This window comes from Suncus etruscus, chromosome 3 (assembly GCF_024139225.1).
Source record: "Suncus etruscus isolate mSunEtr1 chromosome 3, mSunEtr1.pri.cur, whole genome shotgun sequence".
In the NCBI taxonomy this organism is placed as follows: domain Eukaryota; kingdom Metazoa; phylum Chordata; class Mammalia; order Eulipotyphla; family Soricidae; genus Suncus; species Suncus etruscus.
Window position 1 is genome coordinate 76,075,023 of NC_064850.1, and position 70,359 is coordinate 76,145,381.

Below are 70,359 nucleotides of genomic sequence, written 5' to 3' on the forward strand. Positions count from 1 at the left end.
TAATCTTCCCTTCTTCTCAAAACTTCAGGCCTCGGTGATCTCACCTCTCTCATTTTCAAGCCCATTATTTCTGGTACAAGTGGATCTTTCCACAGTCTCAAGTAAATAGCGATACTCCCAAAGCTAGAGGGAAAATGACTGCTTGAGCTTTGAAGAAATTCTGGAGATCCCAACAATGGTAACTAGAGGGTTCTTTCAGAAAAGTAACCATTATGCACAATCTTTTGTCTTATGTTCATTTCTTAATCAACTTTTTCATAATGTATGAGTCAGATATGCTGAAAGGTAAGAGGGCAAGGGATAGCAAAGGAATTAAGACCAACCCAGACCAGGAGTGCAGGAAGAGTACCAAGCCCACACTGGGAAGCCAGAGAGAGGGAAGATTGCCAGTTGAAAGAGCGTAGCATGACTCTGAAACCCCTCAGTTTCAGGAGGAATCTTGTCTTCCCACCTAGTTATAATCCCATCCCCCTTGATTTTCTAGTGACTCACCTTTAGTTAGGTTTAAAGGTTAACTGCTCTCCTCTTACTATTTTATGGCCTCTCACCAATTGTTCCTCTTTTATCTATACTTTGGTCTCCTGCTCTCTTCCTTGCAATAAGAATTTTTGCAGTTCTCCTATGACTGCTCCCCAAAAAGCCCCAAATGATTTCTTAGTTGTCAAATTAAAAGAAACATTCCAGGGGCCGGTGCACTGGCGCTAGAGGTAAGGTGTCTGCCTTGCCAGCGCTAGCCTAGGACGGAACGCGGTTCTATCCCCCAGCATCCCATATGGTCCCCAAGCCAGGAGCCATTTCTGAGCTCATAGCCAGGAGTAACCCCTGAGCGTCACCGGGTGTGACCCAAGGAAAAAAAGAAAGAAAGAAACATTCCAGATCCTTTATCTATGTGCTTTATAAGTTGGCTGTCCTTATCACTGCCTATGTCTCAACAGTATCTTTCTCCTTGATCATCCTATTTCTCTCTCTCTCTCTCTCTCTCTCTCTCTCTCTCTCTCTCTCTCTCTCTCTCTCTCTCTCTCTCTCTCTCTCTCTCTCTCTCTCTCATTCACCCCAAACCCTTCTCCCTCTTTTGCCATCTTGGTGGCTTTCTGCACTGATCTTGTTTTGTGCAGTCACAAGACTCAGTATTACACATTCCACCCTTCATCTTGTGTCAACTCCAGGAAGGAACTTGCCCTCAATTACTATCTACCCTACCCTATCCAAGAGTGCTTTGAACTGGAATACATTACTTACTGTTAGACTTCCTTTTTTTTCTTTTCTTTTTTTTTTTTTTGTTTTTGTTTTTGGGTCACACCTGGCAGCACTCAGGGATTACTCCTGGCTCTATGCTCAGAAATCTCTCCTGGCAAGCTCAGGGGACCATATGAGATTCCGGGATTCAAACCACGAACCTCTGCATGCAAGGCAGATGCCTTACCTCCATGCTATCTCTCCGGCCCCACTTTTAGACTTCTTAATTCATCTATTTGTTTATTCATCATTAAACACTGCAATGTTTGGCAAAATGTGCATCATCTAGGCAGCAACAAGCCCAGGTACAATGGAAGTTCTTTTAATTATTTTGTTTAAAGTCAGATTTCCAGGGTAGGGGGTGGTTGATTATGTTGGGTTGTTGTTTTGGGGAGTTTTGTGTGTGTTGTTTTTTTTTTCGGTCTGAGGCCACACCCAGAAGTGCTCAGGTTATACTTCTGGCCCTGTGCCCAAGGATCCTGGAAGGTTCAGGGAACCCTATGGGGTGATCAGAATCAAACTCAGTAATCATATGCACATCAAGTGCCCTACCTATTGAATTATGGCTTCAGCTTCTTGAGTACTTTTTTAAGAGTTCAATAGCCCAACTAAGTTTGGGAACTTCTGTTTTGGAATTTTATGGGTTTATCTCACATCTCTTTATGTCTAGACAAGTCATATCTACCAAACTTCTGGTGCCATTTTATCATCAATAAAGCTTCACCACTCATTTATCTCACACACATTTTCCCCCCTGTCACCACCATGGTCTTCACCCAAGTATAATAGTTGTATAGGGCTTTGCCAATTTGTTTGCCTGAGGTATTCATATTCCACATAAGATTAAACTATTTAGTAAATTATTGTTCACTTCATTTCATTTAACAAAATCACCTTACACTTTATCATTTTCACCATATTTTTACTGAAGAAGAAGAAAGTAGTTATGAAAATAACTGTGGTGAATATAACAAATCACTTTACTTTCTCCATTAAATAAATCCAACTATATTGTTCTTATCATGGGATAGATTTGCATTTCCAAGTTCTGATGAAGCACAAGACAGTTACAGAGTATCAGAAGCTCTGTCCATAGATTTTTTTAATGTACAAAGACTCAATTTATTTATAGCATAAAAATATTATGACATAGCCCATCCACATCCAATGTGTCAGATGAACAGAAGGCAGTTAATCTGGTTTCTGGTGTACTGAGATGTATACAAGATCATGCCTGGTATCTCCCTCATCAACAATGACCAAACTGAAATGATCCTGAGGAAACAGGTAAACGTAAGTTGAGTCTTTACAATAAGATACTCTGCTCTTCATGGACTGTCCATCCCATAGAAAACATTGAGACTGAAGGTCTGTTTCTAATTCAATAAGAGACCCAAAAACTAAGTATAGTGTGGGATTCTGAACTGATTCTGGACCAAATAAAAGAACTGCTTTATTTGTTTGTTTCATTTTATTTGGGGGCCATACTTAGTAGTGCTTGGGCTTATTCTTGGCTAAGCACTCAGAGATAACTTCTAGCAGTATAGGGTGTTAGGAATCAAATTTGGATCTTTGACATGCAAGAAAAGTATCCTACCTGCTCTATACTCATCCTGTCATCCAAAACCAATGTTTTTATTATTTTTAATTTAAAAAAGTGATACACAGAATAGTCTCAATAATCTGTGGGATTTAAGAAAAATAAAAGACATTATTGTAATAATATCTAAAGATAATAGATGGGGGCTGGAAGGGCTGGCCCATGATATGAAGTGTACCATAAAGAGTGGTGAGTTCAGTTTGAGAAATTACATTAACAACTATCATGACAATGGTAGTGAGTGAAAGAAATAGGATGCCTATTTTGAATACATGTAGTGGGTAAGGGAGGAGAGAGATGGGGGGGGGGGGCATTGGTGGAGGGAAGTTGCACTGGTGAAGGGGGTTGTTCCTTTTTATAACTGAAACCCAACTACAAACATGTTTGTAATCATGGTGCTTAAATAAAGATATTATTTTATAAAAAGATATTGCTGAAATTAGTGGTGAAATTTGAATGTGAATTATCAGTGAATCAGCACTAATGATCATTGTGTTTGCTTGCTTTGGGGTTGCTCAGTGCTAGGGAGTATTCCCAGCAGTGCTCAGGGAACCAAAAAGTGGTAGGGATTAAAGCTCAGTCTCCTACATGCTCAGTTGTGCTTAATTTGTGGGGTTAGCCCTCTGGTCCCTGGAATTAAATTTTTTATACAGATCACTATGCTGTGGTTGGGAGATACTGACATTCTATTGTTTTTTTTTTGTTTTTCGGGCCACACCCACTTGATGCTCAGGGGTTACTCCTGGCTAAGGGCTCAGAAATTGCCCCTGGCTTGGGGGGACCATATGAGATGCCAGGTGATCAAACCGCGGTCCTTCCTTGACTAGCGCTTGCAAGGCAGACACCTTACCTCTAGTGCCACCTCGCCAGCCCTGAGATACTGACATTCTTAAGAAGTAACCACCATTTGAAGGTGAAGTATGCAATTTTTCCAGTTTATCCTTAAATGGTTGGAGGGGAGAGGTTAAATCATCTGTAAAGGGAAAGTATATAACAAAGAAAAAAATCTGAGTACATTATAATCATTGGTAAATGTAAAGATTGGAGAAATAGTTCAGAAGGGAAGGTAACTGCATAGTATGCACCTTCTTGAGTCATAACTCTGGTGTAAATTCCTAGCATTCTGTCTGTCCCTCTGCACGATACTCTCTGATTCATCCATGCATAATTCCATCTTTTTCATGGTAGATACATTTATATCAGAGCTTGAAAAAAAATTTTCTATTTCATCCTACCTCAAACTTGGTCTATTCCTTACGTATCCTTGGGTAATATAAATAGAAAAGTTATGATATCAATGATGTCAATAGATTCATTAAGGCTTTGTCTACATTTCTACTAATGGAGGTTTTCATTTGAATAAAATACGTTGGGCTTCCTTAAATTTAACACTGATTATGTATGTAAACCCTCCAAGTATAAATCCCATATATCTCCCCAATATCCCCAAATAAAGCCTAAAGCTGTCAATATCTTCATGCCTTAACAAGTTCAATTAGGCTAATTTTATAATCTAACTATAGAACTTTTCAGAATGCAAACTTTTCTCTAATATGATGTTCATTTTCCTGTTTTCCTAGAAATCCAATTTGCATAACTAGGATTTCATATGCCACAAATTCTTGTTTTTGTCACATCAATTGAACTATTTTATTCTTTAGCTTCTGAAAAAAAAAGCTCCATAAACACTCTGGCTTCTCTTCTCTCTCTCTCTCTCTCTCTCTCTCTCTCTCTCTCTCTCTCTCTCTCTCTCTCTCTCTCTCTCTCTCTCTCTCATCAAGACTTTCCATTCATTCTAAAATAATCTAGGGTAATTAGAACTTCTTACCTTCTTTAGCTCAAAAGAAGCCAATTTATCACAAGCTGTCATGTATTCCAATTTTAAATTACCAAGAGCCCAATTATCAACTGAAGCCAAGGAATCTTCTTTCCAATTAAATTGATTGATTACTTCACCCACCCAGTCACATTTCACTTTTTAATTATGTTCATTCTGATTGAATGGGAGAAAATTCTCCCTAGTTTTATTTTCTTTCCAAAGTGCAGCATACAACAAACATTCATCACAAGATGGCATAAGGCCATACCCTAGTAATGCTGTCAGCAGAATTAAACATATAATCTATCAGTGGGTCTCAGTGCACTGCAGAATGGGAGGGGGATGACCATGTTACATCACCTAGTTCAGCTGAGTACTAGTAATACCTTTCCAACTTGGATAAATTGCGATGAAACAGCTCTAGAGATAGACACAGAATTTCGGGGATATATTCTGTTGGATTATTTTACTCAAAACAAAGATCATCCCTGGTTTCTTTGTATGTTTGTTTGTAACTTGGATTTACCCCCAAACAGAGATTGTCTTACTTGTAAACCTGGGTAGGCTTACTGCCCCACCCAGGGGTGGTCCCTGTATTCAATAAAAATTGTAGTTCTGGCAAGCAAGGGCTTCGTACTAGGGAGAAGACTGCCAGACTACACGTGTTTCACTCTCAGCCTGGTTTGGATCCTTTTTTTTACCACTCAGACTGCATCCTCTCCCTAGCCCTTCCAAAGCAAGAGAAGAACGATCATCAATAGCAAAATGCAGTTGCAGAAACACCTAGAGCTGGCTTCACACTCAGGAGAGGACGCTCATAGTTTCGGGTGCTCTCCATGATCAGAGAAACTTACTATAGAAGAAGGTATTCTTATCTCTTTCAAGGAAGGTAATTGTCAGAGACCAATATGGAATTCAGCAGGACAAACCAGTCTGTGTGGCAAGAATTCATAACCTAAGGCATTGGCTAGCCCCAGAGCCCTAAGAAATATCAGTTTCCAGGAAACTCTTGACATCCTTGAAACCTCACTAACCTTGAGATGTTCCTGTGCCCCTTATGTAAAGATGGTATGTAAAGATTAGCTGTTAGGTGACCTCTGTAATGCGGGCTGTTTATTCTGCCTTCTCTCCACCCCCTGTAAAAATTGTCCTTAAAATAAGCCTGTACCGATCAATAAACGGAGCCTTGATAAGCCTCCTGTTGCTTGGCCCCCTTCTTTCTCCCCATTCTATTTTCAGGCTGGAACCCCTCTATACGCCCACGGAATAACGAAGTCCTGCAGGATGGGGCAAGTGGCGCCCAACGTGGGGCATAGAGTACGGACACCCCAGTCGGATGGAACCGGTCGAACCTCGAGGGCCTGATCATAAGACGCCAGCACAACCCCATCAGGGTGGCGTGGACAAGTAGGAAAGTCTGTGCAAAACCCCCATCAGGGTGGCATGGAATACTTTGTGCACATTTACTTTTCTAGCCCATCAGAATGGGTCAACATTTGTTTAAAAAGCTGTCTTTGTCAAGAAACTGAAGGCATCTCTCAGGGAAAGAAATATTAGGGTTTAGAGAAAGGAAATTTTCTCTCCTTGTTCATAACAAGTGCCCATACTTTATCATAACTGACCCAGAAATTCATCCTTCATAATGGCAAAAAGTGGGCCGAGAAATATCATTCCAATGGAGGAAGGCCAGGAGGATGTTACAAATACCATTTTTACCTATTGGGGCTTGATTAAAGATATTGTTGAAGGGGCTGAGAGTGACCCCAAGAAACAGCAACTTCTTTGTGTAGCTGAATTCTGCTCGCACCCTTTGTTCCATACTGCCTCTCGAGCGGCCTCTAAGGCAAACTCTGAGACCTCGCTCCACTCCCTTCCTAAATGTGATCATTCCTGTCATACAAATCCTTCGCCTCCTATTGCAGATGATCTGCCCCCCCCCCAAACATCTTTACCCCACTCGGTTTTTTCCCACTGAGGAGCCCCTTGATCCAAGGAATACCCAAACCTTGGAGAATGACACTGCCCATTATCATGACCCTGACGGGCTGCTTCAAGTGGCTGCACCATTACAGCCTCCTCCATATCCCCCTATTCAGGATTTTTGTGCCGGACCTTCATTGCTCCACTCCCTCTTAAAGCTATAGAAAAGGAATTACCTGGCCAAATTGAAGATCTTAAATGAATTTTTGGCCTTCAAGAACAGGTTGCTTCCCTTAATTCACAAGTTTGTGCCTTTCAGGCTTTCCCCCGCCCTCCTGAATCTAAAGTTGTCTGTCCTCTGCCCACCCGATCCCAAGGGCCAGGCCCCCCTCTTGAGAATCCAGAGGAACAGGCTGATGAGGGTGAGACTGAGTGCAGTAAGGCAGGAGTGCCGTAAGGCAGGAACCGCTGCGCACCTACAGATAACTGTGAGGGCCCAGTGAGCAGGAGAATTACAGAATATCAGCTGCTAAACCATAAAACCTTGCGAGATCTGCACTTTGCTGTTAAAACTTATGGGCCTAATGCACCCTTTACTCAGTACATTTTGCTAGGGCCAGCCCTGAGCCCCTCTTTCAGCCTCCTTCCTGCCGGCCTCGGGGAACAGCCAGCTCAGGCCCTGACAGTCCCACTAGAAGCTTTCCAATTCACCTTGAAATACCCCAATATTTGTTATTCAAAAGAAATCTGGAAAGTGGCATCTCTTGCATATTCTCAAAGCAATTAATAAGAACATGATCCCCATGGGTGCTTTTGCAACCGGGACTCCCCTCCCCGGTTGCCATTCCCTCTAATTCCAATAAATTAGTAATTGATCTTTAAAAATTGCTTTTTTTTCTATATACCATTGCACCCTGCTGACTTTAAAAGGTTTGCCTTTAGCCTTCCTGCTGTTAACTGTGCTGGCCCCTCCCCGAGTTATCAGTGGAAGGTTCTGCTTTACTGTGTCAGCCCTACACTTTGTCAAATATATGTAGCACAGGTAATACATTTTGCAAAAAATATTTTAAAAAGAAACCTAATTATCTTATTCAACCTTATAATTAAACAGCATATTAATTGGCTGATGCAAAATACAAATAACTGGCCTTTGGCATGTGCCTCCTTTAAGGAAAAAGTTGATATTCATTATCCAGCAAATAAGTAATAGTTTTTTTAAAAATGCATGTTTGTATTTTCCCATTATAACACAATCCTCTCCTATTAATAATGCAAATGTCATATTTATGAAAGGGTCTTCTAAAGAACACACTGCCTATATAATTTATGATGTGTTCACCATAATATCCACTAATCATACTTCTGCACAGTTGGTAAAATTACGAGATTTTAAGTGTTTAAAAATGTCATAATAAGCCCTTTAATCTATGTAAAGGTAGTGTATATGTGGCATATATACTATATATTCTATATATATTAATATATATATTATATATTCTATAATACTGTGTATTAGACACAGTAAGTTTCTGTGTAGTCAAAACACAGAGAAAAATATTGGAGAAAAAATATCACTTCTCTCTTAAAGTTGGTAAAATTTGGCTTAAGTTCAGCAAAAATAGCCTGTGTGTGTCTTTGTGGTTATGAGTTTGATTGCTCTGCTAAATATGGCAGAGAGTGGTGGGGTAGAATTAAAAAGATTCCGGAACTCTGTTCATGTGGAAGTTATAGTGAGAATTATTGTCAGAATTTTGTTGTGTCTGATAAGAGGCCTCAAATAATTGTGAAGTTTGTGAATTAAATTATGCGGCATGAGTGTGCCATTTCTTTTTTTTTTTTTTTTTTTTTTTTTTTTTCTTTTTTGTGGTTTTTTTGGGTCACACCCGGCAGTGCTCAGGGGTTATTCCTGGCTCCAGGCTCAGAAATTGCTCCTGGCAGGCACGGGAGGACCATATGGGACGCCGGGATTCGAACTGATGACCTCCTGCATGAGAGGCAAACACCTTACCTCCATGCTATCTCTCCGGCCCCGAGTGTGCCATTTCTAAAAACATTTGTGCACTTAAGTTTTGTGCATTGGGTGTTGTAAAGTAATTATTAAAACATTGGAAATTAGAAAACCTTCTAAATTCAGGTCTGTAAGGGTTAAAAAATTCTCTAGGGAGAAAAAGCAACAGGGAGATAAGGGCACTAAACTTTCTTTGTCTATGCCTCAGGAATTTTAGAGCAAGGTAACAACTCTAACACTTGTAAAAAAAAAAAAAAAACTTTTGGTGTTTTAAAATTCGATCGGACACAAAAATGTTAAAATTTGAATCTTTTATATTTCTATTAGAAAATTATTTTGATCTTAAAAGTATATACAAAATGTTGTGGTTGGCCTTTTTAAAATAATATTGTTAATTAATATTATAAAAGTAACTAAATTTTATAAGCAGGTTGACAAGTATCAAATATAATTTTGGTCTTAAGCTCTAGGTGTGGAAATGCATCAAGTGTCTTTAACTATATTTTATAATGATCTAAACATTTTGTTGATTTGGTATATAATATTTTTTATGAATTATTCACTTGAAGTCTTCAAAGTAGAAACAGTTGTTTGTTTTTTAAAATCAGTTTCTCATACCTTTAATAGTCATAGTTTATGCTCTTATGTTTAATCATTGAAATTTTAACACTTGATTGCAGCTCTTAGTGTTCTACTGTGAAACTAATTTAAAGGAAACCTGTTTTATTTACAGCAGATAATATCATACTTCAAAGTGGAGACTCCCTCTACAGTGCTCATTAACCATTTTACTTAAAAATTTTTAACTACTTACTAACCATTTTAACGTTTTAAAATTCAAATTAGGATTGTTTTAAAAATGTTTTGTGCTAAATCTCAACCTTAAAGCTTTTATTTTGAGCAAAGCTCCACTCCATCTACATTAAGTACTTCTACAAGCTGAAAAAGTTTTTCTACAAAAAAATTTTTTCTTACAAACATGCTAGCTAAATATTTAAAAGCGCTTCTCCGATTTTACCTGGGTCAATTTTTCTAACGTAAGTTTTGGATCGATCCTTTTGTCTGTTCATGTGTGTGTTGTACTGAATGAAAGTGGCCACAAGTATAAAACGTTGTGTTTAGTGTTTTGTTTTGTCTGTTTATTTAGTATCTCTACATTTCATGATAAAATACAATTTTCAAAGCCTTATCTATTTTTGAGATTTCAATTAATTTTTTCACAACTTGGTCAGTCTGGTCACTTAGCAGCTGACAGACTGTGGCATCCTGCAACTAAAGATCATGTGTTAAAAATTATGTGTTAAGCTGGCTTTGTCCTTCTGAGAACATGGCAGAAGGTGTAGGGGATGGTAAACCCCAGATTTCTCAATGGCCATCAGGGATAAATTTTCCCTGAAGAATTTCTGGACTTTGCAATCACCCAGCTTTCCTGCCATGTGTAAGTTAAGGCCAGGAAAATATGGACATGTGGCTACAAAGAGAAGTATCAAGGTTTAAGAAAATAACTAAGAAGTTTAAGATAAATTATTAAGGTTCAGTTTAAAAGTCTTTGAAAAATTGGCGATTGTTAATTATAAAATTATTTGAAGTCTAAAGTCTGACAGAAGTCAGTAAGCATTCCCCTGGTATTCAGAAATAATTTGTGTAATGTAAATTGCTAAGTGTCTTCTGCCTGTAAACCAAGACTAGAAGACTAAGTAAATTCCTATTTTTTATATGTAAAATTAAATTTATGGAAAATTTTATTGTAAAAAGAACCTCCCAAGTATGCCTCTGTAGCTATAGGCCCCACTGTTATGCTACTTCCCGTGGCCTCACTCCCTCCCAAACCTATAATCATTTTGCCTCCTACCAAGCCGTTTCTTATAGACCTCCTGCAGATGTGTCTTCATCTACCTCCTGCCACCTCTGCGTTACCCACCCAGTGTTCCAGTCCTTCAGCCTACCATTCCTGCTGAACCTGTTTCTGACTGACTCTGCCTAAGGGGGATGCTGGATTTGATACTCTGTCTGGCAGCCCTTCTAAGAAGGAATCGCAAACTTTGGCACACCCACTGCTACCAATGACCCTGCTGATCTCCATGGGGAGCTGAGACTCATCAAGGCATACCTTTAAGACAGGTCAAGGGCATGGGACTTTGCTTACTCGGACCGCATATGAGCCCCCCTGTCCAACTAATTGGACATTTGCAACCAAACCATTGTTGTTACCAACTCTTCCATCTTTATTGAAGCCCCCAACTCCACTTACTTTGCTTGCTCCACTGGACTTTCCCCCCATATTGTTACTGAAATGTTTCTTGCCCATCGTGATTATTGTGTTTTAGTTTTGTTAATGCCTAGATTAACCATTAGACCTGCTGATGATTTGCTTTGGGACAAGAAGATTATTATATTTAGACATAAGCGTGAACCTATAACGGCCATTACACTTGCTGTTGTTTTAGGTTTGGGTTTTGCTGGAGCAGGAACCGTTATTACTTCGTTCTTTCTGAAAGAGGGGAAATTATGTACTGCCCTTAAGGAAGAATGTTGCTTTTTTAAAGATAAATTAGGATTGGTTAATGACAGCATTAATAAAGTCGAGCATAGCCTGGAAGAAAGGCAAAAACAAAGAGAGCGAAGTGAATCTTGGTATCAGAATTGGTTTTCAACATCCCCCTGGCTCTCAACCTTCCTACCTAGCTTAAGGCATTGGCTAGCCCCAGAGCCCTAAGAAATATCAGTTTCCTATCAGGCATACATTCCAGGAAGCTTGTGACATCCTTGAAACCTCACTAACCTTGAGATGTTCCTGTGCCCCTTATGTAAAGATGGTATGTAAAGATTAGCTGTAAGGTGACCTCTGTAATGCGGGCTGTTTATCCTGCCTTCTCTCCACCCCCTGTAAAAATTGTCCTTAAAATAAGCCTGTACCGATCAATAAACAAAGCCTTGACAAGCCTCGTGTTGCTTGGCCCCCTTCTTTCTCCCCATCCTATTTTCAGGCTGGAACCCCTCTATACACCCACGGAATAATGGAGTCCTGAAGGACGGGACAGGTAATCATCAGAAAACATAATGAAAATGCACATTAGCTGTCTCTTTATGAGAGGTCCCTATCAAAAATCACAAAAACCAACAGTGCCTGCAGGGTAGTAAGAAAGGAACCTTGTTCACAGCTTGCGGGATTGACCTCTGACTCAGCCTTTATAGAAACTAGTAAGATATATGTCAAGAACTAACAACAGAAGTGTCATACATTCAGCCAGACCTCTCCTAGGTATCTATTCCAAGAATAGTAAAGCATTAATTTCAAAGGATAAGGTCAGAAAGATAGAGCAGGGGTGAGATAAGAGCTTGTCTTACAAGAGACTGACCTTTTCACACAAAGAAAACATCCCAAATGGCCTACAAAGAACATAAATTTATGGTATTGACACAATAAAATACTACTCAGTCACAAGAAAAAAATGAAATATTTTCTAAAAATAAAATTTCACTATAACATAGGTAGGATTGCAGTCTCATAAAGCAAAACAAATCAGAACAAATATAGGTGATCTCATTTATATGTGAGCCTGCAAACTGAGCATTGAACAGACTATATCCAAGGCAAACAATACCAATACTGTCAGCAGAATTGAATCTACCAAGCCAGTGGCAGGTTAGATGTGGAGGGACCTAAGAATAGTGGTAGGAAAATCTTGGCACCCTTGTGATTGGTATGGTGCAAAACATGATAAAGCTAAAATGTTAATAGCAACAAATCATGATGTCACATTTAAAAAAAAAAACAACTAAGGTTAGGAGGGAGTCTGGGATTGTTTTGGCGAGTCACATCTGGCAGTGCTTAGAGATCACTTCTGTCAGTGGTTTCAACCCCTTGTGGTGCCAAGGATGGAACTCAAGCTGGTCACGTACTAGGCAAGCACTTTACCCTTGAACTGTCTCTGCCCAATCTGGGCTTCTCTATTCTTCATCCATATGATGAGGGGAAGTCATAAGCCAAATTTAAGTTGGATAATGGCAGAGAGAGCTACTCAGTCAGCTAAATGTCAAAAGCAGAGCCAGTGGGCAACAGCAGTAAAATAACTGATAATTTGGGAGACTTTGATATGACACAAAATCACAGACCTACAATTACTCTAAATAGATGAAGGACTGCAAGGCCCCCTAATACTCAGAGAGCCTCAGTTGATTTCCATCTTAGCTTTGGATACTCATATTTGGGGTGATCATCATTCATATCCTGCTCTGAGTGCTTGGTTTATTCCCATAAATATGCCTGAGATTTAGTGGCCATTACAATCTTCTTTTTGCATTAGAGAAACAAAGACCTTAGCACGACTATAGGAACCCAAATAATCCAACTAAAAGGTACAGAGCTGTGTGATCAGGATGGTTCATCCCATGTAATCCATAACCCAAGAAAAAAGGTAGCTCAGAACTGTGCCTGTGTGCCTTGGCACTGTCCCATGAAACCAAATTCACAGGATTTCATGGCATCATCTATGGATGTGGCTTTTCTGATAATGTCCTTTCCAAAAACAATACAGAAGTTGCAAGAGTGCTGAATTGAGTAAATGAATGTGTTAGGACCATCTTAACCCCACACACACACACACTTTTTTTTGCTGAACTTTTGCTGAACTAAAGGACCCTCAGTTTTTGTATCGAGTGTTCTTATTATGACTTAAAAAAAAAAAGTTCTTGATGTTTGGGCCACACCCAGCAGTGCCCAGGAATCACTCTTGGAAGAGCCCAGGGGCTTTATGTTGTATTAAGAATTAAATCTAGGCCAAGGCAAATCTGCAGATAAGGCAAACACCCTACCCATGTACTATCGCTCCAACCCCTCAAAATTATTTTAAAAGCTGTTAAGGAAATAGATATATCTCAAAGATATATATCAAAGAATAGAGTACATGCAATGTCCTGAATTTGATCTTCGACACCATGTATCCCTCTGAGCACCACAGAGGGTCTCTGGGGACAAAAGGCCCAAACATCCAGAATGGAATCATCTGATATAGAAGTCCTATGCTAGGCACAGCCTGACATTCATCTTGAGGCAGTGAACCCAAACATGTCTGGCCCAAATTTCAAGAATGCTGTTTCAAGGCCCTTTATCTTGGCCCTGGAGCATTCTCATATTTAGCTGCTCAGTCAAGCATAGACTTCAGCATCTCCCTTCATTTTGTTTTTCAGCCAAAGATGGCTGATATAGATCAGTGGTTATGAGGCTGCCACATCAACTCTTTGTCCCCACAGACCCCAGCCTTACCTCCTTCCCAGCACCATTTTTTTTGCCCTAATAAAATGATCATTTTAGTACACCAGGTAGTGCACTGCCTTGCACACAGCAAACCCATTTGATTCTTAGCACCCAATAGCCTCTCTATGATCCTGCCAGGAGATATCCCTAAGCTCAGTGCCTGGAGTAAGACCTAAGCACTGCCAGGTGTGGCTCCCCCAAAAAAATTAAAAATTCTTAAATAATAAAATATTTAATAAGGCTGGAAGGTAATACAGCAGTCAAGATCTATATCAAGCATGTACCTGTCCTAAGTTCAATTCCCAGTACTGCCTTTCCCTTTTTTCAGCATCACGAGGGCATCTCCAGAGGATAATAGCCCACCAGGATGCCCTGGGTATTATCAGCCTGGCAGGGCCTGAGCAGACCACATCCTTAGAACATTGCATTGAACCACAGGCAACTAGAATTGGTGTGGGGAGGAGGGAAATGGGGGGTTGGAGGCTTTTCTGGGAGGTCCAAAAATCAACCAGTCTCTCAACCAGCAGGTAGAAAAATTCACTAACAAAGGTTTGGATGTTTTAAAACTTTAATGTTTTTTACATATGCAACATGAAACACTAACAATGGGTCAACAGGAGTAAAGTCTCAGTTCTGCCAGAACCCCCCATACACACACCATTGGTCAAATATTCTAAAGAGAATACACAAGTGTACACAGATTAGGGGTTCCATGATTTGAATTTAAAAATATCACAGAAAGTTATAAAGCAACCAACTTTCTCATCTGCCCACTAGAAGAAAAAAAAAAGTGAATGGAGAACTTTTTAAAGTCTTATATAACAGCTGGGGGGGGGGGGGTCAGGTGATGGTTTAACTGTTGCCAGTAAAATGCATAACTGTCAAAGGCTAACGAACACCCAAAAATTTTACTTATGTCTCTACTAAGGACCATATTATTTTAGAAATATAAATGCAAAGATCAAACTATACAGTGTTAACACCAGACCTGCTATATAAAGACATCACTTTTATCTCTATGAAAATAACCGGGAAGGTGGCGCTAGAGGTAAGGTGTCTGCCTTACAAGCGCTAGCCAAGGAACGGACCGCGGTTCGATCCCCCGGCGTCCCATATGGTCCCCCCAAGCCAGGGGCGATTTCTGAGCACATAGCCAGGAGTAACCCCTGAGCATCAAACGGGTGTGGCCCAAAAACCAAAAAAAAAAAAAAAAAAAAAAAAAGAAAATAACCGTTCAAAGGAAGAGCTAGTTTGCCTTTACCCTGGAACTCCTAAAAGCACATAACAATGTTATTTGGGAGAGGATTAAGAGTCACCACCTAGAGGCACCCTCAGAATAAAGCTCCCCAGAGCTGAGCTGTTCCTCTCCAGAAACAAATAACAATTTGCATAATGGAGCCCAGATTTGAATACTGAGATTGAACTAGAAAATATAGCAGCAAAGAAAACATAAGTAAAAACTGGTTAAAAAGCCAAAGGAAGATTTTTAAATTCTCCCAGTTCAAGGCAGCACTGAAGTCTCACAAGCTTTGCAGAGCTGCAGCTATTTTGCTGTTCTTTGAAAAGGGAGGAAATCTATAATAAACTTGGTCATTTGAGAGAAAAGCCATGTGGGTGAGGTTTTTGTAGCCTCCCACATTGCTTTCAATTTTGCACATGGATGTAGCAGAGTATAAAGAGTATAAAGTGGTGGGGATTAGTTTCACAGCTGGTGCATCTCCAAAAAATTCTTCATGAATGCTGCCAGTTTCTCAACATCCTCAAGAGTAACAGCATTATACAGAGAGGCCCGGATGCCTCCCACCGACCTAGGATATAACACACACAAAAAAAAAAAATGATTAGTAAGGAATAATGGCAGGCAATGCAGACTCAAGACTCAATTCTCTTTCTACACCAAACTAAAGTCTCCCACATAAAAGGCCCCAGAACTTTCCATCTCAGTCACTAAGAATTTCTTTCTAAAGTGTTTAGATGAGCACAAAGGACGGAGCCTGATTCCTACCGTTTGCTTGAGTACATGGAAGACATTTTGAACTTTTGCCTCTGCTCTGCTCTGTGAAGTAGCTGTAAATCACCCTACCCAGAACAGCTCTGAAGGGCACGAGAACAGAAAACATTTCCTAAGGGCACGACAACAGAGGTAAGCTGTCTCAGCCCAAGACAGATGGAGCCTGATTCCTGTTGTATGCTTTGGAACATGGGAGACATTTATAAGTTTTGCCTCTGCACTGCTCATGAAGCTGCAGTAAACCACCCCACCAGAACAGCTCCAGAGGGCAGGACAGTTGAAACGTCCTCTGAGGGCACAACAGAAGAGGAAGGCTGTCTCCATGCACAAGGGGCAGAGCCTGAATAGCAAGGCCAGGAAGTCAAGCTTCGTGGCCAAGGACATCTTCTAGCCAATGACCCCCAGCACAACATGTGGAAAACACCACACTACAAGCATAACAGTGGGGAAACAACTCAGGACAAGACCACGCATAGAGAATGAAGATGGCAGCTCTGATGACCCAAAAAGTTCCAACCACTTAAGCAGCCTCTCAGATAAGGAGTTTAGGGAAGAAATATGTAGGATTCTTATAGAACTAAAAAAAAAAAAAAAAAAAAAAAAAAAAGGATGGAATGAACTGAACGAACCACAAATAAGAACCAAGAGGATATGAAAATAGAAATGAGAAAACTCCAAATTTTTTCGACTCAACAGTTTAAATTGAGCTCCATATGATCCAGCACCTCAAAGGAAATAGAGACTAGGATACTAGTGGTAAAACTCCTAGGGATATACCCTATGAACACAAAAATGCCTTCTGCATGCCTGTATTCATTGCAGCACTATTTACAATAACCAGAATCTGGAGACAACCTAAATGGCCCGACAACAGATAAGTGGCTAAAGAAAATGTGGTACATATACACAATGAAATACTATGCAGCCATCAGAAAGAAATGAAGTCATTGGTAGGTGAAATGAAAACCTTACTGAAAAGCCTCTCCATAACAGTAGCTGAGGACCTAATCAGTGAGCTGGAAGATGAGATGCATAACAACTCCATAAAAGAGAAGAGATCAGAAAGGAGCCTAAAAGCAAACAGTCAGATAATGGGAAAAAATGATCAAAGATTGTGTACAGATGATTATAGAGGAAAAGCTTTTAGTTTATCTCCATTGAGAATGCAAATTTTCCCATACATGAATGAACATGGATACTATTATGCTGAGTGAAATAAGTCAGAGGGAGAAAGATAGAAGAGATAGACACAGAATAGGCTCACTCATCTATGGGATTTAAGAAAAAAAAAGACATTACTGTAATAATACCCAGAGACAATAGAGATGCAGGCTGGAAAGACCAATCACATTATGAAGCTTACCGTAAAGAGTGGTGAGTGCAGTTAGAGAAACAACTACACTAATAACTGTCATGACAATGGTAGTGAGTGAGAGAAATAGAATGCCTGATTAGAATACAGGCAGGAGATGTGGGAGGAGGGAGATGGTGCATTAGTGGTGGAACGTTGCACTGGTAAAGGGGTGTGTTCTTTTCTTATATATAAATGAAACCCAACTACAAACATGTTTGTAATCATGGTGCTTAAATAGAGATATTATTTTAAAAAGCAAAGTGCTTAGATGGACACACAACTTATATTAATCCAATAAATTATTTTCCAAAGGCAAACACAAGATGGGGTGAAGACATGGTAAAGGGAGTTGTATCCTCCTCATAGTGACCATAAGATGGCTGTTTCTTAGGGAGCCGGGAGCCCCTACAAACTTGCAGGTCTCTCTGCTGCTTTCCCTACAAGAATGGACCCTGCACTTTCCAGTGCATACACAATTAACTTCTCTATTTGAAGTTGGGGCACAATGACTCATTCTTCCATGAGAATCAAATGGTAAGAACTTCATATGTACAGAGAAAAGACATGGAGTAGTTAAAACATTTTCAAGAGCTGCATAAGCAATGGCAGGAAGAACTACCCCCTGCCACAAGTGCAATTACAATAACTCTTATGCCAAGCCGAGCCCTTAGGTCTATCTCCTTTTGCATGGGAAAAAGGCAATCAGTTCATTGATAAACATCTGATCTTTGACTATACACTTACCTGTGTCCCTTCAAAGAGATCATATGGAGTTCCTGAGCCTTATCAAGAAATCTTTTTTCTAAGGCATCATCTCCTTTGGTGCTGCCAATACGAAATGGAATATTCATCTTGCTTCTATTCCGAGGCTCCACTGGACATCTGAAAAATATGTTAATTATGCAAGTTACTTTTCTGCAATGTGAACTGCAATTCATAGATCAATGAGGCTGGAGCAACAGTATGGAGAGTAGGGCACTTGACACTTGCCTTGCATGCAGCCAGCCCTGGTTCAATCCTAAACTTCCCATATGGTTCCTCAAGCCAGTCAGCATATATAATTCCTGGGTACAGACTCCAGAATAAATCCTGAGCATCACTGACTGTGGTCCATTCACCCCCCAAATCATGTATCAATAAAAAAATTTTCATAAAAATTATTAGATGCAAAAAGATGTCTAATATCTTATTGTTGTGGTTTACAATGTTTTTCATAGTTGGATTTAAAATATACAATGTTTCAGGGCCAATCCCAACACTAGTGTGAACCTCCCTCCGCCAGTGTTCCTAGAGTACAACCCATGCCACCAGCCCTGCCCACATCTTGCCAGCATAACAGCCCATTTTAAGTTTTGATTGTTCAAGTTTGGGTGTCATGGTTTCATTGTTGTTGGGGTTTTTTTGGGTTTTTTTTGGCCACACCCAGGAGGTATTCCTGGCTATTTGTTCAGAAATCGCTCCTGGCTCAGGGAACCATATGAGATACCAGGAGTCAAACCCAGGTCCATCCTGGGTCAGCCGCGTGCAAGGCAAATGCCCTACTGCTGTGCTATTGCTACAGCCCAGATTTCATCATTGTTAACTTTAACTTGAATATTTAGTTCTGTCCTTTCTTGACATCACCAATACAACTGAGACCATTTAGCCCCTGGTCCCTATTATTTTCTACTTGTGTTTCTCCTCCATTCAATTTCCTCCCTTATCCTCACTATACCATGAGGCCAAAAGTATTCGAGACAACTCCCATTTAAATCATTGAGGTGAGAAAATTTTAAAAATTTGCATCAGCACACTTATAACCTGGAGTTAATTTTTGTGTGTGAAACAGTGAGTAAGCATTCTCTTGTAGACCTTGTATTTGATTTCTGTGAGCCTCAGTTTCCTCATGTAATTCCCAATATTAATAATAAAATCATCACTTCAAATCAGTTATTACATTACATAATTATGATCTATATGAAGTTTCTAACACATGCAGCAACATAGCCATATATGTCAGTGACCGTTTTACAAGGCGCAGAGAAAATAAGTTGGTCCCAAAAGAGTTGATACGTAAAACAAAGGCACTGTAGATTCCAAAGCACTTCTAATATGGCCCCAACCTGTGAAACCTTGAGTAAATTACTAAACCTCTGTTGTACCTCATCTTGTTGGTAACTGGATTAATAAAACTCACTCAGAGTCTCCTGTGTGAATTAAGTGATCTAATATTTTTAAAGAATATCTGAGTTACCAGAAAATGAATACTGGTGAAGGTTATTGTACATTTTATGACTGTAACTCAATCATGAACAACTTTATCTGAGGGGGGGAAACCTGTAGTATGTATGAACAATCTTATAACCATGGTGTTTAAACTAAAAATAATAATAATAGGGGCCAGACTGGTGGTGCAGTGGTAGGGCGTTTGCCTTGCATGCAGCTGACCCAGAACAGACCTTGGTTCGATCCCTGATGTCCCATATAGTACCCCAAGCCAGGAGCGATTTCTGAGTGCATAGTCAGGAGTAACCCCTGAGCATCACCAGGTATGGCAAAAAATAAATAATAAATAAAGAATTTCTGAGTTAGATTTTTAAAAAATGGCCATAATCTCTTATAGAAGTGAAGAGCAACTTCTCTATCACCAATAGGACTAGAGAAACAGCACAGAGTAAGGTTCTTACCTGAAAAACAGCTGAGCCAGGTTTGATCCCTGGCATGATATATGAGCCTGAGACCTGCCAGTAGTAATCCCTGAGCACAGTCAGGTATACCCAACCACCATCCTACCCTTCCAAAAAGAGAAATTTATACTGAAGAACTTTCAACATAAGGTTATGTTGAATAATTCTCAAGACTATGCATGAAGTGGCAGGCACCAACTATGTTGCTGCCATATTTTCAAGTCCAACCTGAATAGGAGGACTGAGAAACCCAGCCAATCAGTGGCACCTTGACTAGACATGTAAGGTTATTCTAGAAGCCTAGTTCCAAAACTACCAGGCAACTTGGGTGACAGGAAATCTCACAGGACACCAGCTGAGCTCAGTCTGGCCTATGGTCCCAAAGAGCCTGGGGCCAAGAAAGGACTGCTGTTGTAAGTAATTATCTTAAGATGTTAAGAAGTGCAAAAGTGGATAGCTGATCTTACTCAGAACAATGTCTGAGTAATTGATACAGTAAATGCCAGGTCAGTATCTATCAAATTTTTTAAAATTCATCATTTGAAAAAGAGGAGCAGATACAGAATGATCTTCCTTGTATGTGGTATATAAAGTAACATAGTAAAGAAGTAACAAATACTCAAAGGCAACAGAGAACTGGTCTTTAATAGGACAATCATTGTTGGAGGAAAAAAATAAGTTATGAAGGGACACAGGGATATGCTTGTGGAGAATGTGGTGTTTAAATATTTTTTGCATGAAACTTAGTCATTATGAATATTATAAATTACAGTGCCTAAAATTTTTTAAGTTAAAAATAATTTTTTTAGGGCCCAGAGAGATAGCACAGCGGCGTTTGCCTTGCAAGCAGCTGACCCAGGACCAAAGGTGGTTGGTTCGAATCCCGGTGTCCCATATGGTCCCCCGTGCCTGCCAGGAGCTATTTCTGAGCAGACAGCCAGGAGTAACCCCTGAGCAATGCCGGGTGTGGCCCAAAAAAAAAATAATAATAATAATTTTTTTAATTTTATTCCACCATCTTTGCAAACACCAAATATAATTCAGTTTTTATCTAAGTCAAATCAGTAACATTGGATTCTGGTTTCTAGTTTGGGGAAAAAAAAAAAGAGTACTCAAAATTGTTCCCACTGGTGACCCAAAGAGAAACAGAGAAAAAGAGCTGACAAGCTACTCAGGGAGAAAAGAACAGTGAAATATGTAATAATAACCCTCTCTCCATTTTCTCAGGTACATTTTATTTTGTTCCTGTACAAGACGAGGAGTTAAGTTAGTCAGAGTGAGAAAGATTGATACAGAATAATCTCTCTCAGATGTAGAATATAGAGAAATGGTAGAATATCAAATACCCAAAGATAAAAGAAACAAAGAACAGAATGTAAAAACTACTATTCAGTAGGTAAAAAGTCCCCGGAGAAGGCTGGATGATGTGGGTAAGAAATGCCTGTGATGGAAGAAAGTGTACAGGAGCTGAGAGGTGGCAAAGTGTTGTGTACAAAACCCTTTCAGCAATAATATTATAAACCACAGTGCAGAAAAAAACATATTTATAAGTATATTTTTACATATATATATAATGGAATGTGCCTGTTGGAGAAGCAGAAAGCAAATGGGGGTGGGGAGTGGGAACACTGGTGGAGAGAAGTGGACAATGGTGAAGGATTGGCAGTGAAATGAGTGTATGCCTGAAACTCAACCATGAATAACTTTGTAATTTCACAGTAAGTATATAAAAAATTAAATAGTAAAGCAAAACATTTAAGAAATGCCCTATTGAGCTATGATCTTCCCTACAGTCACACAAAATACATACTTAAGTTAATAGCAGTCCAGTACACAGCTGCAGTCAAGAAGGGATCATTCTGAACACCCCTGCATTCCTGGCTCCCCCTCACTTTTTATATAAGGTGTTAAGTTTAACAGTTTAAAAATTTAGTAGCTACCCTCTTTTGCTATTCTGCTGCCTCAGGCTCTCTAGATCAAAGTCCAATTACTGAGGCAGAACACCAAAAACACATTTAAGTGAAGAAAAAATTAAGAGGTGCCTGAGCGTACATGGGAAACTGGTGAGGGAAGCACCTCTCTGGTACAGTGTGGGATATTCAAATGATGATGCATGACAAGTATGATTTAACAGCATTTTAAATCCCAGAACCTCAATAAAAATAAAAAATAAGAAAAAGCACTATGAAAGTGTTTTTATAGTTTTTCGGTTCAGAATCTGTGTAGGTGCAATATTAATAATAAAACAGTACTTCCATTATCAAATAAAGAGCTTGGTGGCAACAATTAGTATCACTATATTGCAGTGAAGAGAGGTGCTAATAGAGAACTCTTAAAAGTTCTCTTTACAGAAAGAAAACTTCCAATCATCATTTGCAAAGCAAACAAATGATGAATCATTATAGAATATTCTTGAATATAGTGCTATGTCAATTACAATTTGAAAATGACATAATCAGGGGCCGGAAGGAGGGCTTGAAGGACTGGTACACAAGACCATATGCCAGAGATGCAGGTTTGATCCCCAGCACAAAGAGTCCTTTTGTGCTCCCTTAACACCAGGGAGCAGCCCTGCCAGCAACACCAAGCCAGGTTCCCCTAGCAGACACTCCTTTCCCAATTCATTAAAGGAAAAACACAAGAGAAAAGCCAGACTTACGCATAGAATCCTTGAGAGTTATCAATAATATCATAGATCATTTGTGATTTGATAGAGCTCAGCTTCTCCATGGCTGCTGCACCTCCATTATTCTTGATCCACTCCAGAACCAAGCCCATCACATAGATGCTAAAACAAACAAAATGAAAATGAGAAACAAGCAGGTCACAAGAATTCCCTTTAGTTGTTCTTTGCCCAAGTGCCAAATTGAGGACACTTAAACAAATAGTCATTGTTTATGATGCTCACTAAAACCACTGAAAGACATCCTAAGGTAAAGAGGCAAGCGAGAGGAGTCAGATTAAGGAGGAAGAACTAGGATCAACCCAGCTATACAGGAGATCTAGCAAGATTCAGTTTTGTGTACATGTACATGTATGTGCATGCTCCAGGAAAGATGCAGCGTGCTACCTGGACCTAGGCAACTGCACTCAGACCACAAAATAACATGGCACCAACTCCAAGCAGAGCCACTTTAAGGTTCTATGCACAATCAGATTTTTCTGGGGCTAAGCTTGGCTTGTTTGTTACTCACAGCCATTCTATCAGGGCTGTCAAGCTTCTGGTTCTCTAAACAAATTGAAAGGCACTCAGTCCCAACTGGACCTCATCACCAAACCTGTAGTGAAGGCTGTATAGTCAGACACCCATGCACCAGAAGATGGAGTGACCAAATAGCCTACCTACTTGGTATGCTGTTGGGAGCCAGAAGCCCTGGCTCAGGAGTAAAAAGGTTCAGAAAAAGGGTGGCCATGGTGCAGAACTAAAGAAAATCCCAGAAAGCAAGGATACCCAGCCTATATAGCTTTATTACCATTTTAATTCATTTTTTCAAGCTCCAAAGCCTTCCAACCAGAAGCTACACAGAACCAAACACAGGGGTCCTAGAAAGTTCATGCAGCTAAGACTTGGTCTAAATTCTCCCACTCAGCAGTATACTGTTAACTGGTTTATGCACTTACCACTAAAATGACATGTACATTATTTTCATCTAAGCATTCCTGTTAAATTATTAAATAAAGCAAAAATTGGCTGTAGAGGAGTATAGCAGGCAGGTCCTTGCCTTGCACACACAAATTTGGGTATGAGTTATCTCGTATGGTCCCCCATGTCTGCTGGAAGTAGTCCTGAGTGCATGATCAGGAGTATGCTCTGAGCACATCAGGTGCCGCCCAAACACAAAAAATATATTTTTAAAAATTAAGCAACCACAAACCATATAGCAATTTATACAAAGGTGGAAAAGGGGGAAATTTTCTGAATAGACTCAGTGATGTGCACAGTATACTGTTGGGTTCAGGAATTAACACAAGAGTCTGCCTAGAGAATCTATGTACCTATTAGAGCCACTTAAAATACTCAATAGGTCTCAGCGGTTACCACGGGACACAGTTCCCTCCAGAAATCTTGGCTAAGAAGACCCTGCTACTTTTAAAATTTTCAAAAAGTGAAATAAAAGACTCTTTGTGCACTTGGACTAAGAAAAGCAAGCAAGAGAATTCCCACAAAACTTTCCTTGGCTATTCTAAAATATTCCAACTCTGTTATGAGCCACTTAAGAGTTGATGCAGTGGCACAGATTTGTTCGACTTTGGAGAAAGCAACCCAGCTGAGCTCTCCCAAGAGGAAAATCCCTGGGAAGCCTTAGGTATGGCCCATAATCCAGGGTGGAGACAGCCCTGTACCAACACTGGAGTGGTATTGCCTGCATGTGGGCCCTGCATCTCATCTGGGGTAAGGCCCAGGCTCCTAGTATAATAAGAAATGGGATATGGGCTAGTGATGCTATTTTACTTTTTACTCATTACTTTACTGCCTATTATAGTTAAAGCAGATTTATGTTATAGAGCTGGTCACCATAACCTGTTTTATGAGGTTGGGAAGGAAGCCCTTCACACTCTTTCTGGTCCCCATCATCTGACTTGGTGTGTTTTCTAAAGAGTAAAACAGAAAGGCCATACACTCTTTATTCCAGGCCAATGCACTGTTCAGAGCTATAGCACGCTCTGAAGGCTAGTTGTCCAGCTCTGAAATGCAAACAAGCTTCCCAAGGTCTGGGTCACTCAGCTCTGGAGACAAAGGATTCTTTCAACTTTGGGACCTTGGCCAGGGCTCTGCAGTATACAAAGCAGGGAAGAATCGTGGCTGTGCCAACAGCTTACAGGCAAGGTGTTGGGAGGATGTTTGCTTGGATCCTGCATCTCTGTTAGGAGGTGGTTCTCACTAACTTGGCTCCATTTTCTAACCAAGTATTTTTACATACTGCAAGTGAACTTAGTCAAGTTTTTCAAGCCACAGATTTAGGATAACTGCTCAGTTACACAGATTTTTAGTGGCAAAATGAGAATCACAAGAAAACAAAATGGACTAGAAAAATAGAACCATGGGTTGCTGTACACTGTTGACCTGGATTTATTCAATTCCCACTCTCCATAGGATGAGTCTCCTGTGGCTACCAAGAGTGATACCTGAGACAAGTGTATGTCCCCAAACCAAAAAATAAAAAATACCTCCACTTTGATAGCAAATTGTGGGAACTCTCCCTCAAGATCCTTCCCATATCAAGTATCAGTGCTACCTGAAGCAGGGAGGGGTGTTGTATAAGGAGTTGTTTCCAGCTTGCACTTTGTAGTCTATGATGGAGGGGCATTCCCGGAGGGCAAAACCCAGAAGGTCCTCACGGACAATCACCACTGTGACCCCCGCTGAGCCAATGTTCTTCTGGGCACCAGCAAAAATCACCCCGAACTGCAAGAGAGAAAAATGCACCAATTCAGAACTATGAGTGTGTGTGGATGCATTCTGACCTCTCAAATTCTTTCCAAAGCAATTTTTTACAGCAAAGTGACTCTTTCTATGTCCATTTAGAGTATATTCTAATCCTGCTTAAAGAGTTTCAAATCAGTATTTTTGACTTTTTGAGTTCAGAGGCTTGTGATTATAGATCGGCCTCATTCTCATTAGCAAAGGTGAACTCAAGTCTACCAATAGGAAGATTTTATTCCAAGCCAGAAACATAATATAGCTTTAAGGCACTTGCCTGGCATGCAGCTGATCTAGGTTCAATCCCTGTTGTATTGCATTAGCTCCTCTTAGCAGAACTAGGAGTAAGCCCTGAGCACAGCTTGCTTTGGCCCCAAACCAAAACCAAAAAGTGTTTAAAATTAATTTTTTGGGAGGAGCACACCCAGCATGCTCAGGGGTTACTCCAGCTCTGTACTCAGGAATCAGTACTAGCAAGCCAATTTGATGCCAGGGGTCAAGTCCAGGTCAGCCACAAAAAAGCAAACACCCTACACACTGTGCTTTCTCTCTGCCCCGAGTTAAAATTAATTTCACATCAGTTTGCTGGATTTCCTGAAGGAAGGTACCCATTTAATCGGTTCACTTAGAAACATCTTACATGCACCCATGTTGGATATGCCCATCCCCATAACTGGAGTGCCACTGCAAGACCCTGGAGGCAGTGGCAGGTAAGAAGTATAAGAAGTCAGGTGGGGTTCTGGTTTAAGGTTCTCCTGACTGGGAAAATTGAATCTTCCTTAAAGAAGACAAGTCAGCAAGCCGCTGACCCCTTCCTGACCCTAGACCCATGACCCTTGTGTTGGCCAAAACATCCTTCTAAGAATCAAAAGCAATTCTCCAGATAGGGGGTTCTGTAAGCCAATCGTTATTGAGGTACCATAATTCAATACTAAAACATTCTACCAAGCCCTGATTAGCAACTGTCAACCTGCTTTGCTCAGGCTCCCATGGGCCTAAGACCCTTGCAACCTCTCTTCTATGGTATATTAAAGTGCCTTAAAAGAAATTGAAATATCAGGTCTTCCCAAGCCAAAGGTTTTACCTTCGAAACATCCACTGGCTTGGAGAGGAAGTTGGATGACATATCACACACCAGCTCCGCTCCCTTGATGTCAGGGACAAAGTTAAACTCCACTCCATGCACAGTCTCGTTGGCACAGTAATAAACATAGGAGGCATCTGCACTAAGGTTCCAGGTGCTCGGATCTGGGATTTCTGCCACAGAAGATATGGAGAAATTTCATTATCCCCTTTGTCAGTCAGCAATAACACCTGATGGAGTCAACCAGCAATGATTCCAGAGCATTGACAAGCAACATGCCCTATCCATCCTGCACTACATATACCACCCATTGGGCTTTCATGGGAAAAACTCATCTTTTTAAGAATGAGAATGCTTTTTAAAGCACCCAATTTTGGTACCTACCTCCAAATCACCAGAAAATTCATTCAATAAAATAGATGTACACTTATGTTCACTGTGGTGCTTAGGACAATAGTTAAGCTATGAAATCAACCCAAATATCCAATGACAGATAAGGGGATAAAACAGATAAGAGAGGGGGCCGGAGAGATAGCATGGAGGTAGGGCATTTGCCTTGCATGTAGAAGGATAGTGATTCAAATCCCGGCATCCTATATGGTCCTCCAAGCCTGCCAGGAGTGATTTCTGAGCATAGAGCCAGGAGGAACCCTTGAGCACTGCCGGGTGTGACCCAAAAACCAAAAAAATAGATAAAGGGATGAAGCTGTAGTGTAGATACACAATTGAATGAATAAGATGCTATCACAAGGAATGATGAAATCACACAATTTGCTGCAACTTGTATGAAAATAGAAGGTCTCATGTTAAGTGAAATAAATCAGAGGACAAGAACAAATATCAGATGTTCTCTCTAATCTGTGATATATGTAGTAATGTCTAGGAACTTAAAGGCATCAATAGGTAGGAAATCCTTCTAATATTACAGATAGAAAGGCCAGAGAAAGATATGAAGGGTGATTAGCAAGAGGAAATCTGGACATAGCAAGTGCAAGAATCGGGTCTTGAGCTAGTCTGGGATATACAAAGTATCTGTGTTCCTTTACCACCACACCCAACACTACTATAAGCATGGGATCCAAATACAATAACTAAACATGAAATTGTGTCTGTCAAGAATCAGATTGGGGGGGCCAAAGCGGTGGTGCAAGCAGTAGGGCGTTTTGCCTTACATGAGCTAACCTAGGACGAACCACAGTTCAATCCTCCGGTGGCATCCCATATGGTCCCCCAAGCCAGGAGTGGTTTCTGAGTGCATAGTCAGGAGTAACCCCTGAGCATCACTGAGTGTGGCTCAAAAAACAAACAAACAAACAAACAAACAAATAAATAAATAAATAAATAAATAAAATCAGGTTGGGGGTGGAAGAAAACCTGAGGTCATTGATAGAGGGATGAAGTTATCAACTCTATAACTTGATAGACTGAAGGCAAGAATATTACATGTCTGAAACCCAAATGTGAACTTTATAAATCCCGATGTTTATATTTAAAATTGTTTATAATTTTCTGATTTATAAAAATATTATAAATTAACACATAAATGAGTTTCCGTGTGCTTTCTACAGGAGCCAGTTAGCAGTTTAGCTAGTAGAACCATACTATAGAACCATACTACATAAAAGGTATCCAACTACCGAGACGGAGAAGAAAGAATTAGAGTGACTACAGATTCCCTTGAGCATGAGCAGGCAGTTCCTAAGCTCTGAGGGATGAGCCCCTCATCTCTCACTGTCCAGAATGGCTCTAGCACTTACTTGTGTAACTCCCAAGTTTGGGGTGGACAATGTTCACAGTCCCAAATTTCTTGGCTTCTTCTGCGGCCTTTGCGGACCAAGCCCCCGTCACCACATAGTCAGCACACCTTCCAGGTTTCAGCCCCATCAGGTTCAAAGGGACAGCACTGAACTGGCCAGTGCCACCTCCTTGCACAAAGATCACCTTGTAGTTGTCAGGAACAGCTCTGGGTCAAAGCACAGGTGACAGTAAATGCAGAGACTCAGAGAGTCAGAGGTGGAGAGTGACACTCTATCAGTGAACACCTACCTGATCACTATGTATAGAATAGTATATCTATCCTATATGTGCATATACAAACACCCAGTATGTATATGTCAGTGTATCTTATATTTACATATATACCAATATGTTATACATGTATATACATGTACATATATACAATATATATTTACTAGTGTATCCTATATGTGAAGGTATATATATATATATATATATATTCATCATACAGATACCATCGGTGCAACTATATATATATATATGTATATATGTATATATATGGGAGTACAGTATATATATATATATATATACACTTTATATAAAGAAGAGAAAGAGGCCAATATAATAAGTATACTACCAGAAATGTTGGGCCAGAGATACAACTGCCAGAGCACTTGTCTCACAAGAAGCTAATCTGGGTTCAATCCCCAGCACTCCATATGGTCCTCCAAATCCTACCAGGAGTGATCCCTGAGCATGGCTTGCTTGGTGTTGCCCAAACACCAAAAAAAAAAGAAAAGAAAAATGAAAAATAAATGTGGTTAAGGGAGACCCTAAAACAATGGCAGAGGAAAGCAAACATTCTGGTAGAATCAGTATTATTGATTATTATTATTGAAACTATCATTGACGGAACTGTAACTGTAACTCACAATACCACTAATAAAATTTTAAATTTTAAAAATAATAAAAAATAAAAGCAATATTAGTATTATTAGCATACTTTATTATTAGCATAGTATAATTAGCTTTATTGTGGTTCAGTCCCACTTCCACCTTGCTTTCTCTAATTTAGTGACTCGATTTCTGAAAGCTTTTGATTTCCATTCAATGTAGGGGAAGCCTGGGATGACTGCTTGGTTTAGAATCGTCCTAAGTCTCTGATATTCCTTAAGGGAATTATCAGTATGTCAGTCGGTCCAGTCAACTGGCCACTGCTGCATCCCCCCAGCTGTCAAAGGTTTGAAGATCTCCTATGAAGTCTTTCAGAAAGAACGAAAAATAAAGAAAAAGACTGCAGAAATTAGTTCACAACCAACCACCAGGGGGCAGACTCCATAGGAAGAAGCACAGCAGGGAACACAGTGGCTTCCCTCTTTCACTGCTCTCACTGTGCTCCTAATCTGTCTGCAGGAGTAAATATGTGAATTCTCTTTCTTTCTCCTTCTCTGCCCAGGACCTGTCTGAGTCATTGGCAGCTCAAAGTCCTAAAAGAATTTATGTGTGTCCTAAAAGGATCTATCAGAGAACACCTACCTGACCACTGCATATAGAATAGTATAGCCTATCCTATAAGCGCATATACAAACGCCCAATATGTTTATGCTCGTGTATCTTATATGTACATACCAACACGTGTTATACATATATATACATATATACATGTTATACATACATACATGTACATATACACACAATATATATTTACTAGTGTATCCTACCATGAGTAGATATATATTCACCATATATATGTGTACAACTGTATATATGGGGGGTACAGTATATATATGTATCTATGTTGTGTATGCGCTCTAAACCAATGCACAATGACTTGAGATGGTAGTGGTGGGGAGGAGAAAGGACTCCAGACTCTGGACTCAGGAATCATTCCTGGCAATGTTTGAGGGACCATATGGGATATTGGGGAGGAAACCTAGGTTGGCTGCATGCAAGGTAAACACCATACATGCTCTACTATTGCTCCAGTCTCCATGATTTTTTGTTAATATCTTGGGCTGAATCATCATCTACTTGATATAAGCAGAAATTAAGAGTAAAAGTATTAGATTCCTTCATGGAAAATTGAGAGAATAGCTCCCAGCACTAGGAAAGGCCAGTTTCCAACTGGACAGGAAACTCTGGACCCAGGCTTCTTGGCAGGAAGCAGCCAGACAGTCCAACACACTGGCAGAAATAAAGGACAAGGCACTGTGAGAAGGTCTCAGGTCTGAATTGTCTGAACTGTCCCTGATGACCGCCATGTCAGTAGGATAGCGAAGCACAGGGGTTAAAGGTCCTATCCAAGAAGTTCTCAACAGCTAGCACTATGACAGGCCTCTAGTTTGAGTGGAAGGACACCAGAGACAACTGTCTGCAATTAGGAAACTTGGTTAGAAGAAGGAGTTTAAACTAGGAATTCCAAAGAAGCTCATGTGGGCTAAATGCACAAATGAACCAACAAATATCTCCAGAATGCTAGGATGGTCCTGCAAACCTCAAGGGGCCATAAGACCATAAGAACTCCTAATCAAACTCATCCTGCCACTTCTGTAGTCATATAACAATAGGTTTCTACTGCTCACCAAAAAAATGTCACCAAGCGCTGGAGAGAATAGAGTAAGTAAGGTGCTTGCCTTGCATGTGTCCCATCTGGGTTTGATCCCTGGCATCCCATGTGTTCCCCAAGCATCACTCACAATATTTCCTAAGCAGACCCAGGAGTAACCCTAGAACATAGCTGTGTGTGAACCAATACACACTCCAAATTGTTTTGTCAATGATAGTGTGATAATATCCAAAGGCAATAGAAATGAGGGACAGGAAGACCAGGCCAGGGTAGGAAGAATACCACAAGGAGTGGGGAAGTAGAGTTAAAGCAGAGAAAGGACAGCTATTACAAAGATAATTGAAAAGAATCACTCTGAACAAGAACTGAATGCTGAAAGGAGAAACAGTGACATGTGTGACACATCTTCATCAATAATGCAGAACAGAGTCTAAAAGGAAAAAGGCAGGAGAAGAAAGAGGAAAAATATCTGCCACAGAAACAGATGGGGAGAGAATGGGGGAGAGGGAAACTGGAGACTCGTGGTGGGAAACGTGCCTTGGGTACTGACTGAAACTCAATCATGAACACTTTATAATTGAGGATATTTGCGTGGGATTATGTGGGTCACTGAGTTATAAAAAGTACTTTGTAAGCATTCGTTTTCTTTTTAGCACAAATAAACCTTTAAAATTTAATCCACTAAATGGGCAAATTTCAAAATAAAAATTAAAGGCACTTCAGTCAATTCCAAATATCAGAAGTAGTAATCGCTGTTGCTACTACATCATGGAATATCTGTTCTTAAGAGTCAAGGTAACAAAGGGGCAAGGGTCAGGGACTTTGTACTTACCTGGAGTGTAGAATTATCTGTATACCTATATATTTATATATAGACATACTACACTAGAACCAATGCTACTGTAAGCATGGGAGCCCAAACTACAATAATTAAACTTAAAAATGTTTCTGTTGATGAGAGAAGTTGGGAGTTGTTGACGAGGAGTTGAGAAAACTTATGTAATTGGTGAGGGGATACAGACACAAGTGGCAGAAATAAAGTTGGAACTTTGTATACCTGAAATTCTATTGCCAACTACTTTGTAAATCACAATGCAAAAATTAAAAATGAATATAAACAAAAAATGTAAAGGCTTAAGAAAAAAAGGATCACCAAGTCCACCTCCTGCAATATTTTATCAGTGGCAACAATTTCACTGTTAGTTTTGGTTTGGTGGCCAAACCTAACTGTGCTCAAAGCTTACCCTGGATCTGTGCTCTGATCACTCCTGGTAGAGCTAAAGGGACCCTATATGGTGCCAGTTTATTTTTCCTTTTGTTTTATTTTTTTAAGGGAAAGAACTTTTGGGACACACTAGCAGTGTTCAGGGATCACTCCTAGCAGTGCTTGGGGGACCATATGGGATACTAGGATTAAATCCATATTGTCTACATGCAAGCCTGACCCTTACAGGCTGTACTATCATTCAAGTCTATAGTTTATTTTGTTTTGTTTTGTTTATTTTTGTTTTGTTTGGGTTTGGGGCCACACCCTGTGGAGCTCAGGAGTTACTCCTGACTCAAGCTTAGAGAACTATTGGGGATGCTTGGGATAAAACCCAGATCAGCGACATGCAAGGCATATGCTCTACCCTCTGTGCTATTGCTTCAGCCCCATAAACTTTGTGAGGATTAAAACAAGTGTTTTGTTGGGGCCGGAGCAGTGGCACGGAGCCATAAGGCACTAGCCTTACCTTGCCGGCGTTAGCCTAGGAAAAGCTGTGGTTTTATATGCCCCCCTCCCAAAGCCAGAAGCAGTTTCTGAGCGCATAGCCAGGAGTAACCCCTGAGCTTCACCAGGTATGGCCCAAAAAAACAAAAAAGAAAAAAAAGGTTTTGTTTCTAATATCTATATGTTTACATGACTCTTTTAAAACAGGTAAACTTTTTACTTAAAGGTAATCAAATTATCAGTTTTGCTTAAAAAGAACATGTTACCAGAAAAAAATAAAAAGATCTGGTTAAAAAAAAAAAAAAAAAAAGTAACTCCTAGACTTGGTGAAAATTCAGATGGCTCCCAGAGGGAAAGAGAAAAGGAAATTGAAGGAAGAAGTAGAGCTTATAGGCTGGGGTGGAACTTTGCTGATGACTATGGGAAATCACAGATTCAGAGGTCTGAGGTAAAAACACTGGAGTCCCAAAAGATGGTAAGAGTAAAACACATGGGGAAAGTTTCTCAAGATTAAAACGAAATAAAAATATTTCAAAGATCTGATTAGGCAGACAACCAGACAATGGATTATCTGACAAACATAACATAGCTCCTCTTTAGTATTTTAGACTTACAACAATTCCCGTACAAGATTCTCCGCGTTGTTAATAATCTTAGCGAAATCTGATGATCTGTGGCTCATTTCTGTGGAAGGCAAGATAAAGAACAGAATTTAAATTGGAGACTAAGTAAATGTAAATACCATTAGTTGGAATTACAAAGTAATAGAAAGTCCCCCTTCTTTCTTTTATTTGAATTTGTAAGTTTACTTGCATTGATTGTGAAGCTCAAAAAGTTAACCAAAGCTGGGATTGAAGAGACAGTATTGTGACTAGGGAACCTGGTTTGCACAGACAAACTGGATTCAATCCCTGATATCCTTTATGGTCCACTGAACCCCACCAGGAAAGATCCCTGAACACAGACCGAAAAGTAAGCACTGAAAATAACCAGAGGTGGCCCTAAACAAACATAAAACAAAAGTGAACCTGCATTCATTTCATTTCCAGAAAAATCCAAATTGATTTTCTTTTCTTTTCTTTTTTCCTACACCATATCTAGTGATGCTCTGTACCCAGGGTTCTATCTTGATAAGGTTTGGGGGACTATAACGGGATGTTTGGGATTGAATCCTGGGTTGGCCACATGGGAGGCAAATGCCCTATCTACTATGCTCTATCTCCAGTCACCCACACTGGTTTTCAACATTGTTGCTTTTAGAGTCCTGCAGAATTTTTCAAACAATGCATTCACTTAATAAGCCCTTTACAAATTCACCTACAGCCTCTGACTTCTCTCATCTTCTCTCATCTCCGTCCTGCCCAGATTGCCCAACAGCCTGGAACTCCACACTGTGTTCTACCTTCAAGGATGTAAGCCCACAGGAATGAACAGATAGCAAACCCTCTGGTCTCAAGATTCAGCAAGCAGCCTTTGACGCTACCAAAAAGAGACAGAGACTCTGGCCATTCTGGTTAGTATAATGGTGAGTATACCACCTGTTACAAAGAAGATCAGGGTTCAATTCCCATATGACAGGGGTCTCAAACTCAATTTACCTGGGGACCGCAGGAGGCAAAGTCGGGGAGAGGCAGGGCCGCATAAGGGATTTCACAAAAAAAGTCCTTAAATGTCATTAACAGTTTTAATTATTTCTTCTGAACATGAATAGAACATTGAGTGAAGATCATGAACAGTTCTTCTGAACATGGCATCTTTTGCCTATTCCTTGCTGCTAGAGACTTGACAGCGCTTCTTCTCACAAATCTGAACCACATTTGGCTTTAGAGAGGAAGCAGTTGAGACCCTCAGTATGGCTTGAAGATGATCATCATTAAGTCTAGACCTGTACTTTGACTAAATAAAGTTCAATGTGGAGAATAACTTTTCACACAAATATGTGCTCCCAAAAAGGCACATGGTGCGCTTGAACATTCAGGAAAACTCAGGGAAGCAGGGGGTGGGGGGCAATTCTCTCAAAAATTACCCATGCATATCTGCTTTTCCACTAATCTCCCTGAACCTGGCTTTGAGATCAGAGTTGCATTGCAGGTTAATGAGCTCCATTTGAAGCACAGGAGGGGCATCTTGTACATCAAAGGAAAAGGGGTCCACAAAAATTTGGAAAGTAGCTCTGTGCTTTTTGAAGTCTGCAAATCTGTGATCAAATTCCTTCTCTAGCTTAAAAATAGCATCAACATATTTATCACCACTGAATGGCATGCCTGCATGCTGGGAAATGGCAAAGGTTTGTCTGAGAGAGCTGGGATTTCCATAACACAATTTTTGTGGAGAATGCTCTCACGTTGTCATAGGCAGCACTGATAAGCTGCCCCGGGCCTTGTAACATCTTGTTTAGTACATTCAGCTTATGTGTGATGTCAACAAGAAAAGCTAAGTCCATGAATCATTTGTGATCACTCAACTCAGAAACAGCATTCCCATCCTTCTCCATGAAGGCTTTCACTTCTCTCAACTCAAAAAATCTTTTCAGGGGGCCGGGCAGTGGCGCTAGAGGCAAGGTGCCTGCCTTACCTGCGCTAGCCTTGGACGGACCGCGGTTCGATCCCCCGGCATCCCATATGGTCCCCCAAGCCAGGAGCGACTTCTGAGCACATAGCCAGGAGTAACCCCTGAGCATCACCGGGTGTGGCCCAAAAACCAAAAACCAAAAAAAAAAAATCTTTTCAGGACATTTCCCCTGCTGAGCCAATGTACCTCGGTGAAATAGAGCACATCTCCATATTCTGACTCCATTTCCTCTAAAAAAGCACAGAACCTCCTGTGCTGTAAGCCCCTGGATCTGATTTAGTTGATGCATTTCACAACAACAGACATCACATTGTCACACGGCAGGCATTTACTGCAAAGGGCCTGCTGATGGATAATGCAGTGAAGAGCAATGGCCTTCTCTACACCCTCCTCTTCAAGTTTTTTTTTTTTGAATAAGTGCCACCAGTCCATTTTTCCTCCCTGTCATCGATGGCACTCCATCGGTTATTATTCCAACAAACCTCTTCCATGGCAAACCTGCATTCTCAATGGCATCACACAGATGCCGAAATATCTCATTAGCAGTGGTCTGGCCATGCATTGGAATTATTGTGAGCAGCTCCTCTGTCAATTCAAAATTGCAATCAACACCACGGACATAAATTGTGAGCTGTGCAGTGTCTGTTATATCTGTGCCCTCATCAAGAGCAACTGAGTATGCATCAAAACATTTGGCTTTCAGGGCCGGGAAGGTGGCACTAGAGGTAAGGTGTCTGCCTTGCAAGCACTAGCTTAGGACGGACATCCTCCAGTGTCCCATATGGTCCCCCCAAGCCAGGGGCGATTTCTGAGCGCATAGCCAGGAGTAACCCCTGAGTGTCAAACAGGTGTGGCCCAAAAACCAAAAAAAAAAAAAAAAAAAACAAAACAAAACAAAAAAAAACACATTTGGCTTTCTCACACAGTTGATGATAAATGTAACTTGACATGTCAGAAATGAGATCTGGGGGGACTAGAGAGATAGCACAGCGGTGTTTGCCTTGCAAGCAGCCGATCCAGGACCAAAGGTGGTTGGTTCGAATCCCGGTGTCCCATATGGTCCCCCGTGCCTGCCAGGAGCTATTTCTGAGCAGACAGCCAGGAGTAGCCCCTGAGCACCGCCGGGTGTGATCCCAAAAAAAAAAAAAAAAAGAAATGAGATCTGCCACAGTGTTGGCAGAAAGGCTGATTTTGCTAAACTGGCCTTTCTTATTTTTTATTAATAAAATTTTAATTGAATCACATTGAGATAGTGACAAATTTGTTCATTACTTAATTTGTCATGCAATGTCCCAACCCCCTTTACCAGTGCACATTTCCCACAACCATTTTCCCCAGTTTTTATCTCACCCCCACCCCTGCCTTGAAAGTCGATTGCCTTTTAAAAATGTAAATATGACTTTATTGATTTAAAATGAAATGTGTTTTGAACTTGCTTTGACTTTGTTTTCTTTTGGAAAGAGTCCACAAATTGCTCTGCAACCTCATCGACTTTTTCTCACACTTGTTGAGGGTGGGAAATTGAAATGTTCCTTTCCCAACCTACACATTACTAAAAGAATGGAGCAAATATAATTTCTGTATGCACTAACTAACTTCATTATATATTTTTGGGGGTTTTTTGTTGTTGTTGTTGTTTTTTAATTTTTATTGTGGCCAAAGTGAAAAAACTGACTTTTCTTTTCCACACAGATAATACTTGCAGCCTGTAACACACATTTTTTAACAAACTCTCCTTCTGTGAATGGTTTCCTGCTTTAGCAATCATCTCACTAACCATGTAACTAGCTTCGACTGATGCAACATTCTCTTTGGTTGCTTTCTTGAAGAAATCTTGTTGCCTCATTAGACATGCTTTAAGACTGGCAACCCGCTTGGCTCTCTCATTTCCTTGATATTTTGCACATTCCTCAGCATGTTTAGTTAAATAATGGCGTTGCAAGTTGTATTCCTTGTGCACTGCAACTTTCTCTGAGCAAATAAGACATGTGGGGATACCCCTGTGCTCAACAAAGAAATACTGCGTCTCCCACTTCTCCTGAAATTGTCTGTGCTCATCATCAATCTTTCTCTTCACTGCAGGCTTTGATGATGTCATGAAAATATGACAGAATCTAATTCTGTAATAAACTTCTCTCCCTTAGGCCTCTGATAATGCAAGGGACAGCGGGCAGGAGCAGCGGAAATGACGTCTGCGCTAGGCACAAAGTATTCGCGATTATTCGCTTACCAAATATTCGCAATAAAAATCGCATTAGTAAGAAAAAAAATCGCAAAAAATCGCATTAAACATTTGCATACCCCGAACGGAACTGCTTGGGGCATGCGAATGTTTAATGTGATTTTTTTCTTACTAATGCGATTTTTAATGCGATTATTCGGTAAGCGAATAATCACGAATACTGTGATATTTGAAGGCCGGCCGCAGGCCACAAAATGTACGGAGGGCTGCAAATGGCCCGCGGGCCTCAAGTTTGAGACGCCTGCCATATGGTGAGGTCACATCCACTCTTCAAGGCCAGAAAAGCAGGACAACAGGCAACGCAACATTACCTTGCATGTGGATGATATGCGTTCCATCCCTGACATCTCATATCCAAGTTTCACTAGGATAATCTCTGAATACTTGCAGATGTGATTCTATCTCATTCCACAAAAAAAGAAATAAATAATCTGAACAGGGCTCTAAAGAACATGCCTTGCACACAGCCAATGCTGATCTGAACCCCAGCACAACATGGTTCCTACACACAATTGGATAAGGCCCTGAAAGTTCCCAAGCACCACTACAGTGACCCAGATCATCTCTCACATGCACCGCAGGTCTAGTTGGCTGAAATTTGCCAGAGAGGTCCCCAGGCCCCCTCAGCACCTCTTGGAATATTTCCTCCCCAAAAGAAAGTGGGGATAAAAGGAAAATAAGTAATTTTCTAACTCAAAGTTCTAAAAGTAACTAAAGTATTAATATGTAATATCTTCTCCAAAAAGTTTCTGTACTTTTACATTTCAGAAAAAAATAACAGAAAGAAGTAACCATTGTACATGAGGCAATACGTTATGTCTGGGCAGTGACAGATGTCGGAGTCTCTGAAGAGCTAAAATCAATGAGGAACCAGTAAACTGAGCTGCAGGGACCTTTTCATAACATTTATTCTAGTTTCAAAATGGTTTCTATTAAGCCTGCATCTGACATTTTATTATTGACATTTCACATTTTATTCTTGAAATTTAGCACAGGTGCTAGGCTTGATGAATCTCAATTAGTTCCCAGTGAGGAACTGGGGAGATGGCTCAAGGACTACAGATCAACCTCAGCATGCAAGAGCACTGTGTTCAAGTCAAAACTAGACCCCAGGCATTGAAAAAAGAATAGGCCAACTCCCTCCCCAGCAACATTGGGCATGCCCCCTCAAAAGCAGTTCTCTTTGAAATTTAGTCATTCATAGAATCCAAAAGCAAATCTTACCAAGAACGCTAATTCCAGTTCCTTTGTACTCTAATAATTCTTTCTGTATTTCTAGCAGGACCTAGAATAAATAAAAGACCATTTTAATGTAGAGCACACAATTCTCTGTGAGTTCAGGGAATAATTTAAAAAATCAACTAGATGGGGGGGAGAATAAAGTGATCTCTTTTGACCCCACAGCAGTCTCATGAAAATGATGCACATGAATGGGAAGAAATATCATCTGTAGGAGCCAGGGACTGAACCCCTGCTTCCTGCATACGAAGCACACATTCCAGCTTGAAGACACTGAGGACTCTCAGTCATGAAAATCAAAAGACACAAAAATCCCATCTCAGAGCCAGAGAGATAGCATAGTTTGCCTTGCACACAGCTGACCCAGAATGGACGGTGGTTTGAATCCCAACACCCCATATGGTCCCCAGTGCCTGCCAGGAGTGATTTGAGGCAGAACCAGAAGTAACCCCTGAGTGACACCAGATGTGACCCCAAAACAAACAAAAAATTCCATCTCAATGAGTTCAGGAGTTGATATACCAGGTCTGATTCTTGCCCCCCCCACACACACACCTCAAACCAAAAATAAAAGATCATAGGAGCTCAGGAGATAAGGACGAGGTCTCGGATATGAAAATGCAGCTAACTCCAAACCCCAACAGGACTCATCTCTAATAGGAAATGACTGCTCCCATTTCTGTACCAAGGAGTTCCTCTCTAAGTAACAAGCACTCTCTCCAAAGACATTTCAAAAGGGTACAAGCTTCAGAACTGGGGAAGCACATTTTCTCTAGGCAACTATACTTTCTGATATTTTTCTGTTGCATTTCCAAACAAACACATTTGCTTTGTTGTTTTTATTATATTTGTTTTCTTTTGGGGTCACATCCAGTTGTATTCAGAGATCGTTTCTGACAGGACTCAGGAGACCATATTCCAGAGATTGAACCTGGGTGGGCGGTATGCAAGGCAAGTGCCTTACACTCTATACTATCTCTCCTGCTTAAAAATAAACCCACTTTGGTAGTGAAACAATGGTAAATAAGGTAAACACATATGAGGCTCCAGGATAATTTAGCTATATGCTCTAAAAAGGCATTTGGCTTGACCATCTCAAAAGAACTGTAGACCTATAGCTATAGCTGCCTTTTGTAGCCAACCCAGGTACAATCCCCAGCACTCAAAACATACAGGTCCCTGGAGTTCCAGGTGTGACCCTCCCCACTCCCAAAATAAAGAAAAATAACATGCAAAGAATTAAACTACAATTTGGGGGGGAGGTCACACCCGGCAGTGCTCAGGGGTTACTCCTGGCTCCATGCTCAGAAATCACTCCTGGCAAACACGGGGGACCATATGGGATGCCGGGATTTGAACCAATGACCTTCTGATTGAAAGGCAAATACCTTACCTCCATGCTATCTCTCCGGCCCCTAAACTACAATTTGAAAAAAATAAAAACCTTAGTAAAGAAAAAGGAAAAAGTCTTGATCCAAGATGTTGAAATGGTCACAAGTAAAAAAAACTGTCTGAGATTAACCGCTAATGATACCATGGCAGGAGGGGACAAAACAGAGAAGAGGGAGAGAGCAGAAAGAAAGTAGACAGAAATGTTTTCTAGTTGTTAAATCTGAGAGATGGGCTCCTGAACTTCACAGCTGCACCACTGCCTTTGAGTTTTGTAAAGGTAAAAGCAAAGCCAGGGGCCCTGGGCCTTAGTTCAGCTCAGCCACACTTCACCTGCCTTATATGCCTGAGGCTAATACTTTCATCCTGGGCACTGCTGTGCAAAACTGAGGACAATGACAAACCATATTCTGCAAGACTCAACACAGCACAGCCAAGAGTGTGTGACTCCAGACCTTTGCAACAAATTGAGAAGGAGGGTGTGGTTAATCAACTAGGAAAAAAAAAAAAAAAGAATTCAGTCAAAAACAAATTTCCCTGACAATAGGTTCAAGGATTTGTCATTATTTTGTAAACTAACTGATCAAACTAACTCCTATGAGCTCCTCTCCTTAGAAACCAGATAGAAACATTCAACAGTAATAGAATTTAATTAAAACTTCTCTTTAAGAATGTAATTTCTCAGGGGTTTGGAATTCCTTGCCTTGCACTAAGTCAACCAAGTTCAGAACCCTGGCCTCATAGATTGTCCCCAATTACTACTAGGAGTAATACTTGAGCACAAAGGCCGGAGTAAATCTTCAGTACAGTTAGATATGATCCTAAAACAAAAACAAACAAAAAAGATGGTACTGCCCAAGCCTTATAGATTACTCAAAGGGTTAAAACCCATGCTTTTCAGAAGTGAGTTTGATTTCTGGCATAGCATGGACCCTTGAGCACTGTTAGGATGGCCCAAAACAGAAAAATAAAGTATTTGTGTTTTCTTTATTAATATTCTTCCCTGATAATACATCTATATATTCATAGCCAAAATCAGACTCAAAAGTTTTAAAGATTGGGGGGGAGGGGGCATTGGTTTGGGGGCCACCAGTGACACTCAGGGGTTACTCCTGGCTCTACACTCAAAAATCACTCAAAATAATGGAGGACCATATGGGACTCAGGGGGAGGGGGAGTCGAACTTTGATTCGTCATAGGTCGGCCTTGTGCAAGGCAAATGCCCTACCACTGCGCCACCACTCTGGCCCCAAAAGTTTTAAAGATGTTTTTACCCACAAAAAACACATCTAAGTAGTGAAATTAATTTTTCCAAACTGAAAAATGCAATTGCCCTTGTAGGGCACATATACTTTTTTAAAAAAATGTAATTGACATTGTTTCAGGACATTATATAGGTGGCAAATAGACAGCATAATATTTCAACAGCTCTATGTACTACACCATGATCACACCAAAAGCCCAGTTTCTATCCTCCTCTATACAACTCACCCTTTCACCCTTCCTCTGTTCACAAAATCTAATAGTTTGCCTTTTTTTTTTTTGACCATTTGCTTTGTTTGTTTTTTTTCCACAAGTGACACTATCTAATTAACCTGGACTTTCTCCTTCCAACTTATTTCACTTAACATAAACCCTTGTGGCCCATTTGTGTGAGTCAAATGAAAGTAAGTTCCATATGGGTCCCAAAAGACAGGATTTCTTCTTCTCCTTCTCTCTCTTTTTTAAATACCTGGTGGTATTCCATAGTGTGTATTCTTTATTCCTTCATGTGGATGAGTTCTTGAATTAGATTTAAATCTTAACCACTAAAAATAAAGTTGCAATGAACTTAAAGGTACATATATCTTTTCAACATGTATTTATTAGATTAATAAATGGAATTTTTTTAGGGTCTCCATACTGTCTTCTATGTTGGGAGCAGCAACAGTGAACAAAGTTTCCTTCAGAACAATGAAAATAAAGGAAGCAAAGGACAAGAGCAGAACAGAAGACAGAAGTATGCTAAATAATATTTCAGAAAGCTTTTGTTTTCAGTATAATTGTATGCATGTCCTGTAAAATTGTGGTTACAGTAAAAAGTTATAATGCAGACAGCAGAGATACAACAGCTGGTAAATTTGTACATGACAAACCTGAGTTCAATCCCCAGCGCCACTTATCAGATCAGCCTGCCAGGAGTGATCCCTGAGAGCAGACCCAGGATTAATCCCTGAGCATCCCCAGGTATAATTACTGCCCCCCCCCCCACAAATGCCTTGCCTTGCACTAAAACAATCAGGTTGGAAAAGCTTCTCTAATCCATATAATCTAGCTAAATGATACTTTTTTTAGGTGAGGGTGCTCAGGTCTATTCCTAGTTTTGTGCTCAGGAACCACTCCTTCTGATGGTGCTCAGGGGACCATGTGATGCCAGGAATCAAACTGGGGCTCATAGCCCACAAGCCAAGCACCTAATCCCTGTACTATCTCTTCAAACCTAGGTTTATTTTTCTTCTTTTTTATTTTTTGTTTGTTTGGTGGGGGCCACACCCGGTGACACTCAGGGGTTACTTTTGGCTATGCGCTCAGAAATTGCTCCTGGCTTGGGGGACAATATGGACTCCAGGGGACCATATGGGATGCCGGAGGATCAAACAGCAGTCCGGCTTAGGTCAGCCGCATGCTAAGCAAACACCCTACTGCTGCGCCACCACTTCGGCCCACTTTTCTTCTTTTTTAAATCAACAGCAAAGAACACACTTGAGGACAAAAATCCTCCTGAGAAAATAAGTAAGATGTAGTAGCTTCATCGTGTTACTAATGACAAATGCCATTATAAAAGAGTAATAAATTTACATTAGAAAAAACTACTCAGCACACAGAAACCATGCACAAGAAGAACTCAGACGAGGATGGGGGCAAGAAACAGTCCCATTTCTAGCAGAGGATCATAACTAAAACGACTGCAGTATCCGAGAATAAAAGAAGCTGCCTGCTCTTAACTAACTACTTGAGCACTTACTGCTTTCCCTCTCCCAAATTAGTTCTTTTTCCTTCCTACATAACTTAAGTGTCTCTGTTCACAACAGAAGAGTCTATGTCATGGAGATTTCTACACAGTTTAACAAAGGGGCATTGTACAATACTTGACTATACCTCCTGTGGCTACAATGTATTATCGGATTCATAACTGGTTAGGAAAATACGTGGCGGCCGGTAAGCAACCAACAGGGGACCACATGCATGTTTCAAGGCACCAGAGACTGTCACCTTTAAGGCAAAAGGAAGTGGCTAAGGGCAAGGACCACAGGCAGCAAGCCTCACTTGCACTGGATTAGTCTGGTTGTCTGTGGAAAAAATTCATTTATTCCTTTTTGCTCCAGAACAAAGCGACTTCACTGGGCTAGGTGCCTAGAGCCCATCAGAGTTTGGATACTCGAATGCCTTTAGTGGACATGCCAGTTTAAGAAGAGAAAAAATAAAATCTGCCTATGAAAGAGGCCAGAGAGAGGCTGCAAGAAAGAGAGGGTCCTTTGGGAGACAGGAATCAAACTCAACTAAAGAGTTAAGAATTTACATGTGTGCTGGGCGGGCTCTAGGGCATACTTTGCATGGAGGGGGGAACAGCTAAGCTGCCCCGCAGCGCCAGGAAGTGAGCCCAGAGCTCTGAGCTGCACGCAGGCCCTGAGCAATGAATGCTGCAGTGCACCCACAACCATTGCTATGTGGACACCATTCCTAAATGCCGACTCTACCAAACCGTTCACAGCACCTCCGAAACCACGCGGGCTGGCGTCCGCCATGCCAGCGCCTACAGTAGCACGATCCGTGCTCACCATCCTCTCCGGGTGCATCCATCCATGCACACGCCTAACAGTGCAGTGAGGCAGCCGCAGAGAGAGAAAAAAAAAAAAAAAAAGCTCTTCCTCTCTTCCTTGTACTCTGCGCTCCACCCCTGCTGGGGCAAGGTGGGGTCCCCGAATCTACAGGTGCTGGGCTGCACGTGGACCAGCTTCTCAAGGTCCATGTGGACCCCCGCGGCTTTAGATCTGCGCCCTTCCTGCAGAACTGTCGTGGCCACGTGTATGACCCAGAAACGGAGCCACCGCGACATCTCCAACAGCGCTAGCACGACCGTGCAAAAAAAAAAAAAAAAAAAAAGCATTCCAGGGAATCCGGGTTAGGAGTGGGGAGGGGGACCGAATGCGATGTTGGGGGGGGGGGTGCACATAGGCACGTGTATACGCGAGCCCCCGATTGCTCGCTTGCACTCACCGAGCGCGGCAGTTTGGCTGGCCCGGCTCCGAAGTTGACCACCTGCCTGGGGGCGTCCATAGTGTGTGCGGCCAGCGGAGAGGCGACTTGAGCCGACGGAAGCCTGATCGTGTGGCCCACGCGAGTGCGCGGCGAGCCAGGGCCTTCTGCCCGCCTCCACAGTCAAGGGGACACCCCATTGGCCCGCTCTCCACAGGCCCTGAGCTGATTGGTTGGTGCAGGGCTCGGCTACTTATTGGCAGCTGTCTCTCTCCTCTCCCCTCCTCTCCTTTCTGGCTTTGCTCTCGCAAGCACTTTGTGCCAATGCAAGGGCCGCTGGCGATTGCAACAGCCGGGCGAGTTGAGCGCACGGTGCGCCCGCCCGAAAATCGTAGGCGGTGGGAAGAGACCGGCCTACCCAACCTCCCTCGCGCTTCTGCGGCCTCCAATGATTGCGAGGTTTCTAGTCTTCAGCATCGATCCCAGACTTTGTCTTTGGGGAGATGTGGATCAGGGCACGGCCACATCACCGATGCAACCCCTGTCCCAAAGCCCCAGGACCGGGATGCAGACATCTGTTTCTGAGCCAGCACTTCTGTCTTTTGATTTTGGGGTGTGTGTGTGTGTGTGTGTGTGTGTGTGTGTGTGTTGTTGTTGTTGTTGTTGTTGTTGTTGTTGTTGTTTTGTTGTTGTTTTGTTGGGCATTTTGTTTGGTTGGTTGGTTTTTTGGTTTTGGGGGGCCACACCAGGTGACACACAGGGGTTACTCCTGACTATGTGCTCAGAAATCGCTCCTGGCTTGGGGGAGCATATGGGACGCCGGGGATAGAACCGTGGTCCGTCCTAGGCTTATTTCTCCTTATTTCTCCAAACTTTCCCAAACACGTCCCCACCCACCCACCCCACTTTACTTGCAGACTGCCAAGGTAAGACTGAGCGCCCGAGGATGAAGCTGGAAGGCAAAGCATGGGTGGAGGATCCGGTTCTTGGCACTTTCATTGGGGCCTCTCGAGTTTCTCTTGAGTTCAAGAAGTGCCAAAAACGCCGAGAGGAGCAGTGGCTCGAAAAAACGCTGGGGCGCCCATCCCTAGCCTAGCCTCGTCTTCCTTTAAAATAGGTCGATCTGTGCTTTCTCAAAGGCGAAAAACAGAACCTGCAACCTGGGGAGCTCTCGGATTGCGCCGGCGCTGACCAGCTGTAAATTTGGAAACAAACTCAGAGGCGGTTCCCTTAGGAATCCTCAGCCCGGCGCAGGCCTGGCGCTCAGCCACCACGGTTCATTCTTGCAGCAAAAATGTCCTAGAAGAAGGCTCTGGAGGGGTTCGTAAACATGGAGATCAACACACTTCTCTGCAAGAAAAATGGCCTTGCAGTTCAAATTTTCATCTTCTAAACTTGTAGGGCCTGAGTTATTATTTTTATCATTATTATATTATTATCATCATTATTATCATTATGATAATGATGTAGATTTTACTTCCTACTCCATTTTACTTCTCAATATAAATGTTCTTCCTAATCTTTGAGTGAATTTGATACACCAAACTCACAGCGCTTGCACACATTACCACATAGTTTATGTTCACAGATTTTATGCCAAATGCTTTTATTAAGTGTGGTGTAACCGTTAAGTGCAAATTATTTAAGGTTATTAGACCAATTTTTTTTACTAAAACAATATGGTTGGGAATTTCATGCAATGAGATGGAGTTTCCTTGAGATCAGAGCCTCCAGTGTCACCCATCCCAGTTTGAAAGGCTTCTGAGAGGTCAGAGTTCGGGTTTACTATTTGCATTTTGTGGAGAATGTGTACTAAGCGCTGAGGCATTGCTTTGAGTTGGTAGTCAGAGGTCAGTGTCTAGAAAAAAACTGAAATGCCCTCTTCCTCGGCATTTTGAAGTTGTACGATTGGGTAAAGTATGTGAATCTCTATGCATAAACTCAGGTGCAGATTTGTTACCTATTTGCCACTTGTTTTCTTGGGTTTGTTTTGTCTTGGAGCATTTTGGATTTATTTTTTGTTTTATTTTTCTTTTTAAACCACACCTTGTGGTGCTCAGGGGTTACTCCTGTCTGTGTGCTCAAGGATCACTTCTCGGGCACAGGGGATGTGGTGTTGGGAATAGAACCAAGATTGGCCCAGAGCAAAATAAGAACCCTACCCACTGCAGTAGTTCTACCACTCTTCTCACATATGCATTCTATTTTATGTTTTCTGTTCAATACCCTAGGAGGATTACTGAAGAGGTAGTCTGTATTGCTCCCTATAGTCTCTTACTCCAGAAATGAAGAAATGGCAATCCCAGAGTGTTAGGTAGAGATGGAATCTCATATTCCTTTAGTCTTCTATTTTCAGAAAATGTAGTTGAAACTTCTCCATCACCTACATGCATGTGGCTGACTAGTCAGTTAGCTTCCATCTAGTTTTGTATAGCACAGGGAACTTGCATGGGGTTAGGATGACCGTTGTCCCATCTGTTGAGATCTGCCATGAGGTCATTGCTTCTAAGGTCCCAATGTTTCCCAAAGAGCACCACAAGGAAGCAGGACACATGCGCCTTTTGCCCTAGTGCCTACTAACCTCTTTTCAACCAGCCCAGGGGACTCATTTTTCATTCTACAGATCCCTCTATCCATGCCTATGTCTTATAGAACTTAAGTCAATGCTTCTGGCTCCTTATGGAGAGGAAAGGCAGTGGTAGATGCTGCAGTGAATTGTTGTAGTGCACATGCCCATTTGTGGTAGAGATAGTACACCATACATAATATTTGTACTTCCTACTCCAGGAAAAAAGAATTTTTGCCATGCAGTAGCTACCCAGACCCACTCAGCAATCCTACATCTGGGTGGGTAACAACATTAGGTCCAAGCAACAAAATGGAGGAGTGGATATCACTTTCAGGCCAAGGAGCCAGAGAAACACCATCCTCTTCTGTTTCTTCCTACTCACCAGGTTGCAACCACACATTCCCATGTCCTTTCAGAAAGTGGAGACACAGGAAGAAACTTTCCTTCACAGGGCTTATTCACTGGATAAGAACTCCTGAGAGTGTCTTTATCTAGTGCCTTAAGTTATCTCAGTTAAAATACCATGAGAGGCTGGAGCAATAGGACTATAAGTAGGACACTTGCCTTGCACATGACTGATCCAAGTTTGATCCCTAGCATCCTTTATGGTTCCCTGAGCACTGCCAGGAGTGATTACTGATCCAGAAATGACCCCTGAACATTGCTGGTATGGCTCAAAAATAAAAGAAAAGAAAAAGAAACAAATTTGGGGGACTGGAGAGATAGCACCGCAGTAGGGCATTTGCCTTGCATGTAGCCAAACCAGGATAGACCTGGTTTGATTCCTGGCATCCCATTTGGTCCCCGAGCTTGCCAGGAGTGATTTCTGAGCACAGAGCCAGGAGTAACCCCTGAGCATTGCTGGGTGTCACCCCAAAACCAATAAATAAATAAACTGCAACAACAACAACAACAAAAGAAGCCCATTTGGGCATGAAACATGCTGCTCAGATCCAACTGGTTGATGCTATTGGGGCAAAAGAGGTTGCTGAAACTATCTTCCTAGTTTTGTTTGGTTTGGATGGTGCTCAGGAATCACTCCTGGCAGTACTCAAACAACCACTTGTGGTGCTGGGTATCAAGCCTGGAATGATCAAGCTGTGTTGAAGGCAAGCACCTTAACCCATGCTCACTCTCTCTTTCCTGGCTACCACTTTAGAGAACAATAAAAACTAAAAAATTTCCTGCAAATTCTCCCAAATGTTCAATATCTACAAATTTAACCCTCAGAAAATTATTTACAGATAAATCAAATGAATACTATAGGGGTCAAACTTAGTTCACACAAATATACACACATATATACACAAACTCACACATACATAAACATACACTCACATGACACATACACAGTTTCGCATGCGATAACACACAAATAATCTCACTCACACTCACAACCCACACAAATATTCAGTAGATGCACTCACATTTACTCATATACACAAATACTTAAACACATAGTCACCGGCAACCAATCTTCATTCTTCTCTATTAATCTGTCAATTCTAAGTATCTACTATATAAACAAAAAATACCTAAATTTGACAGTTATTTCCCTCAATGGACTATCTCCAAAGGTTATCCATAGAGTTTGTTATTTGATATTTGGATCACACCTGGTAGTGCTCAAAGCCTGTCTTTAAGTGTGAGGATCATACATAGTCTGGTGATCAAACCCAGGAAATTGCATGCAAGAGTTTTATCCCATGTACTATCTTTTTGGCCCTTGTTTATAAGTGTTTTAGTAGTCATTTTTAGAAAAAAAATTAGGCTCACAGAAAATTAGGAAATACACCAATATTCCTATCAAATATATATAACCTCCCTCATTATCAATATTCCCCACAAAGTACATTTGTTGAAATCAATAAAGCAACATTGACACATGATTGTCACACAAAGTCCATTGGTTACATTAGAGTTTAGTCAGTGTATAACCTTTGGGCTTAGACAAATCTCCAACTATGTGTACTGACCATGAAAATATTGTACAGAATGTACTCTCCTAGAAATTTTCCAGGCTGCTCTTCCTCCCTGCCCAACCCCTTGATTCATTTAAAAATGAACAGCACACAAAAATAAAGATTTTAGGGTTAGACAACTTAGTATTCCCAGAGCCTGTAGTTGGTCTTATGGCAGGATGCTTCATTTTAGGGTCTCCCTGTTTTAAGGTCAAAGGCTTTTCTTTTCTATTTTCCACATCTTTAGCTGTGCTAATGCAAAACAAACAAACAAACAAAACACCTGCCACTTCTTTTCTTTCTCTTTCTTTCTTTTCTCTTCTTTCTCTCTTTTTTTTTTAAATATGGAATGCTTCACAAATTAGCGTGTCATCCTTGTGCAGGGGCCATGCTAATCTTCTCTGTATCATTCCAATTTTAGTATATGTGCTGCCGAAGCGAGCACCTTTCTCTCTTCTTTCTCTCTTCCTTCTTCTTTCTTTCTTTCTTTCTTTCTTTCTTTCTTTCTTTCTTTCTTCTTTCTTCTTTCTTCTTTCTTTCTTTCTTTCTTTCTTCTTTCTTCTTTCTTTCTATCTTTCTTCTTTCTATCTTTCTTTCTTTCCTTCTTTTCTCTCTCTTTCTTTCTCTTCCTTCCTTCCTTCCTTCCTTCCTTCCTTCCTTCCTTCCTTCCTTCCTTCCTTGTTTTTATCTAGATGGCAGTCACCTCTCCAAGCCACCTGAGTAATCTTTATTGGGATAAACAAAGCTCACCCCCAAGGGGAGGGAAAAAAGATGAGAAGGCAATGGAGAAACATCTTTTTAACAAGAAAACTAAAGAGAGCAATTGAGAGGCATCTAATTAGAAGGCAATATTAGGACCAATTCAAAGGCCTCTATCAACAGACATCAGGGTGCTTTGAGAAGCTGATCTTGTATAGTGGGGTGTTACCCCCACCCCCCATTCTTCTGCATAACCTTACCTGATGGTATGACCAGCTCATTTCTGGGCGTGGGGGGGGGGTCTTGAAAGATAACAAAAAGATTGCCTGAGGGGCAGGAAGGGGATGGGAGAGGGATTCATGGCTCTGGTGGAAGAGAAAGGGCTCTCCATCCACCTCATCATCATCCATCACCAGCCAGGACTCCATAATTAATATCTTAAACAATAGTGGGGGAAGTTTGTTCAAACCACACATGTTGGGGGTGAGGTCAATGTCCTCAGGAGCCATTTTGGTAGCCAAATTAAAGTTCTTCCTGATAGTAGTAAAGAAAAGAAATAATTCCTTGTGGGCTATGCCTTCTCCAAAACAAATGCACTTCCCTTTGGGATGATGTAGCCTCTGAAGTGTGTATCCATTGTAACAGTATAAGGCACACCAATAGGGACAAGATCCCAAAATCTCTGAATCTCATGGATGACTGCATCTGTATATGGCATGTTGATTCGGTCATTGAGAGTGGGAGCACAATGTGAGCCAATCACTAGGTCAATCTCCTTCTGGATTTGCTTTTGTCCATTTGGATCAGGTAGGTGTCAATAAAGTCCCTGGGAGAAGTGCAGTCCAGGGTCTCATGGTGCTTCTCCACACTGTGACTGATGAAAGTGATGATTTCACTCACTTTTTTGACATGTCTGTGTGAGCCAGGGAAGTACTTCAACAAGTCATAAAAGAGCTCACACACCTAGCAGGGGAAGGAGCTCAGGAGGGCAAGTGATTGGCATAACAGTTTCAAGATTTGAAGGAACTCGGGGTCTTGGTAAGAGAAATGTTTCCCAAATATAAAGGAGCAGATGATGTTGGCACTAATGGAGTGGAACAAGAAGGTGGGATCCTGAAGAGTTCCTATCTTGTTTCCTTTCCAGAAAGTCCTATTTTTGTCCTATTTCTGGTGAAGTTCCTCCACCAGATGCTGAACCTCCTCCTTTATTCTTTCCTCAATGTTCTGCATTTCCATCCTGTAGTCCCTCATGGTGGACAGGGCAAATTTCTGAAGGACCTTCCAACATTTCTCATTGCCAAAGGCAGTACCATATTCCTGATATACTGAGTGGAACACAGCGATTTTCCCTCAGCCTGAGAAAGCATCACCTTTATCCACTAATACCTCCTGAATGACCTCTGTTCCACATAGTATGAAGACACGTCTTGGCCCCAAGTACAGAGTGAACATATTCCCAGCAATATGGCATCACTCTTTGGGGTAAGCTTCATATAGTGAGCTAGTCCTTCTGGCCATCATTACTGAGGATTATCACAATAATGTCTTTTATTTTTCTTAAAACCCATAGATCAGTGAGATTACTCTGTGTCTCTCTATTTCCCTCTGGTTTAACGGTTCCCATGTACATCCATGTATAGGAAAATTTCATGACTTCATCTCTCCCGATGGCTACATAATATTCCATGGTGTATAAAGAAACCACAGTTTCTTTAGCCATTCATCTGTCGAAAGGCATCTTGATTGTTTCCAGAGTCTGGCTATTGTAAATAGCACTGCAATGAATATAGGTGTGAGGAAGGAATTTTTTTGTATTGTGTTTTTGTGTTCCTAGGGTATATCTCTTAGAAGTGGTATAGCTGGATCATATGGGAGCTCAATTTTCAGTTTTTTGAGGAACTCCATTTTGTTTTCCATAAAGACTGAACTAGACGACATTCCCACCAGCAATGAATGAGAGTTTCTTTCTACCCACATCCCCGCCAGCACTGATTGTTCTTGTTCTGTGTGATGTATGTCAGTCTCTGTGGTGTGTGATGGTACCTCATTGTTGTTTTTATTTGCATCTCCCTGATGATTAGTGATGTGAAGCATTTTTTCACGTGCCTTTTGGCCATTTGTATTTCTTCTTTGAGGAAGTGTCTGTTCATTTCTTCTCCCCACTTATTGATGGGATTAGATGTTTGTTTCTTGTTAAGTTCTGTCAGTACCTGGTATATCTTAGATATTAATTAGCTCCTTATCTGATAGGTATTGGATGAATAGTTTCTCCCATTCTGTGGGTGGGTTTTGTATCCTAGGGACTATTTCCTTTGATGTATATATATGAAGCTTCTCAGCTTAAAATAGTCCCATCTGTTTATCTCTGCTTTTACTTGTTTGGTGAGTGGTTTTCTCCTTAAAGTTGCCTTTAGTTTTGTTGTTCTATATAGCTTATGGTTTCAGGTCTTATATAAAGATCTTTAATTCATTTGGATTTGACCTTTGTGCATAATGTTAGAAGGAGGGCTGAGTTTGCTTTTTTGCAAGTGGCTTGACCAATTGTGCCAGCACAGTTGTTGAAGAGGCCTTTCCTTACTCCATTTTGTATTTCTTGCCCCTTTATCAAAAAATTAATTGAGTGTATATCTGAGGAGCATTCTCTGAATACTGAAGTCTATTCCACTTATCTGAGGGTCTGTCTTTATTCTAGTACCATGCTGTTTTAATGACTATGCTGTGTAATACAATAAAAGTTGGGGAAAGTGATGCCGCCCGTATTCATTTTCCCGAGGTTTGCTCTAGCTATTCGTGGGTGTTTATTGTTCCAAATGAATTTCAGGAGTGTTTAATTCACTTTTTTGAAGAATGTTATGAATATTCTTAAAGGGATTGCATTAAAACTGTACAATATTTTCGGTAGTATTGACATTTTAATGATGTTAATCCTCCCTCCCAATACCATAAGCAAGGCTATGTGTCTCCATTTCCTGTGTGTCTACACCATTTGATACATTTCTTATCTTCAATTAAAGGGGTTACTTTAGTTGGGCCTGCCAGATGAATTTTCTAAATTTTCCTGGCAACGTATAACTTGGATAAACCCACAAAATTCCATCAAAAAGGCCACTGCAGAAGCTTTACCTCCCTACGTGAAAAGTTGAGAAAATTCCAAAGAGATATTTCTGAAATTTATGTCATAGTACTGACATTATATTCCCTTCATATTATTTGGCCTTAAAATTAATTCTCCCTTTTGCTGATATTCACGGCAAAATAGAGTCATGATTAAAATCCCTTTATCTTGATAATATTTAGCACCACATCAAAGACAATTTTTTTCTCTCTCTTCAAAGTACCCTTGCAGCCTAAGCTTCTGGAATGCAAGGGCATAGCCAGAATGCAGATCTGGGCTACTAACATTTCCCAGAAAATGGGAACTACACCTTAATGAATTTAGTTTCTTTCTTTCACTTGACCTCTATAATAATAGAGCCCATCCCAGTGAAGATAGAATTCCTTGATTTTTTCTACTTCTCACTAAGCCCTGATTTTGCATTTGACGCTAGTTTGCAAGGAACTGCCTTAAATTGTGATCTTCTCCTTTGTAACTCAGAACTACTGCTTACACCCATAGCCTGATGTTTTGTTTTTTTTTTATTTTTTAAGCTCGCTTTGTAATTATAAACATTCTTCTCAATACCTATACAGGCTTTTACAACTTACGTACTCCGAGCTTGGAGATTAAATTTGTAACACACTTGCCAGAAAGAGTTTCCCCATACATGCACTGTGGGGTCACATTTTCTTCATATTTCACTGACCGTGTATACACTCTCCTCAAAGAGGACTCAAAGGAAGCTCTCCAATTCATCCAGACCCCAAGAGCCAGTCCATGAGATCTAGCGAACCAAAGTTAGCCTGCAACACTTGTGTCCTCTTTTGTTTCTTTGTAGTTTTCTTTGTATAGGTCCTTCACCTCTTTAGTTAAGTTGAGTCCAAGATATTTGAGTTCGTGTGACACTAATGTGAATGGAATTATTATTTTAATGTCCATTTTTTCACTATCATTATTATATATAAGAAGGCCATTGATTTTTTTTGCGTGTTAATTTTTTTTTTTACATTTCTTTTTATTTTAATTATGACAACAAAGATGCAAAGAAAGAGGACAGGGTAAAGTTACAGTGGAAGCCCAATCACCCATACAGAATTCTCGGTAGTCCCATCGATGATATCCCAGCCTTGAACTTTCAGCCAAAGAACATTAAGAAAAACAAAACTGAACCCATGTACAATACAATTACTTTGTCCCTCAAATCCCCAGTTGTAGTATATACTATTTCTTAGCAGCACACAATATAATCTAAAGACATTAGACTTATGTAACTCCTTAAACATTGAGGGCAAAGTACATTTCTCTAGTTCCATGCACATGCTTACTAGTTTAAGTTAACCTCAAAAGTTTTAGTGGGTTGTTTTTCTTAAGGATTGGAGTCAAGGGAACATAGTAAAAAATGGTATTAAAGTGGCATTTATTTGCATAGGCCCACCAAAACATAAGGGACATGGAAAGACAAATTATGGTCTAAATACAAGGAGATCCTACCCCTGAAGTTTCCCTGGCACAGGAACTGACTCTAGGCTCCAGGCAAACTAGTTTGTCCCAATTCAAGTCATCGTCTGTAGTGGCAATACACCTCCATTCCCTCACATAGTCTCTGTTGTTGGTATCATGCTTCTGTATTAAAGATCCTGGAGTCTGCATATCCCATATTGCAGTCAGGATGAGTGCAGAGCATCCTCTCGTTTCACCTCACACTTAAGGGGCACTAGAGAGAACCATGTCTGTAGAGAGAGGTCATTGTTGTTGTCAAGTCTTCTCAGTGTAAACGGAAGTCTCTTCTTAGGAGGTCCGATGTCAGACCCTTGGTAGTGTCTTTCCTGGTAGAGGGACCTGCTTCCAGCTGTTGCTATATAAGACCTTGGATGTTTCGTAGATAGCTTGCCTGGTCTTCTGGCGTGAATGGAGGATACCCATTCTTCTGAGGCCTGTGCCAGGTCATTATATTCAGGGTGTAAGGTACATTGTACTGAGATTTATTAGATAAGAACTTATCTGTATGTATGGTGTTTTCCAATTTTAATGTGTCTATGCAAACAAGGATCAATGCCATGAAGCATTATTGGTGCATCTGGAAGCAATAGGAACAAGACCAGCAATTTCCATGACATAGTTCAATCATAGGCATCAAACTGAGGGACAGTTCCAACAATAATCCTTACTGAACAGCTTACAAAGAAAAGACAAGATGAAAAGTGGATAGAAACATCATGGTAGAAGAATATATAGAGAATTATATCAGTTAAAGAAAATACCCATAAAATAAACAAAAGATATATGTGTTCAATTTGTGTCCTTCTAAATAGTTCTAGGATTTGTTAGATCTACTGTATGTCTTAGGTCAGAGATTAGAACTGTGTGTTACTGAAGTTAAGAAGGGTAAATCTGGGGTACTGATGGTTGGGAGGAGCATATGTTCGCTCGGGGGCACTAGCCCCCGCGCAGTTTGCAAAATGTAGACTGCTATGAAATTGCCAGTGACAGCCTGAGTATAGCTGAGCAGCTACCTGCCACCCACCAGATCAAACTCCACCCCCTCAGCCCCACCCTAGGCCAGTCTCCAGACAGACCCGGCCTGGGAGTGGGGGAAACCCAGGGTGCCCCGTCAACTCCTTCCAGGAACCCACCTGGAGATCCTGAGGAATGGGGGAGAGGGGGGTCGGGTGACCCAGGTCCGGGCCCCCCTACCCTAGGCCGGGCCAACAGGCCGCTGGCCATGCGGAGGCCTGCCAGCTGCCCACCCGTGCAGGTTAAAAATCCTGCTCCAGGAAGGGAGAGAGACCCTCCCAAGCCCGAAGGAGAGGGATTTAAGCCCCACCCTAGGCCAGTCTCTGGACAGACCCGGCCTGGGAGTGGGGGAAACCCAGGGTGCCCCGTCAACTCCTTCCAGGAACCCACCTGGAGATCCTAAGGAATGGGGGAGAGAGGGGTCGGGTGACCCAGGTCTGGGCCCCCCTACCCTAGGCCGGGCCAACAGGCCGCTGGCACATGCGGAGGCCTGCCAGCTGCCCACCCGTGCCAGTTAAAAATCCCTGCGTGTTAATTTTGTAGTCTGCCACTTTGCTATATGAATCTATTGTTTCTAGAAGTTTTTGGTAGCATCTTTACGGTTTTCTAAGTATAGTTTCATGTCATCTGCAAACAGTGAGAGCCTGACTTCTTCTTCTTCTTCTTCTTCTTTTTTTTTTTTTTTTTTGGTTTTTGGGCCACACCCCAGCGTTGCTCAGGGAGTTACTCCTGACTGTCTGCTCAGAAATAGCTCCTGGCAGGCACGGGGGACCATATGGGACACCGGGATTCGAACCAACCACCTTTGGTCCTGGATTGGCTGCTTGCAAGGCAAACGCCGCTGTTCTATCTCTCCGGGCCCGACTTCTTCCTTTTCTATCTGGATGCCCTTGATAATTTTTTCTTGCCTAACCACTATAGCAAGAAATTCCAGCACTATTTTAAATAGGAATGGTGAGAGAAGGCAGCCTTGTCTTTTACCAGATTTTAGAGGACAGGCTTTTAGTTATCTCCAATGAGAATAATATTTGCCATTGGCTTGTGGTAGATAGCCTTGACTGTATTGAGAAAAGTTTCTTGCATTCTCATTTTTATGAAAGTTTTTATCAATAATGGGTGTTGGAACTTATCAAATGCTTTCTCTGCATCTATTGATATGATCATATAGAGTTCATTTTTCCTTTTGTTGATATGGTGTATTATGTTGATTGATTTATGTATGTTAAACCATCCTTGCATTCCTAGAATGAAACCTACCTTCTCAATGAGACATTGGATCCTATTTGCTAGAATTTTGTTGAGGATCTTTGCATCTGTGTTCATCAGGGATATTGGTCTATAGTTTTCTTTTATTTATTTATTTATTTATTTATTTATTTATTTATTTTTGCAACATCTCTGTCTGGTTTTGGTATCAAGGTGATGTTAGCTTCATAAAAAACTATTTGGGAGTGTTTCTGATTTTTAATTTCATGAAAGAGCCTGAAAACAATTGGTAGTAGTTCCTCTTGAAAGGTTTGAAAGAATTTATTAGTGAATCCATTTGGGCCTGGGCTTTTGTTTTGGGAAAGAGTTTTGATTACCATTTTAATTTTTTTCAGTAGTGATGAGCCTGTTTAGATATGTTAAATCATCCTGGTTTAACTATGGATCATTATAAGAGTCCAAGAATTTATCCATTCCTTCCAGGTTCTCATGTTTCATAGCATCAAGTTTCTCAAAATAGTCTCTGATTATCCTTTGAAAATCTGTAGTATCTGTAGTGATCTCCTTTTCATTTCTAATCTGGTTTATTAAGTTTCTCTTTCTTTGTTTCTTTGTGAGTTTTTCTAGTGGTTTATCAATCTTATTTATTTTTGAAAGAACCGACATTTTCTTTCATTGATCTTTCGAATTGTTTTTTTATTTCCACTTCATTGACTTCTGCTCTAAGCTTTATTATTTAGTATGTCTACCTATTTTTGTTTTGTTTTTTTGATCATTTTCTAATTTTAAAAGCTGTGTCATTTAGCTTTTCATATAGGTTCCTTCTTCCTTTCTGATGTGTGCTGCAAAGCTATAAATTTACCTCTTAGTACCACTTTTGCTGTGTCCCATAATCCTGAAAATTTGTGTCTTTATTGTCATTTGTTCCCAGGAATGTTTTGATTTTCTCTTTGATTTTATCTCTGACCCACTGGTTATTCAGTAGTGATCTCATTAATTTCCAGGTGTTAAAGTTTTTCTCTGTGTTCCTTTGTAGTTCACTTCTAATTTTAGTGCCTTGTCATCTGAGAAGGTAGTCTGTACAATTTCTATCCTCTTGATATATTATTTATGGAGATATGTTTTATGGGCCAGCATGTGGTCTATCCTAGAGAATGACCCATGTGCATTGGAGAAGAATGTGTATGCAAGTTTCTGGGGATGGATCTCCTTATATATGGATATATATGAATATATCGACTTTCTTCCATTTCTCTTTTTCAGAGATTTTATATTCTTGTTGGGTTTCAGCCTGGTTGACCCATCAAGGAATGACAGGGTAGGGATGAAGTCTCCCACTATTATTGTGTGTCATCTGATATTCTGATATTAATATCACCACTCCAGCTCAGGGGTTACTCCTGGCTCAGAAATCACTCCTGGCAGGCTCAGAAGACTATATGAGATGGTGGGTTTTGAACCGATGACCTTCTGCATGAAAGGCAAAATGCCTTACCTCCATGCTATCTCTCTGGCCCCAACTCCAGCTTTTTTAAGGAACAAGAACAATCAATGCTGGCAGAGATATGGGGAGAAAGGAACTCTCATCTACTGCTTGTGGGAATGCCATCTAGTCCAATATGGAGTTTTCTCAAAATACTAAAAATTCAGCTCCCGTCTGATCCAGCTATACCACTACTATGGATGTACTCTAGGAACACAAAAGTACAGTACAAAAATGTCTTCTGCATGCCTGTATTCATTGCAGCACTATTTACTGTAGTCAGAATGTGGAGACAACCCAGAGTCCTGACAACAGATGAGTGGCTAAAGAAACTGTGGTATATATACAATGGAATACTATGCAGCCATCAGAAGGAAATGAAGTCATGAAATTTTCCTATACATGAATATACATGGAAGTAATATTCTGAGTAAATAAGTCAGAGGGAGAGAGATAAGCACATAATAGTCTCACTTATCTGTGGTATTTAAGAAAAATAAAATATAGTATTGTAATAATGCCCAGAGATCATAGAGATGAGGGTTGGAAAGATCAGCCCACGATATGAAGCTTACTACAAGTGATGAGTGGTGAGTTCAGTTAAATAAATAACTACACTAAAAACTATTATGACAATGGTAGTGAGTGAGAGAAATAGAATAGAATGCCTGTCTTGAATACAGGCAGGGGGTGGGGAGGAGGGTGATGGGAGGTATTGGTATTGGAAGGGTTGCACTGGTGAAGGTCGGTATTCCTTTTATAACTAAAATCCAACTACAACCAGGTTTGTAATTATTGTCTTAAATTAAGGTATTACTTTTTAAAAGTCTAAACTTAAGAGGGCCTGTTATACTGGCAGGTCAGGGGACAAAGAGTCATAGTATAGGATACATTCTGGGTTCATTGGTGGAGAAAGGTCGACACTGGTGGTGGAAATGGCCCTGAATCACTGTATATCTGAAATTCAACTATAAAGGACAATGTAGATCACAATGGTTTCAATAAAATGAAATTTAAAATAAATTACTATTAAATAACACTATTGAAACTAGAACTGATTATAATAAGTGAAATAAATAAAAGGAGAAAGACAAAGACAAAAAAAATTAACAGTAGAGACAGCATTCCACCACCAGCTTGGCACAAGTAAAATTCCTAAATAAGTCTTTCTAAGAGAACTGCTTTCTTTGGACCAGACAAAACTACAGAAAACTACTTCTTTCTACCCCCTTTAAATGCTAAAAAAAAGACAATATGGAAAATTCATCAATATTTTTAAGCATAAAATTGACTTATTTAGGGTGTTTGCTTTGCACACAGTCAACCAGCATATTATTAATCCCAGACCCCACAAAGTCCAAAAATCTACCATGAGTAATTTTTGATTGCAGATCCAACTGTGGAATCACCCCTAGCAGTGCTTTAGGTGGCAGGGATCAAGCTAGGGCCAGCTGTGTGCAAGTCAAGCATTGTCATCTCCATACTATCTCTTCTGCCTTTAAAATGTTAGTTTTCTTGGGTGCGCTGGGAGCCTTGATAGGCTCCCCAGCCTTCCCCTCTTCTGCCCGGCCTCCAGGCCTTCTGGGGTGGCAGCCCAAGCGGCCAGACAAGGTGGGTGTTGGGGGGGGGTCCCTCCTGGATGGGGTCCCAAGCTTTCCCCGCCCTTCCCTCAGCTCTAGGGAGGGAAGGGCACAGGGTGTAGGGCGGGCAGATCCTGGCTTCCGGCTCTCTCTCAATCCTCTCTTGAGCTGGAGGCTAGCTCTAGCCGGCATGGGGTTGGAAGAGACCCCATGTGGAAGGCCTTCTCCCTAACTTGGGTGCTCTGGGAGCCTTGATAGGCTGTCTGTTTACTCCTGGCTGTCTGCTCAGAAATAGCTCCTGGCAGGCACGGTGGACCATATGGGACACCGGGATTTGAACCAACCACCTTTGGTCCTGGATCAGCTGCTTGCAAGGCAAACGCCGTTGTGCTCTCTCCGGGCCCGCTGGCAATTTCTGACCACTCTGCATATGGAAAACCGCGCGGGGGTGCTAGCACCTCTTGTATTAAGAGTATTCCTTATCTTTATGTTATGTTTTGCGTATCCAGAATGTCCATTTTGTATTCTGCCCTGTTCCACACCCCTTCAAAGCTCATTTTTACTCCTTAACTCTCTCACCCAAACATCACTAACCCACATTACTCTTTTTAACTTCAGTATTGCACAGTCCTAATCACAGACCTAAGCCGTGCATTGTGTGTAACAACCCTGAACTGTTTCAAAAGACATAAAATGGACACGTATTTCTTTAGAATATTTTGTTTTTCCCTGACAACTATAAGTCTTACTAAATATTCTCTTATACAATGATGATTCTAACCACTTTTTATCTTCTCTTTATGAGCTGTTCAACAAGGAATTTTGGTGAAAGAGTCCCCCAGTTTAATGCTTATGATTGAACCATGTCATGGGGATTATTGGACTTGTTCTTATGTCCCCCATATGCACCAATAACGCCACGTGGCATTGCTCCTTTTTTGCATAGGCACATTAAAATGAGAAAATACTATACATGCAAATAAGATCCTATCTAATAGAGATTGGAATACACAAATCTTGTAGTGCAAAGGGACCTTACACCCTGAACATTGACATAATGACCTGGTACAGGCCTCAGAAGAAAGGGCATTTTCCATTCACCCCTGAACCAGGGAAGCCATCCATGAAACATCCAGGTTTGTCTATAACATCACCTGGAAGCAATCCTCTACCATGGAAGACCCTACCACAGCTCAGACATCAACCTGCTCAAAAGAGACTTCCCTTAACACTGAGAAGACTTAACAACAACGACCTGCTTATAGAACAGGGCTTCCTGCATTGCCCTTTAATGGTGAGGTGAAACGAGAAGATGCTCCACATCATGACTTCAATGTAGGATATGCAGATTCCAGGATCTTTAATACAGAAACATGATACCAACAACAGAGACTGTGTGAAAAGTGTGTTGGCACTACGGACAATGTCCTGGATTGGACGATAACTTGCCTGAAGCCTAGAGTTGGTCTTATGCCAGGTGGTGGGCCTATGCAAACAACAATTGCCACTCTAACACCGTTTTTACTGTGCTCCTTTGACTCTAATCCTTAAAAAAAAAACCACTTAAAATTTGAGGTTAACTTAAGCTAATATGCATGTACATGGAAATGTAAAAAATACTATGCCTCTAATGTTTAAGGAGTTACGTAAATTTTATGGCTTTAGATTGCCTTGTGTGCTGTTAAGAAATATTATAATGTGTTACAATCTGGGGACTTGAGGGACAAAGTAATTGTACATGGATTCAGTTTTATTTATCTTAATGTTCTTTGGCTGAAAGTTCAAAGTTAAGATATCAACAAGGGGACTTCTTCTGAGAATTATGTTATGGGTGATTGTCCTTCCACTGTAACTTTACCTTGTCCTCTTTCTTTGCATCTTTGTTCTCATAATTCAAAATAAAAAATTTAAAAATTAAATTAAATGTTACTTTTTTGTTTGTTTTTTGTTTTTCCCTGCCCCCTAAAAGGTTAGTTTTTTAAGAGTGGAGTAAGGACAGCCACAGAGAACCCTGGATCACAGTTGGCAGCAGTGAGAGAGCCTGTGATCATTGAGGCCAAACCTCCCACAACGTGTCTACTGAAGCTTAACAGCAGGCAGCTGCTTTGAGTGCTAACATGTCACAGCCCAGTTAGATGTCTATGTCAGCGTTTCTATTGACAATTAAGGTTTTCAAAACAACCCTTCTATCACTGAATCCAATTGCTTCTGTCTCCACCACCACCCATAGTTGGTGGCAGGCCATGGCGAGTTGAGGCTGTCTGAGGCATGTCTTTTCTTGGGAGGGAGTGTCAAGGAGGTGCTGAGGCAAACATCTATTTCCCAAACCCCAGGATCTGGAAAGACTGTTGAAATTTCATCAGAATCATCTACCCAAACATACAGAGAGTGACTGTCCCATATAGTTTCAGAATACTAGGAAGAAAGTTCTTTATACTAACAATCTTGACTTCTTGTCACTTAATCATGGTAGAATGATTTGGTGCCCAGGCTGGCACCAATGAGTCTCGAATTTCTATACATGAGTAAAATTTTTTTGGTGGCTAAGAATTTGCACTCCCAAGCAGAGCCCAGGAGGCCTTGGATGGTCTCACCCATAGTTCTTAGCCATTTGGTGCAGCAATTTCATGTAAGTCCATACTGTGCTGCTTAAACCTTATAGTGTTGGGGACCCTGGGCCACCTTGCTGGTGCTGAGAACCTGGGTAGTGCTTGAGAACTATGTATTCTAACCAGTGTACTATTTCCTGACTCCTGAAGATGATCAAAGAACCCTAACCTGATACACTGATTACATGGAACTCTGTGTGCAAAATTAACTATCCATTTTGAACTCTGTGATAACAGAGAAATCAACCAAAATATGCTAGTAAAGTGGTGAATTCCCAGGCAAGAATAATAGTACAGTAGAGAATACATTTGTCTTGTATTCGGTCTGTCCAGGTTCAGTTCCAGGCATCAATCCCCAAGTCTACTAGGAATGATTTTTGAATGCAGAGCCAGGAGTAATCTCTGAATACCACCAGATCTGATAAAAACAAACAAACAAACAAATTAGAAAATATATAAAGAAGTCAGAGTTTATTGTACAGTCTAAATAGATGGTCTGGACCCCTCCTCAGTATTCAAATCCCCCCTTTTACCTATGCATGAAGTCCTTTCCCTCAATACGTGATCCAGAGTACAGTGCCCTAAATCCTGTCCTGTGTCATTCTCTGAGCAGCATACATGTTCCTGGTCTGGAATCTGCAATGGAAGACCTGTCAGCTGTGTCCCATGCTGCATCTGATGCTCTGTAACTGCTAACTGGGCCAGTCTAGGACTAGACGTAGGTACTCCCTTTCTCCTTGACTTTCCTTCGACTCCAGCCAAGGCCACATGTATGTAAATGAGGTCCCTGCTGTATGTTTGGGTACAGGTGAAGGAGCAAAGAGAGTGATTTCTGGGTGAGGACTTCCTTTTGTCTCTCATTATCTCTATTCTACCCTTTGCCACCACATTACACATCTTGACTAAAGACGTTTCATTGGGTGAGGATTGAAATGACATGAGTTGGTTCACCAGTGGATTAAACTGGGCCCTCCTCCCCTTCCATAGAAACTAGAAAACTGTTGTACCACTTGAGCTATATCCTTGCTCCCTCCCTACTAGTTTCTAATAGTTTAAAGTAGTTTAAAATTCTTTTAAGTTTGCCCAATAGGAGATCTGCTTCTCTTCTGATGAATGTCCTTGGGCAATAGATAAAAATCTAAGCATTATGGGGCAGAGCAAAGGAAGCAGGAGCAAGTAGGTACGTGCCTATGAGCCCCGGGGCACTGTACAGCAACTTCCAACAGGAAGTGACTCTACTCTGCAAGCTCTCTGCTCAGTGGGAAATCTAGGACTACAAGTAGTAGTGGTAGTGGGGCGCCCCCTGGAGGTACTTTCCCAAGCTGCCAGAGCTATACTCCTGGCTCTACACTCTGGGAAAACTTCTTGTGGTACTGGGAGACCCTTTGTAGTGCCCAGGATCAAATCCAAACCGGCTGCATGCAGTTCAAGACAGTACTCACTATACTGCCTCTCTAATTTGATATATGCTTTCTTTCTTTTCTTTTCTTTCTTTCTTTCTTTTTTTTTTTTGGTTTTTGGTTTTTGGTTCTTGGGCCACACCTGGTGACGCTCAGGGGTTACTCCTGGCTATGCGCTCAGGAGTCGCTCCTGGCTTGGGGGACCATATGGGACGCCGGGGGATCAAACCGCGGTCCGTCCTAGGCTAGCGCTGGCAAGGTAGACACCTTACCTCTAGCGCCACCATGCTGGCCCCGATATATGCTTTCTTAAGCCTGCATCAAATGTCTCCACTTTTTTCTGTAGATGTGTAAACCATCTTCACCCCTTTCCCTGTTTATCACCAAATGAGCTGTTGCCATTTCACTTCAATCTTGCACTAGTGAAGGCCACGAGGAGCTATTAATTTGTTCACTTGCAGGACATACCAGGTGATGCTCAGGAATGACTCCTGGCTCTGCTTTCAGGTCCTGGCAGGCTCAGGACCACATGGAATGCTGAGGACAAAATCTGGGTTGCCCACGTGTAAAGCTAGTGCCCTACTTCTATACTACTATATCTCCATTCCTCTGGGAGCTATTTTAACTTCCTTGGGACTGTGGCTCAGAGGGGTTCTTTCCTGCTATGTATATCAGATGCCTGTGGAGATGTTTCAGGGCAAGACCAATGTAAGTTTGTCCAAGTTTGGCCATGTGACTTGGTGCATTTGGCATGTGGACAGTTTATGGCTTGGCACCCAAATCCCAAAGGCTCATTTGCACCCAAACTCCACAGGCTTGGAGCAGCCCTTTCAGATATGTCTTCCTATCATTGTTTCTCTCTCATGTCATTTATTCCTTTTAAGTAGCCTGCTTCTCATATCTTGAGCTGGTCAGGACTGCCCAATTTTCTCCATATGGAAAGTGATTCTCTTTCCTTGAAGCCACTTGGAAACTCACCTTGAGATGATGAGATTTATCCACCTAAGTCCTGTACTCTGCTCCCAAATGACAGGGCTAGTAGTCATGAATGGCTATCATTTATGATTCTATGAATCATAACAGTGCAGTGAGGGGAAATAGTTCATTGTCAAAGGGAATGCTCAAGAGAGAAGAATAGCAAAGACTATCAGTCTGGTGATCCCATCACAACTGCTGTCCAACAAGAGTATCCTCAGAAGCTTTGCTATTTTTCTCATCTCTAGACATTTCATCCCTCACTTACGTGGACTGATGAGTTAGTAAGAAAAATCAGCCCAGCAGAAATCCAGGTTTTGAGAGAAAATCAATGATTAACATTGTTCCTGCTCAGTGATATGACAAAGGAGAGATTAAATTCCAAATGCTGCAAACTCCACGTGACTATAGATGCCTGAACTCTGAAAGCCTCACTAAGTTTGAACAAGTCACAAAGAAATAATCGTTCAGTCTTACATTTTGAATGATAAGAAAAACATGCTAGAGATGTCCCTTGCAAATATCTCAGTGACTCTCCTGATCCCTTTCATAATGTATTTATAAATATTATTTCAGGGGCCAGAGCGGTGGCGCAAGCGGTCCCCTACAGTTCCCCAAGACAGGAGCAATTTCTCAGTGCATTGCCAGGAGTAGTCTTTGAGTATCACCAAGTGTGGCCCCAAACCAAAAATAATTAAATAAATAAATAAATATTATTTCAGCTGAAGAACTCTAAGCTTTCTGGTGACCCAAATGACAAGTTTAAAATGGCTGAAGATGGGATATAGCATTCCTGGCACTCCTTCCTCACAGATTAGACCTCTGGAATTCCAAGCTTTATCCTCCAGTTGCCCACAATGATTACTTTAGAAGGGGCCCACCAATACAATGGGAGTTCAGCAGAAATGGTCCCTAGGATTTTTTTTCAGTTGTAGAAAATACACAAGAAATTGCCATAATAATTATTTTAAGTGCAATAGCATTAAATACATTCCTGCTGTGGTGCAACCAATTTTCATAATTCTTCTTGTTTCACAAAACTGAAGTTCTAGCCATGGCACAATTATCCATCCTCCCTCTCACTTCTTCTAGCCTAGAAGCTATATTCTACTTTCTGACACAAGCCTCAATTCTTTGTTGTTATTGTAGGTTTTATTTTTTTAGTTTGGGAGGTTTTTTAGAGCAGTACATTTCTGTTAGTTCTCAGAGTTTAGTCCTGGCTCTGCACTCAGGGATTATTCCTGCTGGTGTTAAGGGGTGCCAGGGATTGAACCCAGGTCAGCTACTTGCAAGCACCTTGCCCACTGACCCCAGTCACAGAAACTGAGGTAGGTTGCCTGGTGATTACTGGCATCCAAGTCCATCAATATAATCTTCTCTTCCTCTTCTCTCATTAAAAATTATTTATTCCTGAAGTCTGCGATGGTCTCTCTAACCCAAACAGGGACATAGAAGACCCAGTGAGTTCACTGTAAGAGAGAAGGAGCCTGGGGGTGTGGCTCAAATGTAAGAGCACAGGCTGCATGGTCACAGTCTAGGATTCTATTTTGGACACCACAAGGTGTCCCATGCAATTTCCATAAGGAAAAAGGAATAGGAGCTCAAGGAGAGTACAAAAAGCAGAGGCTGTGCCTGTCTGACAGAAGAAGCATGTGCCTACAAACCTCCAGGATGCACAGACTCATTTCTATAATTTATAGTGAACTGGGAAGAGAAAGTGTCTCTTACCCATCCTTTGGCCTACACACACACACACACACACACACACACACACACACACACACACACGCTACTACTCTCCCTAAGACTTTTCCTGGGATACTCTGACCTCAGTCAGCCACAAGAAATCCCAGGCCTAGTCTGTGAATTGGGGTGCTCTGAAGTGCTCATCAGGATTCATCACAACACTGATGCTACTTGCTAGTGCCCATGACAACAGCCTGGCTTGCAAACTCCCAACCTTTCTTCCATCTCACAACTTTCCAGCAAAGACACTCAATAGAGCTTGCTAGATGCATATGAAAGTGTCACACTGGCATCCCCAAACTGATGCCAGTAGTATTAAAGTGTGAGCCTGGAATTAGATACAGAGCCTCATATGATTTAATTTTTAGTAAGAATTTAAGTCAGGGTAGGATAAATTCGTTCTCCTGAAGGATGAGCTCTAATGAAATCAAAAGTTTATGAAGATTGGCTACCCAACTCTGGTCAGGAGGAAAGGTGTCTCTCTGGGTGAGGGCAATGGAGTAGAGTCCTGCTCATTTCTAGCTTCTTGTCTTCAAGATCTCCCAAGTTGTTACTTCTTGACCTAGAATTTGCCAGCTTCTATTCAGCTGGGAAGACCCTGTTCTGTGAGCCTCAGTCCCAACAGCGCCTCCTCTGGCTCAGCTGCAGTCTGTACCCCTTCCCTCAGAGGATTCAAGGCCTCATCAAAAGGCCATACACCATGACAAATTAGTTTAATTCCAGGAAATTAAGAATGATTTGACATAAGCAAATCTGTCAACATAATACACCATATCAATAAAAGGAAACATAAAAACTATATTATTATATCAAGATATTCAGAGAAGGCATTTAATAAGGTCCAACACCCATACATGAAAAAAAAAATCTCAACAAGATGGGAATGGTAGGAATTTTTCTCAATATAGTGAAGGCCATCTACTACAAGTCACTGGAAAATGTTATACTCAGTATGTAAACTAAAGCCTTTCCTCTAAAATTTTGTACAAGACAATGCTGCCCCACTCATCACTACTATTTAAATAGTACAAGAAGTACATGCTAAAGCAATTATGCAAGAAAAAAACATAAAGGACATCCAGATAGGAAAGGAAGAAGTCTAGGTCTCATTGTTTGCAGATCATATGCTGCAATATTTAGAAAACAATTAGAAAGGGCCCGGAGAGATAGCACAGCGGCGTTTGCCTTGCAAGTAGCCGATCCAGGACCAAAGGTGGTTGGTTCGAATCCCGGTGTCCCATATGGTCCCCCATGCCTGCCAGGAGCTATTTCTGAGCAGACAGCCAGGAGTAACCCCTGAGCATCACCAGGTGTGGCCCAAAAACCAAAAACCAAAAAAAAGAAAACAATTAGAAAACACGAAAAAATCAATGGTCTTCTTATTCACAGTAATGATAGAGAAGAAATGGGCATTGTAAAAACAATCTCATTCATATTAGTGTCACAAAAACCTAAATACTTTGGAGTCAACTTAACTATAGAGGGGAAGGACCTATACAAAGAAGCTACAAAACAATGCTTCAAGAAATAAAAGAGGACACAAAGAAATGGAGACACATACCCTATTCATGGATTGAGAGGATTAAGATCATTAAAATGGCAACACTCCCCAAAGCATTATACAGATTTACTGGTAACGCAATTTCTCTAAAGCCACCCAAGACATTTTTCAAAGAAGTGGATCAATACTCCTAAAATTCATTTGGAACAAGAAACACGCACAAACAGCTAAAGCAACCCCTAGGAAAAAGAAGATGGGAGGCATCACTTTCCCCAACTTTAAAATTATACTAAAAAGCAATAGTCATTAAAACAGCATTGTATTCACTCCTAGGGATATACCCTAGGAAAATAAAAATACAATACAAAAATCCCTTCCTCACACCTATATTCATTGCAGCATTATTTACAATAGCCAGACTCTGGAAACAACCAAGATGCCCTTCAGCAGATGAATGGCTAAAGAAACGATGGTACATATACACAATATATTATGCAGCCATCAGGAGAGATGAAGTCATGAAGTTTTCCTATACATGGACGTACATGGAATCTATTATGTGGAGTGAAATAAGTCAGAGGGAGAGAGATAGACACGAAATAGTCTCACTCATCTATGGGTTTTAAGAAAAATAAAAGACACTTTTGCATTAATTCTCAGAGACCAAAGACAGGAGGGCTGAAAGTTCCAGCTCACCTCATGAAGCTCACCACAAAGAGTTATGAGTGCTGTTAGAGAAATAACTACATTGAAAACTATTATAACAATGAATGAATGAGGGAAATAGAAAGTCTGTCTAGAGAATAGGCGGGGGTGGGGTGGGAAGGAGGGAGATCTGGGACATTGGTGATGGAAATGTCGCACTGGTGAAGGGGGGTGTTCTTTATATGACTGAAACCCAACTACATTCATATTTGTAATCAAGCTGTTTAAATAAAGATATGTATATGTAAAAAACCAGCATGGTATTGGAATAAAGACAGACTCTCAAATCAGTGGAATAGACTTGACTATTTAGAGAAAGTTCCCCAGATATACAATCAATTAATCATTGGTAAAAGTGGTAAGAAATGCAAAACTGAGCAAGGAAAGCCTCTTCAAAAAGTGGTGCTGGAACAACTGGTCAATCATATGCAAAAACTTGAACTTGAACTTGGGGGGCCAAAGCTGTGGTGCAAGCAGTAAGGCATCTGCCTTTCCCCCACTAGCCTAGGACAGACTGAGGTTCGATCCCCTGGTGTTCCCTATGATCCCCCAAACCAAGAGGGATTTCTGAACACATAGCCAGGAGTAACCCCTGAGCATCACAGGATGTGGCCCAAAAACCAAAAAAAAAAAAAAAAAAAAAAAAGTGAACTTGGACCTCCATCTAACATCATGCACAAAGGTCAAATGCAAATGGATTAAAGACCTTTATATTAGACCTGGAACCATAAGCTATATAGAAGAACATATAAGTAAAACACTCCATGACATTGAGACTAAAGACATCTTCAAGGAGGATACACCACTGTCCAAAGAAGTGGAAGCAGAAATACACAAATGTGTCTATATTAAACTGAGAAGCTTCTGCACCTTAAAGGAAATAGTGACTAGGATACAAAGCCACCCACAGAATGGGAGAAACTATTTACCCAATACTAGCAGATAGGGACAATTTAATATCGAAGTTATACAAGATACTGACAGAATTTAACAAGAAAAATATCTAATTCCATCAAAAAATGGAGAGAAGAAATGAACAGACATTTCCTCAAAAAAGAAAAAACAAATGGCCAAAAGGTTCATGAAAAATGCTCCACATTACTAATCATCAGGGAGCTCAAAACAACAATGAAGTACTATCTCATGCCACAAAGACTGGCACACATCACAAAGAACAAGAACCATCAGTGCTGGTGGAGATGTAGGGAGAAAGAAACTCATTTACTACTTATGAAAATGCCATCTAGTCTAGCTTTTCTGGAAAACAATATGGAGATTTCTCAAAAAACTGGAACTTGAGCTCCCATATGATCCAGCTATACCATGACTTGGTATATACCCTAGTAACACAAAAACACAATATGTAATGCCTTCTGCATGGCTATATTTATTGCAGCACTATTTACAATATCCAGATTCTGAGGACAACCTAGTGGCCCAACAACAGATGAGTGACAAAGAAAATGTGATACATATATACAATGAAAAATTAGGCAGCCATCAGGAAAAATGAAGTCATGAAATTTATTTATACATGAACGAACATGAAAACTATGATACTGAGTGAAATAAGTCAGATGGAGAGAGAGATAGGCACAGAATAGTCTCACTCATCTTGTGGGATTTAAGAAAAATATAAGATGAAGACAATAGCAATAATGGCTGTAAGGACTGGCCCAAGATATGAAGCTTACCAGAGAGTGGTGAGTGCAGTTAGAGAAATAACTACACTACAACTATCATGACAATGGTAGTGAGTGAGAGAAATAGAATGCCTGCCTCAAATACAGGCAAGGGGTGGGGAGATAGGTGGTGGAAAGGTTGCACTGGTGAAAGCGGTGTTCTTTTTTTATGACTGTAATTCAACTACAATCGTATTTGTAATCATGGTGCTTAAATAAAGACATTATTTTTTAAAATATTACTAAAATTTTAAGACATCAGCTAATTAAGTTAATTTAATTTGAGAGGGGTTGGGATTTGTTCCATACCCAGCAGTGCTCAGGAGCTACTCCTAGCTCTGTGCCCAGGAGTGAACCCTGCTGATGGTGCTAGAAATCAAACAGAAGTTGGCCATGTGCAAGGCCAATGTCTGAGCCTCTGTATTCTCTCCAGCACCAGACAATTTATACTTAAATATTTACTGAGAAATAGAACCACTATAGAAAATTATACAAGCCTAAGTGACCTACAAAAACAAACAAAAACAAAAAACAAAAATAAAAATTTCTGACATTTATTGTTCT

General features: G+C 40.9%; 1 protein-coding gene, 1 non-coding gene and 2 pseudogenes across 2 annotated transcripts; all 4 read right to left on the reverse strand.

Annotated features, from left to right (window-relative positions):
* Positions 1 to 5,354: 5,354 nt before the first annotated feature.
* Positions 5,355 to 5,528, reverse strand: LOC126005477 (uncharacterized; annotated as a pseudogene).
* A 9,536-nt stretch (positions 5,529 to 15,064) lies between these two features.
* PSAT1 (phosphoserine aminotransferase 1) lies at positions 15,065 to 44,206 on the reverse strand. The gene is made up of 9 exons (XM_049769761.1): positions 44,090 to 44,206; positions 38,429 to 38,489; positions 33,006 to 33,075; positions 28,135 to 28,340; positions 26,378 to 26,550; positions 25,109 to 25,278; positions 22,531 to 22,659; positions 17,950 to 18,087; positions 15,065 to 15,648 (listed from the first exon to the last, which is right to left on the reverse strand). Exons 1-9 carry the CDS (start codon positions 44,147 to 44,149, stop codon positions 15,543 to 15,545), a joined length of 1,113 nt encoding a protein of 370 aa, XP_049625718.1. The 5' UTR covers positions 44,150 to 44,206; the 3' UTR covers positions 15,065 to 15,542.
* Positions 44,207 to 45,176: 970 nt separating this feature from the next.
* On the reverse strand, positions 45,177 to 50,761 carry LOC126004366 (cytochrome P450 2B11-like; annotated as a pseudogene).
* LOC126005587 (U6 spliceosomal RNA) lies at positions 48,937 to 49,043 on the reverse strand. Its single transcript, XR_007494634.1, has one exon. It is a non-coding gene; the product is annotated as a U6 spliceosomal RNA (small nuclear RNA).
* Positions 50,762 to 70,359: the final 19,598 nt, after the last annotated feature.

Coding starts and splice junctions, on each gene's coding strand:
- PSAT1 (XM_049769761.1), bottom strand. CDS start 44,149: ATGGACGCCCCCAGGCAGGTGGTCAACTTCGGAGCCGGGCCAGCCAAA. Junction 22,660..25,108: donor AACACCCCTCCCTGCTTCAG/GTAGCACTGATA, acceptor TGTTTGTTTTAG/CATCTATGTGATGGGCTTGG. Junction 15,649..17,949: donor ATCTCTTTGAAGGGACACAG/GTAAGTGTATAG, acceptor GTTATATCCTAG/GTCGGTGGGAGGCATCCGGG.